Genomic DNA, 72,089 nt, shown 5'->3' on the forward strand with positions numbered 1-72,089 from the left:
ATGATGTTAAATGATGTGTATGATGCACATGATATGCTCATTTCTCAGGCATTCAACGAGCCTGACCCATCCTGAAAAGATGGCAACCTGCAGCAACAAGAGAACAACAGATACAGGGAAATATGAGAACAACAGGGAAATACTGACAACCTTATCTATACATAAGGGTAAAAAGGTTATACAACCAAGTCAACAGAATATTCGAATAAACAGAGTACAAAGAAAAGAATCCCATCCAACAAGCCTGGAGGTGATTCTCAATAACAAAGATCCAAAAGACGGAGTACAAGCAAATGAATCCCATCCAACAAGCCTGGAGGTGATTCTTAACAAACAGAAACAAAGATACAATCTAAGACAGACGGTCTTCCGGAATGAGGGTCTTTAGGTAATGGCACTGGTCTATCAACAGTGTGCATTCTGAACATTCTGGTAGAGGGGTGATCTTCTCCTTCAGTTGTCTTCTAAGCTCTAAGACTTCTCCTCCAAGATAGTCCTCTGATTTCTGTCTCAAGTCTATCTCCTTCTTCAACTGGACGTCTTTGTCTTTGAGTTGCTTCTCCAAGTCTCTGATCTTCTTCTGATAGTTGACTTCCGCTCTCTGCAGTCTCAAACACTCCCTATGCTCTTCATCTAACATGGATTCCATCTCCTCATATGATCTCTTCTTGCTCCTTGCTCTGCTAGCATCCTCTCCTTGCACTTCCCTGAGTTGATGGGCCAGGTGCAACCTATCAGCTTTAGCTTTGTACAACTCCATCTGAGTGTCCTGCTCCTTCTCCCTCAAACGGCGACTTTCCATCAAAGCTTGCTTATAGTGCTCAGCAGGCACACTATCAGCAAGAACCAAAGGTGGTTGCTCCTGCAACGGCTCCATCCTATCATAGGGTAGCAATAAAGTTTCCACTCTCTTCTTTACCCAATCAGTGTAATCGGGCATTGCAACGGCAAACTTCTTCCCTAAGACGGATCCATCCTTCACTCCAACAGATCTCCAAGCCCTTCCTATCCGCTCTAATCTGGCCGGGTCATCTTTCTTCTAAAATACACACTCTCAGCTATCTCAGCTTCAAGCGGTCTTCTACTCATAACAAACCCTAGCTGGCGAAGAGAAAGAACTGGGTTGTAATTGATGCAACCCTTGGTTCCCACGAGTGGTACGTTCCGGAATTCACCACAACTCATGATAACATTCTTCACATCCATCCGGTACGACTGCCATCTGATGTCATAAGAAGTGAGTGACATGACCCTCTGAGTCCACTTAAGAGTGCTCTGGGTATCCACAAAGGGTCCACTGACAGGAAGGAGTGACATAAACCATCTGAACAGGAGAGGTAGACAGCACCTGATGGCTCCACCCTTACCATGCCTACTGTGGATGGCATAGTAAGTGTCAGCTAAGAGAGTGGGGACTGGATTCCCTCTGATGAAGATACTGATGGCAGCATGATCAATGAAATTTGGCATACTGGGAAATAGGATGATTCCATATATCAAGGCGGCAAGCTGTGCGTGAAAAACTTCCCAATTTCCCTTCTCTGCTTCATCTCTGGCTACTCTTAGAAGAAACTTCAATGGCAGACCCACTACTTCCCCACAGGGCTTCCAATTCTCACCAACTTCCTTGACACTCAACCGGAGAGCTCTGGCAATAGTTCTGAAGTCAACCTCTTTTGGGACGTCCAAAAAAGGAATCTGATGCTGAATCGGGATATTCATCAGAATAGAGTACTCCTCGAGAGTAGGCGCCAACTGATAGTTTTGAAATGTAAAGCATCTGAGCTCCGGGTCATAGAACGGAAGAAGTGTCTGCAGAGGCACAGGATCCACTACCGTCTTCAACACTGTCAGGATATCTCCATATTGCCCAACAAAACTCTTCAGACGATCATCAGTCACAAGACTACCCAACTCAATCAGTGAAGTCAACGGCTCGCGATGAAAGTTGTAGGAACAAGTCTTCCGCTTCGGCTCTGGGACTGTTGCCATCTATATCAGTAGACAAGCTCTGGAATGTACCTGAGAAATGATATGCATGCAGAGATTAGTTTTTTTTCTTCTTTTCTCTTTTTTTTTTATTTTTTTTTTTATTTAATTTTTTTATTGTGTATCTTTTGAAAAATAAATATGCTATGATGCAAATGATGCAGACTGGACTGGCTGGTTGGTTGTGCAATTCTGATCACTAGGTCGAAGCTTCAGTCAAAATCAGAACCCAAATCCAACTTAGAAGATTCAAAGTCAACTGAACACACGGTTGTCTGAACCCAAAGTCACCAACAGAACCATAAGTCACCAACAGTACCTGTAATGATCAACCCTTCCCCACTCACGGGTGTAGTCTAGGCCAGGGTAAGGTCGAGAGAAACGCAGCATAAATAACCTTTCGCAGAATACCATCATATACACACCCAAAGTATGTAACGACGATACCCCACCAGGGTCTGAACTGCTCGTGATGTCAAAGTTCCGCTAAGTGGCGCAATACCACCCGCTTCCCATGAATCACTCTATTCCTAATCATCCTAGATTTCACTCATGGTCTGGGTATTGGACCTTTTACCTCAACTAACTCCCCCCCCCCCCCCCCCCCCCCCACAAAGGAAAACAGACAACCAGCCGGGCAGAATGAATAATGAATATGAATGCAAACATTAATGCACACAATTAATGCAAACAATAAATGAAATGAACAAATAATGAATGCAATAAATACACACAGCACAAAGCAACCAAAACCCTGATCCTAGAGAGCGCTAGGAGAGACTCGCTCAGGGAAGACGGACCAGCATAGGTCAACTTCTCTAGGTCCCCAGCAGAGTCGCCAGCTGTCGCATTACTCGAAAAACCGGCGGGAAAACAAGAACAACAGAGCCGCCACCGTGCGTTATTTATCCCAAAAGAGGGAAAGGAAACGCTCAGAGTAAACCTGGAAAAGACATGGTCTCGCGACCAAAGAGAATGGGATCGGGAGTCGGTTATGCGAAGGGAAGGTATTGGCACCCCTACGCATCCGTCGTACTCGACGGGATCCACGCACAAAAGGAAGGGAGATGGTTGCTATAAACACTGCTCACACTCACACACACTGGCTGAAAGAGACACAAGAAAACAAACAAGACTGACTCGGCAGGATGTCGCATCCTGGGCCTACTTAGTCTATCAGGCATAGACATCAGAGTCCAAGTAGTTCGGACCGGGGAAACGACACATGCTCGCTAGGATGTCGCATCCTATGCATACGTATCTCCTTTGGACGAAGGAGAATCAGAGCATTCGTAGCTCGGCTGACACGCACACAAACAAACAAACACAGGCAAACATGGAGCCTGAATGCCAATCACTGGACTTACATCAGCATCCGAACCAAAACATTAGGGAAACCAACTGCCAATCGCTGGGCTTACGTCGGACTCCAACCAGAACACACACAAGGGTGGTTAAGACACAAAAGGTGGAAAAAAGAAAAAGGGCGCCCGGAGAGATCAACTCAATCTCCTGCCTACATACTTCATCTGGTATGAAGATCAGGGCGATGTAGTTCCCCTACGCAGGGACAAAGGACCTAGCCTAACCAGATAACAGAGGGAGACACAACTAGGGAGACTACGACTCGAGCCTAGATGTTATCATGCAAGATTGTCCCTAAGTTAAGGTTTCTAGCTAATCGGCACAAGGGCCAACCTATCCTAGACATGACTTGCACAGGAAGCAAGCCACACACACACTTAACTTGCACAGGAAGCAAGTCAAGCACAACCTATCTTGCACAGGAAGCAAGCCTAAACTAAACCTAACTTGCACAAGAAGCAAGTCAAACAATCATACAAGCACAGATAGCACACACTATACACAAGCAAGTGGCTCAAACAAGGGTTAGGTTTTAGTCGAGGGGTCATATCAACCTCAACAAACAAACCTCTGGAACTGGGTAAAGGGTGCTCTTAACCTTGACATTGAGAGCCAAGGTGAAGCAGATGAAAGGAGATGAGGGGTGTGCCTCATTGCTCTTATCCCTGGCCAGGGAGAGCACTTCAATATCAGAAGGTGTGGGAGTTCAGAATGGGGGAACTCTCTCCACAAGTTAGACTCTATAGATCTTGGGCTTTTACCCACTATGCATCAACACAGGTAGTGTGAGCAATGTGAGTGACACACAGACTAGCAGGGGATAGGTTGCTTATCCCTTGGGTTCTGCCAATTGCCTCTTCACTTAGGAGGACTTTGCATATATACAGGGACAAATTATAAACATACACAAACATTGCCTCTTAAGGAGGACTTCAGACAGTTGCCTGGCCAAGTAACAGGCCAGGTCTTCCAGACTACATGAAGATTAGAAGTATACCTCAATGCAAATTGCTTATACAAGCAAAGCAAAGCAAAAGTTCACAAGGAACTGAGCAACTAAAAGCACCTGAAATAGTCAAGCAGATGTTAGTATGCAACTTCAAAACAAAGCAAAAGGAAACAGACATTAACAGTTTAATCATAGGCAAATGGATGTGCAAGGCACAAGGCTCAAGGCATGTGAGCCAAGCAACCTACAAAACAAAACATGTCAGTCATGGTATTCAAGCAAGTTCAATCAAAAAGAATTGGTCTCATTGGTCATTTATTGGTCAACCTGAAAAAATGAACTCAAAAGTAAGTAACAGGACCACTAGAGCAAGCCTAGGGTCAAAAGGGAATAAAAAAAAGTTCAAACAGCAAGTGGCAAGCATCCAAAATCATGTTCAAACAATTAAGAAACACAACCAATTGGGTTCACATGCATATCAATCATCATCATCATTTCATGAACAATTTAGGTCAAAGTATAGCAAACAGAAGCTCATAGGAGTCAACAGCAAGACTTGCATCAAAAGCAAACTCAAACATTTCCAAAAATCACCAAATAAATCATGATCAATCATAACACATATCATGGTAAGCATGTCAAATTTCATCTCATTTGGACAAGTGGAAGGCAGTCAATGAAAATCAGAAAGTCAAAGCAATTTTGAACATGTTCAAAGAAGTCAACCAAACATGCATCAACTTAGAAAAATCATAAATCAGAGATGGCATAAGATAAATGAATGGGACTAAAACCATGGCAAAGCTTAAGGTGTCTAGTAATCTCATGTAAACTTTCATGTCCATCTAATAAAGTATGAGCATTTCACAAAACAAATGGGCACATGCATCACATAAGGTCAACATTTTGGTCAAACAGGGGAGAAAATCTCAAACAAATGGAAAATGCCATAAACAAATCCACAAAAAATCATATGCAAACTAGACATATTCAAGCTCAATCATACAAAAAATCAATCCATTTGGAGGTCAATAGGCATGGCTATAAAAATCAACAAGTTGCACATCAATGGTGTGACACAAATTGTCACACCCTACTTCAAAACTTCATAACTCACAATCCAGATAAGATAAATTCATGATCTTTACACCAAAATCACCATAGAGAGGTCTAGTTTGTGCACAAAAATTTCAAGGTCAAAGGTTGAATCATGACTATTTCACAAATGATTTGGTGGAATGTGCAAAATGTGGATACATGTTACAAACCAAAATGCCAAATAAAATCCATTCATCAAAAAAATCTGGAAAAAATATGACAAAATACTAGAGATCATGATGAAGACAATGCAAAAAATCCCATTCAAATTGGATCAAGCATGGTGGAGTTATGATTTTTTCAAGATTGGTCACAAAATGAAATAAAAATTGAAGAATAAAAATGATTTAATTGGAATTGTAACACGGCAGTGGCATTTTTGAAATTTTCTGGAACTCTTAATGAAACGGTGCGTATTGGCCACTGAAACGAAATGATTTGATTGGTTGTTGGCCAACAGTGCCATGCAATGCACGTGGGGACAGAAAAATCTGGGCAAGGCATTCATATTTTAGGGTTTCATGTACAGTAGCATAACATTCATCTTCCCAAATCGATTCAACCAAAATTTTTTCCAGAAATTGCAATTAGACACACCAATCGACTCAGCAAAGCACAACTAACATGAATCCATCATTTATTTTCACTAAAACACGATACAACTCATGAATCGAGCAAGAATAAATTTCATCATTAAACTTTAAAACAGCATAACTCCTAAACTACTCAACCAAATCATGTGATTCGAAGCTTAATGTGATCAGGGACAAGAGATCTACAAAGTGCATATCATGAATTAGAGAAAAAAAGAGATCGAGTTTTTACTTGATTCTGAAGAAATTCGAGAAGCAGTGGTTGTTTGGTGCTGCAAGCTTGAAACAGGTGCTCTATAACCTTCCAAATGATGAATGATGCAAAGGGTTTGGCTCAAAGAAGCTTGGAATGGATGCAAACAACTTCTGCCATTGATGGAGCTTTGAAAAATCAGTCGAGCAACAGCTGCTACAGATGGAGAATGAAGGTTGGGATGGGCTCACAATGATGGTCAGATGATGAAGCAACAAAGGATAGCTCGAGTTCTCTTGAGGTTTTGGCAGAAAAGTTCAAAATGCCAAGAATGGAGATTTGAGAGAGTGAGAGAATTCTGTTGGTATGGAGGCAGCTAGGGTTCTCTTCTGGCAGAAAATGAACTATATATTTGCTGTTTTAAGTTGCATAAACAAGGTGCTAATCATGTTTTAGTTTAATGAAGCATTTTGCTAAATGGCCACTTTTGGTTCTTATGGTGAGGTGTATTGGTTAGTGCACGAAATTTGGGCCTTCCACAAGTCCCAAATGACATTTCAGATCAATTTTGAATAGCCAAACTAGTTGAAAATGCATAAATCAAAAATTCACTTTTTACCTCACTTAAAAATAATTCAAGTAAGTCAAAAAATGCCATTTTGATCCATGAGGTTTTGGTACATGAAGGTTACATTTTTGGAAAGAGGAGGTTAAATATGACTTGTTGGAAAAAACCTCACCAAATTTGGCCAAATGGTTTGAGAAATATGGCCTTTTGAAGTTCAAGAATTTTTGAAAATGAATTGATCATATCTTGCAAACCATACATGGGAATTGAGAGTTCTTGGACTTTTTGGAAATGGGAGAACAAGATCTTCAACTTTCATGTTGGGCAAAAATTCATTTGAAGCTTGTATCATGATGTAAGTTTAGGCTCAAGAAGTTTCCATTTTTGGCAGTTAAAATTACAGGTCCAGTTTCTATTTTTGGAAATTTCTGATTTGGCTTCAAATTCTTCAATGATGATGTTTGCCATGATATATGAGGCCTATTTGGACATTAATAAGCTCTCTCAAACCAAATCCATCCATCAAAACCATAAAATCAATCACAGTTGACCAAGTTTGACTTTTTAGGGTTTCTGACTGATTGTGCATGGACTGATGACCTCTGAACCTCCCATCCTTGACCAAAACACTTCAAATGGATCCCCAAGTCATGTGAACATGTTGGACCAACCCTAGGGCCTTGGCTCCTTGGAAATTGTGCTTGCTGGCTTGATTAACTGATCTCCTGATCAGTTTGACCTAATTCTCTTGATGATCTTGCACTTGGGCAAAAGGGACAATGCAATGCTATGCAGTGGACCATGTTATGCTATGACCTAATATGAGAATGTATGTACAATAATAGGTGCAAATTTGAGGTGCTACAAACTCGTCTAGAAGGTAATGGAATATTCCATAGACTTTTCTAGGCATTCCGTCCCTGCATCATCGGTTTCACATTCTGCAAGCCGCTTATTCAAGTCGATGGAACTTGGCTGTATGGGAAATACAAAGGATCGTTACTGATGGCGGTCGCACAAGATGGAAATTCTAATATTTTCCCAATAGTTTTTGCATTGGTAGAAGGAGAAACGGCTATTGCTTGGAGTTTCTTTCTTAAGAATCTCTGAACGCACGTGACTCCACAAGCTAGCATCTGTGTGATTTCTGACAGGCACGCTTCTATAGATAGTGCATACAATAATCCAACAAATGGTTGGCATGACCCCCCGTCTACGCATGTCTACTGCATCAGGCATATTGCTCAAAATTTTGTGCGGGAGTTTAAAGATAAATTCTTGAAGCAAAATATGATAAACGCGGGGTATGCATTAAACCAACCTGGATTCCAATACTATCGTCGGGAAATAGTGTTGGCAAATTCTGATGCAGGGAGGTGGATCGATAATATTGACAGAGCAAAGTGGACTAGGTCATACGACGATGGGGTGAGGTGGGGCCACATGACAACAAATCTTGTGGAATCAATGAACGGCGTCTTTAAGGGCATATGTAACCTCCCGGTAACCGCTTTGGTGAGTGAGACCTATTTTCGGATGGCAACGTTATTCGTAACAAGAGGCAAGCGTTGGCATGCAGTGTTACAGACGAGTCAAGTATATAGTGATGCCTGCATGAAGTTTATGAAGCAGGAATCTGCCAAAGCCAGCAGCCATCGGGTTACGGAATTCGACTGCCATGGCCACACTTTTAGTGTCAAGGAAACAATTGACCACAACCAGGGGCTGCCCAGACAAGAGTATAGGGTCCTAATACCAGACTGTTGGTGCGACTGTGGTCAATTTCAGGCCTATCGTATGCCTTGTTCCCATGTCATTGCAGCGTGTTCACACACCCACTTCGATGCATTGTCGCTAGTGTCTCCCATCTACAAAGTTGTAACATTGCTAAATGTATACGACAATCCCTTTCCGGTGGTAGCATTGGAGGCATATTGGCCAGAGTATGACGGGGAAATTGTTTGGCACAACGATTCGATGCGGCGGAATAAAAGTGGTCGCCCAAACAGCAGGCGCATTAGAACTGAAATGGACGTCGCAGAGAAAATGCAGAGGAAGTGTAGCATATGTCGACAACTGGGGCATAATAAGAACAAATGTCCATATCGTGGATCTAGTTCCACAACATAGTTTTCATATTCATAACTCTGTGTACCAGTGCTATTTATCAATAAAGTTTACTTTTTATTCAAAATAGAAGATGACATTGGAACAACAAACACAAACATCTAACATTAGAACAACAAATACTAAAACAAAAACAAATATTGGAACAAGAACAAGTACTAAAACAAGAACAAGTACTAGAACAATAACAAATACAAGAACAACAACACAAACAACCATTAAAATCTAGGAAATTACAACAGTTAACACTATGTCATCTGATCCATGCATCATTTGGATGCAATCAATGTCTCTTTCAACTTCAACCCACCAACATACCGTTTCTCCAGTTTCAAATGAGAACCTTGTTCTAAGCCTCTGAATCCTTCTGATGACTTCACCAGGTTGGTAATCTCCCTCTAACCAAGACATCAAGGACCTTTTTAGTTGGTCCAACGAAAGGATGTTCCAAAATTTCATCTCCATTGGGGGTTTGACATGCGGGAAAATAACATGCCCATCCCTTTTTAAGATTACTGGTTCAGGATCTGGCCGCCTTGATGATGTTCGCTGTCATGATGACGGTTTGGGGGATGCCATGAACTCAACTTGATAGAGAAAGTGATAGGAAAAAGTGGTGAAGACAATGCAAGGAAATAACACTTTATTTATAGGAAAAAATCTAGGTTGTACACCAATGTACTTAACCCTAATTAGTGTCGCACTTGATTAATTAGTCTTAGGGAGAATTAGGGTTTGAAGTAGGTCATAACTACCAAACTCTAATTATAACCGATCAATAAATCCTAATTATAATTGATTAATTAACCCTAACATGATTAACCCTAATTCTCTCAAAAATTTATAAATAATATTATTTAGTTATAAATTAAATTAATATATATAAATTAATATATATATATATATATATATATATATATATATATATATATATATATATATATATATATATATATATATATATATATCTTGTAAATAATATTATTTATATATATGTATTAATATAAATTAATATAATTTATAATAAATATAAATTAATAAATTTAAAATAAGTTAAAAAAGATTTAAAAAAATTAAAAAAATAATTAAAAATATATTTAAAAAAAAGCAAAAAAAAAATAAATTAAAATAAGGTGTAGGCGCCACTCCTAGTGGCGACTTGCCCTACAACTTAAGGGTAGGCGCCATCTAGGGTGGCACCAATGTGTAAATTAGGGCAAAAATTGTCCATTTTTATAATTTTTTGAAAATTAGGATTATTTTTGAAATTTTTTTTAAAAAAATGTTCACAACTTCACCACCTCATCTTCTATTTTCAATTTCTAGCCAAACAAGATCAATATTTAAAAAAAAAAATCGAAATATATAGTTTATTCAAGCTATCCATCAAGGACTTACGGCTCTACTAATCTATCGTGGACAACTTGCTAAAATCAACCTATCTAATAAATCTATTGATTCTTAACGGAAGAAAAAAAAGTATAACTCTATGGTGAAAACAAAACATAAAAGAGGCGTGTGCAGCACAAGGACACGCTACACGGATATACCATGTTGGCTCCTCACGCGCATAACACTCAACAGTCGATGCTAGCCGGCACTCTCTCCCCCCACAAGACCTTCAAAACTTCAATTCCTCAGTCACACACCCACCCACGAGACATTATCTTTATTATTCTCACAGCTCATTCCTCCAAATATTGAAACATTCAACGGTCAACATTCAAATACTCACCTACACTACAATACCCTCTCCTCCCCTACATTATTATTTTAATATTCTCATTCAACCATTCATCTTACCTAGCTTTGACCCCGCGTACCATACTCACACTTCTCAACTCTCACCCACATATAAAACCAAACAACTCAACCTTCATTTCTTCACATCATTAAACACTTCCCAATTCATAAAACAATTTTCATTAAACAAAACTAACATTTCATTAAACAAACAAAAAATGGTTTTGTCATGGACAAGAAGAACCGTTTTCCGCCGTGCTCACAAGGCAAAGGAACATCTTCCCGGCGTTGATTTAACCGTGGAGGAGATAACAACCCCGGCTCATTTCCGGTGTCCGGTGAGTCTAGACTTGATGAAAGATCCGGTGACTCTATCAACCGGAATCACCTACGACAGAGGAAGCATCGAGAAATGGATTGAGTCTGGAAACAAAACATGTCCGGTTACTAATCAGAAGCTTACGACTTTTGAGATCACACCGAATCACACCATAAGAAAAATGATTCAGAGCTGGTGCGTTGAAAATAGTTCTTATGGGATTGAGAGAATTCCGACTCCTCGTATACCGGTCTCTAGCTACGAGGCTTCCGAGGTTTGTACGAGGTTGTTGTCTGCTTCTAAAAGTTTGGATGAGAAAAAGTGTGTGGAGTTTGTCGGAAAGATTAAGGTTTGGTGGAGAGAGAGTGAGAGGAATAAGAGGGTTATAATTGGAAATGGAGCTTGTGCTGTTCTTGCAACGGTTTTTGATTCTTTTTCAAGTGTTTCTATTGAGAATCATGTTGTTGTTTTGGAAGAGATTTTGGAGATTTTAACATGGATGGTTGTTCTAACCTCTTTTGGCGAAACGAAATCAAAGCTGTGTTCATCTTCATCTTCTTTAGGTTGCTTGGTTTGGTTTCTAGATGGTAAAGATTTAGGAGCAAGACAAAATGCTGTTTTGTTGCTTAAGGAAATGAATGTTGAGGAGTTATCAAAAGTTGAAGGTGTTGTTGAAGGTTTGGTTAAGATTATCAAGGAACCAATTGGGTCTAGTGCTACAAAAGCATGTTTGACCACAATTTTCAAGATGGTTTCATCGCCTAAAAATAGAGTTGAAGTTGGTGAAAAGTTTGTTGAATTGGGTTTGGTTTCATTTTTGCTTGAATCAATAGTTGATGGAGAGAAAGGGGTGTGTGAGAAAGCACTTGGTGTGTTGGATTGTTTATGTGATTGCCAAAAAGGGAAAGAGGTTGTGAAAATGAATGCTTTAGCTTTACCTCTTGTGATTAAGAAAATTTTGAGGGTTTCTCCTTTAGCTTCTAGTTTTGCTGTTGGTGTTGTTAGGAAGATGTGTGAGAAGAAGGAAGAAGGAGTTTTGATTGAGGTGATTCAACTTGGTGGTTTTCAGAAACTATTGGTTATGTTGCAAGTTGGGTGTGAGGAGAAGACAAAGGAGAATGTTACTGAGTTGTTGAAGATGTTGAATGGTTATAGAAGCAAAGCAGAATGTGTTGAGTCTTCGTTAGAGTTCAAGTATCTTAAGAACTAAGATGCATTTCTCATTTACAATTCTTGAGAATGAGATTTTTTATTCATTTTTTTGGTATAGGATAGATTCATTTATAGAGACAAAATTCTTTGATGTATAAAGATACACATACATGAATAAACTTCATAGAAATTATATGTTGAAAATCTCTCTAGCACGACATCTTTGAATCACGATATCTTTGAAAACAGTGTGTTTATGTTTGTCAGACAGATATGATTACATTTAATTTATTTGTTTTTTGACATCAATAAATATTATTATCGATGTCGATATATCAGTGTCGATGTCGTATTTCCGATGTCATATTTCATATCTCAACGTTATTTTGATTCATGTAAATATCATGTATCAGTCGCTACAAACAAATGTTTATTCAACTTACAACATTTTAAGAAACGGAAATATTTTTGTAAACAAGATAGATTCAAAAGTGGTGAAACATTAAACACACATACAAAAATCCTAGACCATGGATCAATCCAAGGTCACTTATTTTCAAAACACAATGGTAAACAACAAATGATTCTTCAATGAAAAAATGGATTTGGCCAAAATCCATTTTGTTGATTAACATCTCCCAAAGGAGGTGGTGCCTCATCACCAACACTATTATTCATCAAATTCATAAACCAATGATGGTTTTGCATAACATCCATATTCATATCCAAAACATGACTACCATAACTCCCTTGTCCACTATCTTCAATCTTAGCCACACCATTAGTCACCATTGTTGGTGCTACCATTTGAGATTGACCTTGACCATTCTTACTCAACATTCCAACCCTTCTATTAATATCTTTCAAATATTGATCAATCAACCATGCCATATCGTTCAAATCAAGCATACTTATATTTTGCATAGTTTTATCATCACCAAGATATTGAAACATTAATTGAGTCATTTCTTTTTCTCGATTATCTTTTCTTTGTTTTGTTAATTGATCTTTCACCTTTTGAATCCTCTGCCTCAAAAAACTCTCTTGATTCACCATCTTTTTGCTTTGTTCCAATTCTGGCATTCTTCGGAACTTTGAAAGCACCCTTTGGACTCCTATTGATGATGGCCAAACCTCGGGTTGAGATTCGTAAGGGCTGTAAATTATAGCACAAGCATCAATTCCGCAAAGGGTACTAAGCTCACTAACCTTTTTCATTAGACCTTTCTTCCTTTTCTTGAATGTCGCCTTCCTCGCTGAGTCGTTGACTATATAGGCTAGTTTCACCTTCTTTCTAGTCATGGTGATGATGGAGGAACAGAAAGAACAATACTTTCTTATTTATATAGAATGGTTTGAGAGGATCAAACTTATTTGATAGGAACATTATGAGACATTCATTATCAAATATTTGTGCTATGAATTTAGAGATGTCAATTAATGTATAATATACGTCTTATGAATCGGAGATGTCAAAGATTAAATGCCTTTAAAAAGGAGAATCAAAATAGTATTTTCTACATTAGATTGTAATGAGTTTTACTCTCCCATCCTATTAGTAGTCTTCTTTGTATATTTTCTCTTCTTGATTGAAGATTTTATTAACCATGCTACTCTATTTAGTAACATATATTTTGTCAAATCTCTCACAAATAGTTGCTCATTACTCTCCTTTTTTTTTTGTCGGTAGAGATGAAAATGAGCTAGCTAAGCCTTTTGGACTAGTCAATACTCTATTTAGTTATAATTTAATGCATATGAAAGTCATGTTTGTAACAACTATATGAGATTTGACAAAATATATTTTACTAAATAAGATATCCTAAGGTGACTACTATTGCCATAGTGTGGTATGTATATTCTGTTTTATAAAGATCATTAAGAGTATTCTTTTCTTAACAATCACTATAATATTATATTTTATTAGGTTAAGTTAATATAAATCTCACACTTTATAAATGAGCATCGCATAAAGATTGACACGAATTCATCTGGAAAAAAATAAGTGTTAGAATGATAGTTTTTGTTATTCAGCGTTATATTTGGAGAAATAGAGGATCCAATTCCTAGAATGATAGTTGAAAATAGTGTTCTTGACACTCCTATTTTATTTAGACGACTAGCTTCTAATAATCGTATTTTTTTGGACTATTATAATAAAAGTTTAATTTTCATTCATTATAAAATTTACATAATTGCTCGCATCACATGTTTGACTTTTAAAATAGCTAAATATTTTTAAATCAACAATTGTTGTAACTCTTTATTTAATAATGGATGTACATTAAATATTTTTTAATAAATACTTACATTTAAATATAAATAAAATATCGGTTGAAATCATCAAACAAACAATTTTAGAGATCTTCAACTGGGCAGAGTCATACTTACACAAGCACAATTGAGTGTGAGTCAGCGTATTCTTTCTCAAGTCTATTGGAGTTTAGCCTAGTTTTCAAAACTTTATACTTAATCAAAAACACACTAAGACTAGATAACTAGGTTTTGCGACCACATTTTATATTTGTAGTCCTGTTAACTAAAAAAGGTGAGAATGATGGAACCACTGACTGAGGGAGTTTTTCACATGTCGACAAAATCAATGAAATGCGCTTACGTGAAAAAGATTACATCCAAATGTGGAATTTCGTTTATCCTAAACATGAAGAGAATAATTACACATTATGTGAAAATAGTCGAATGAGGTAACATTTTCTATATGGTTAGATGTTGTGAAAATAGTCCAATGAGGTAATATTTTCTATATGATTAGATGTTATGGCTAGTAGGATAGTTTTCTTTATAAATATTTTATTATATAAATTTCAAACGACATCCAATCAATCAAGTAATTTATGCATTTTATTGTCCTTATCATTACTTGATCATGAATCCACGTCAGTGGTATTTAAAACTCCTGTGATAAATAATATACACATGAACCCATAGAAGCCGTGAGAAAACCCCCCCCCCCCCCTCCGGTTCTATTTCAACAGGATTTCCAAAATACCTCTAAGAATTTATGGTGCCAACCACTTTCACAAGAGGCTAGACCTCTTAGAAAGCAATCGTTAAGTAAAAACCTCATAACGTACGATCAAATGTCATTTTAGAATTCAACTTAATCTCTCTCTCTCTCTCTCTCTCTCTCTCTCTATATATATATATATATATATATATATATATATATATATATATATATATATATATATATATATATATGAGATTAATTACTATACACTGTCAGTGTAAAAAGTTTTACACCGTCGATTTATCACCATCATCTGTTTGTATTACTTTATAGATTTTTAAAATAAAAGTCAAACTTCTTTTAATATCCGACGTCTATGATTAGCTGACGGTGTAAAATTCGTTTATACTGTCATATATACATATATATATATATACATATATATATATATATATATATATATATATATATATATATATATATATATATAGAGAGAGAGAGAGAGAGAGAGAGAGAGATTAATTGGAATACATTGTCCGTGTAAAACCATTTTACACTATCATCCAATTAAAACTATTCATTTTGACATGTAAGCATGTAATTAACAATAAATATAATAATTATTATTAAATCATAATAATAACAATTTCTCCACGTTTCTCTCTTTCTCTTTCTTCTTTCACGTTTCTTTCACTCTCTTTCTCTTTCTTCTTCCACTTTTCTCTCACTCCCTTTATTTCTCATTTCAGTTACATCTATTATTCTTCCCCCACTCCATCCATCTATTCAAAATTGATCTTTATACTTTCACAAATTTTATCTCACAAACTATATTTGCAAATCTCTACCTACATGAGGTTAAACCCTAAACTAATAATATTTTCTACTTTTTTATAATTGTGTGACTTTCCAATTTTTTTCTCGTTTTTTTCTTCTTTTAAGATTAAATTTAAGTAGAATAATTTATGAACGTATATTGATTGTTGAAACTTTATAAAATTTAAAGCAATGGTAGCTTGAGTTTTAACAAATAATATGAGATTTGATTAAAAGAGAAAGATATAATAAATTGTCTCTATAGATTGAGCATGAAAAAGAAAATAAAAATTAACGATGTTGCTATTAGTAATTGTTAGGGACCAATTAGTACTACTTTTTATATCATTTTATTGGTCCCTTTTACCAAGTTTTGATGTAATTACACACTTTTATTCTCACTATTTTGTATAAATGCAATTAGGTTTAATTTATTTTGTTTTGAATAGTTATTTCACATATTTGTTAGTTTTGTAGAATTTTTGGATAAGAAGGCTTTGGAATGCAACACCACATCTTAGAGGAAGCTTGCCAAACAAGGAAGCTGGAGAAGCAACAGTTCGCGCCGCGAACTGCCTTCGCGCCGCGAAGGCTGCGAATCCAGCAAGCTGACTGAGGGTCAAAAGTGCTGTCTTGCAGAAAAAAGCTTTTTGCCATTTTGATGTCTGCCTGGGAATTGCTCTCCTGCTTTTGATGATAATGACCAATTAGGGAAATGTCAATCTTTTTTGTAAGGAAAACTACATTATTCTAGGGCATTGAGACATTACACTATTGACATTGATATTGAGAGATTTTTGTAAGAGAGAAAGGGAGAGTTTTTCTTCTTTAACTTTCTGCTTTGAACAATGATGATGAGGAGCTAAACTCCCTTTTGTCAAGATTGGAGGTAGTAGCTATTCTCATATGTTTATGTATTCCATTTGATTTATATATATGATAAAGATTGTTGATGTATTGAATACTGTTTTTGCCCTAAGTTGAAAACCAGATTTGAGTAGTTGTCGAGAGAGATTATTTGAGTCTTGACATAAAACAGATTTTCATGTAGTGAATAAGTTGTAGAGATAGATTTATTCATTACTCTTCTTTGGTATTAAGCATTAAAGATTGCTATATTGATAGTTAGGTGGAGAGATCGTCTAAGGATCAATATAGTGATTATCACAATATTATTTAGACATAAATGACTTTGAGAGGATACTTGAACATCATCAATAATCTTGAATCTATTTATTTATCATAAGGAATCATAAGAATTTGAAATAGTGAACTCCAATCTTGCCAAGCTTTTATATTTGATTAAAACCATTTTTACTGTTTTAGTGACATTTACTCACAAGATAAATTTCCAACCAAAACAACCTTGTTACCTTCTAAACTTACAACATTTGGATTATAGAACGGCGGTAATATCAACCAATCTCTGTGGATACGATATAAAAATATTTGCCGAAGATATACTTTTCAACAAATTGGCGCCGTTGCCGGGGATTGGTGTCGATATTACAAGCATTGCAATAATTCTTTGTTTTAAGTTGTGTTACATTTATTACTACCCCTCTTTTGTTTCACTTGGTTTGTTAGTTTTGTAGATTCTAGTGCATGCGAGGAAAAGCAACCGAGGAGCAACTTCAATTCGATCCTGAAATTGAAAGAACACTTCGGAAGCTCAATAGCAAAACACGAAGAAGAAGGAAACTAGCCGAAGAGAGGAACCGGAGAGAAGAAGCATCTACTTCCGCACTTGTTCCAATCGAAGAAGTGGTTGTAGAGGCTTGTGAAGGAAACATGGGGGAGGATAATCGTACCGAAATGTCCGCTAATAGTCCAAGAAGGAATGCTCAATTTGCCCGTGGAGGAAGAAATATGGAGATGAAGACCGGAATCCTCCAACTTCTCTATGCGAATCCATTCACCGGAATGGATCATGAAGATCCGTATACCCATCTCATCAAATTTTATGAGATTGCGGGTTCTACGGGAATAGATGAAACGGGTGAAGAGGCACTATTCAAGAGGATGTTCCCACACTCCTTAGTGGGGAAGGCAAAAGAGTGGTACCTTGATCAAGCACCGAGAGTAATGACGGATTGGAATTTACTAGAAGAAAAGTTCTTAGAAAGATACTTCCCTCAATCCCGATTTATGGAAGCCAAAACGGCTATTGCGGTATTCACTCAAGGAGGCAACGAGTCTCTAAATGAAGCTTGGGAAAGATTCAAGTCAATGTTGAGAAAATGCAAGGGTCATGGTTTTGATGAGCTCACTCAGGTCCATATTTTTCTAAATGGGCTCCAATCAACTCACAGAACACTTTTGGATGCTACCGCGGGTGGCTCTCTTATGTCAAAGAATGCGGAAGAAGCTAAAGTCATTATTGATCGGATGGCACTCAATGATCGCCAAAGTCAACATGACCGTAGCCCTTCACAACGTAAACCGGGAGTTCTTGAGTTAAATACCAATGACGCCATTCTTGCTCAAAACAAGCTACTCTCTCAACAAGTGGAGTTGCTTACTCAACAAATGGCCAAGCTTCCACAGCAAATGAAGGAAATTCAAGGGTCTCAAGTTCAACATCAAGTAGCATGTTGCGAATTATGTCAAGGAGACCACCCTACTGGTTTTTGTCCTCCATTAGAAGAAGTAAGCTATGTGAACAATCAAAATCAAGGCTATCAAAGGAACAATCAAGGTTATCAACCATCAAGGTTCAACAATCAAAATTTTCAGCAGCAAAGTCCTTACCAACATCCAAATTCTCAAGGACAGCAGTCGCAAGGAGGAAGTTCCAAGCTAGAGGATACTCTTCAACAATTCATGCAAGCTTCCATGGCAAATCAGAAGAGTAACGAAGCAGCAATTAAAAATCTGGAAACTCAAGTAGGCCAACTTGCAAAGCAACTGTCGGAACAAAACGCAGGATCTTCTTTCTCCGCTAACACTCAACCCAACCCAAAGGAGCATTGTAAAGCAATTTTTACTAGAAGCGGTAGAGAGTTGGAAAGTAAAAAAGGTGAGGAAATTACAGATGAGAATGATATAGATGGTGTGCTGGAAAATGAGGATGTGGCTTGTGGGAAGGAGAAAGTGGCAGAAACTGCTCAGTTCGCGCCGCAATCTTCCTTCGCGCCGCGAAAACAGCAGAATCAACAATTGATGGAAGAACAACAGTGTGAAGCGGAAATGAGGAAGGAAATTAAACCAAGAAAAAAGAAAACAAGAGACAAAGGAGTGAATGTCATTCCAACTCAACATCTACCGTATCCACATGCTCCATCAAGAAAGGATAATGCTAGGCATTATGCACGGTTCATGGACATCTTCAAGCAACTCCAAATCAACATTCCATTCGCTGATGCATTAGAACAAATGCCACGGTATGCTAAGTTCATGAAGGACATTCTTACAAAGAAAAGGAGACACGTGGAAGACGAAACCATATTGCTTGATGCACGGTGTAGTGCCATCATCCAAAAGACTCTCCCAAGGAAGGAGTCCGATCCGGGCCGAGTTGTTTTACCGGTGACCATTGGAAGCACATACATTGGAAATGGTTTGATTGACTTGGGCTCTAGTATAAATTTAATCCCCCTCTCCATTGTTCAAAGATTGGGGAATGTTGAGATTAAATCGACGAGAATGACTCTACAACTAGCCGACAAGTCTACCACCTCACCATACGGAATTGCTCAAGACATGCTTGTGAAAGTGGACAAATTTTTGTTTCCGGTGGACTTCGTAATAGTAGAGATGGATGAAGACCGTGATGTGCCCCTAATTCTTGGAAGACCTTTTATGAAAACAGCCCGGATGATGATTGACGTAGATGATGGACTAATGAAGGTGAGAGTGCAAGACGAAGAGGTGACCTTTAATCTTTTTGAAGCTATGAAGCATCCAAATGACAAGCATGATTCTTTCCGAAATGATGCAATTGAAGAGAAATACCATGATGGAAAGGTCCATCACAAGGAGTTTCATGTCGGACAAATGGTATTGCTTTCCAAATCAAGGTTGAAGTTATTCCCTGGTAAGTTGAAGTCAAAATGGTCAGGACCGTTCGTTTTCAAAAAGGTGCGCAATTATGGAGCCATTGTGATCGAGGATCCAAAGTCACAAGAGAGTTGGGCTGTAAATGGTCAGAGACTCAAAGTCTACCATAGTGGCGACGTAAATTGTGATGTGGGTGTCGTGTCTCTATTTAAACCGGGCTAATCAGTGGACCGTCGAGCTCTAAACGACGTTAAACAAAGCGCTTGTTGGGAGGCAACCCAACGTTGTAAGTCTGCATTTTCATTTTTTTTCTGCTGTGTGAGTTTCTGCTGTGTTAAATTTTGAAAAAATTGGGTTCTGTTTTTTACCGTTCGCCCCGCGAACTGAATTCACAGCTTCAGTTCGCGCCGCGAACAAAGTTCGCCCCGCGAATAGTGAATGGCAGAACTAATTTTTTTTGAAATTTCCTTCAGTTCGCCCCGCGAACTGAAAAAAAAAACTTTTGTTTTATGTCATTTTCGTTTCATTCCTATTTTCACAAACTTATGAGATTCTTTCAACAACCTCGCTGCTTCACTTCCAAACCTCCAAATTTCAAAACTTCCCCTCTCCATTCCCTTCCTAAGAGGATTATGTTGATTATGATAAGTGGCATGAGGGCAGGCCAGTTTTTTTTTTGGGGGGGGGTGCAGGAAGTGGTGCTACCCATGGCGATGAAATGAAGGAAGATTGAGGAGTTTGTTGAATTATAGGATTTATTTTTATTTTGAGTTTTCTGTGTATTATTACTGTTTTTGTTGAATTTTGAACTTTGGTTTGTTAGTTGTTTTGATAATTGCATGAATACTTTTTGAGATTTAAGTATGTTACAATCAAATTGGTTTACCAACATTTCTTGTTTAATTGTTCTTACTCTTAAGTCAAGTTTAAAGCAACCGAGAAATGATCGCAAAGAAAGAAGCATAGGACACTTCGAATGGTGATGATAAGAATTAGTGTCGGCATTTCAAGGTACACTTTATCGCTTTCTAGACTTAACATGAGTAGTTTGATGGTGTGTGCAAATTTCATATCATAAACTCATTGAAATGTATGTCATCTTTGAATCAAAATAGGACTTAACCAATTGTGAGGAAGCTTTCCATTGTACACTAAAAAGCGGGAAATCAAGCATTATTTTAACTCATTCTTTTCATGCTAAATCATGCATCAATCTATTTTTGTGTGAAAATTTTGAAAATGATAGAGGCATTGTTTGTGAGAAAAACCACTTGACCAAAAAGTTTGAATCAACTAACCTTGTGAGGAATAATCCTTAGTTAACCCCCTTTGAGCTTATTTTAGGATTCATTTGATTGATCATTGTAAATTCAATTGAAAATTGTGGAATAAATGAATCCTAATTTCTTTCGTATCAGTTGAAACCTCAAACCGAGTTGTTTGCAAAATTTTGCCTTTTGCTTATTTCTAAGTAGGGAGCATTATTGAATAAATTTGGTTTTGGAATCTAAAGTTGGGGAGAGTAAAGTGAAAAGTTGATTAGAAACTTGGAAAAGTGAGTTTTTATGAAAGGGTAAAAATATGAAAAGAAACAAGAAAAAGAAATCACCCTTGAAACCATAGAGCAAAGAAAAAAAGAATAAAAAAAAAGCAAAGAAAATGCTCATGGTTGTGTGGATTTGAAAAGAAAAAGAAAAAGAAAAAGATAGGGATCAAAGAAAGGAAAATTGTGTAGAGTTAAATGTTTGAGAATGCTCCCTTAGGATAAGCAATTTGGTTGAATTCTCTTAATCATACCCTTTCTTGTAACCTAAGCCACATTACAACCTTTGAAAGACCTCTTGATTCCCATTTTCCACATGATTTGGTATTTGTTGTGATAACCGCATGATTTGAGTTGTTGTTGATTTAATTGCTTGGATAAGTGAAAGTAACCTTTCATGTTATTCATCATTATTATGATGTGTGTGTAAGTTTGATTCAATTTTGACATATATGGTTTTGAATTCCATTGGAATGATTTTTGCACTCAACCATTTTCCTTATTCATGTTTTGTCTAGAATTGAGATAGGTGGACTGAGAAAAATTGCCAAACACTTTTGAACCATTTGAATGTCCTTGGTAAATCATTGTTCCAATCTTTTGTGTTATTGTCTTGGTTGTGAGGGTGGAAACTTTTGTTTAGGGACAAACAAAATGCTAAGTTGGGGAGAGTTGTTAGGGACCAATTAGTACTACTTTTTATATCATTTTATTGGTCCCTTTTACCATGTTTTGATGTAATTACACACTTTTATTCTTACTATTTTGTATTAATGCAATTAGGTTTAATTTATTTTGTTTTGAATAGTTATTTCACATATTTGTTAGTTTTGTAGAATTTTTGGATAAGAAGGCTTTGGAATGCAACACCACATCTTGAAGGAAGCTTTTCAAACAAGGAAGCTGGAGAAGCAACAGTTCGCGCCGCGAACTGCCTTTGCGCCGCGAAGGCTGCGAATCCAGCAAGCTGACTGAGGGTCAAAAGTGTTGTCTTGCAGAAAAAAGCTTTTTGCCATTTTGATGTCTGCCTGGGAATCGCTTTCCTGCTTTTGATGATAATGACCAATTAGGGAAATGTCAACCTTTTTTGTAAGGAAAAATACATTATTCTAGGGCATTGAGACATTACACTATTGACATTGATATTGAGAGATTTTTGTAAGTGAGAAAGGGAGAGTTTTTCTTCTTTAACTTTCTGCTTTGAACAATGATGATGAGGAGCTAAACTCCCTTTTGTCAAGATTGGAGATAGTAGCTATTCTCATATGTTTATGTATTCCATTTGATTTATATATATGATAAAGATTGTTGATGTATTGAATACTGTTTTTGCCCTAAGTTGAAAACCAGATTTGAGTAGTTGTCGAGAGAGATTATTTGAGTCTTGACATAAAACAGATTTTCAAGTAGTGAATAAGTTGTAGAGATAGATTTATTCATTACTCTTCTTTGGTATTAAGCATTAAAGATTGCTATATTGATAGTTAGGTGGAGAGATCGTCTAAGGATCAATATAGTGATTATCACAATATTATTTAGACATAAATGACTTTGAGAGGATACTTGAACATCATCAATAATCTTGAATCTATTTATTTATCATAAGGAATCATAAGCATTTGAAATAGTGAACTCCAATCTTGCCAAGCTTTTATATTTGATTAAAACCATTTTTACTGTTTTAGTGACATTTACTCACAAGATAAATTTCCAACCAAAACAACCTTGTTACCTTCTAAACTTACAACATTTGGATTATAGAACGGCAGTAATATCAACCAATCTCTGTGGATACGATATAAAAATATTTTCCGAAGATATACTTTTCAACAGTAATGCAGTTGCAAAGGTATTTCCAAAGGTTAATCATCATTATTGCATGTGGCATATTGAGAAAAAAGTTCCTGAATACTTGAATCGTGTCTATCATGAACATGGTGAATTTAAAAATCAAATTTACAAGTACATCCATAAATTTATCACTGTTGAAGAATTTGATTCTGATTGGGAAGCAATGGTTGATAAATATGGATTACAAGATAATCAATGGCTAAACAAGATATTCTCCATTCGAGAAAAATGGATTCCTGCTTATGTACGTCACAATTTTTATGCAGGAATGTCTACCACTCAAAGGAGTGAAAGTATGAATAAATATTTTAAGGATTTTTTGAATTCAAGTACTTCATTAAGCCAATTTGTGACACAATATGAAAAAGCTCTTGATGCGCGTTACAACAAGGAAAGAGAGAAGACTTTCAAAACAAGAAATTCAAAGCCACTTTTACGAACTTTATATCCCATGGAAGAAGAAACTTCAAAAATTTATACAAGAAAAATGTTTAGAATATTTCAAGATGAGTTGGTTGGTTCTCAATTATTTATCACAGAAAAGGTTAAGTTTTCTATTGAAGTCTCAACGTGTAAAGTTTGTGAAATTTACAAAGAGAAGCCTATCTACTATGTGAATTTTCATGTCACTTCAAAAGAAGCAAATTGTAGTTGTCACATGTTTGAATATTCAGGTATTCTTTGTAGACATGTATTATGTGTATTCATAAAGAAAAAGGTTTATTGCCTCCCTTCACAGTATGTTTTACATAGATGGTCTATTAATGATAAAAAAGAAAAGGTAAAAGAAGTGACAATTGAAGGATTTCAAGAAGGAAGTTGCAACGCTTCTGACACTTCATTGTTTAATAGTATTATGGTTCACTCCCTCGAACTATCAGAAAGAGGTTCATAATCCGAAAAACATCACGATATTGTAATTCAAAGTTTGCAAAATGGGATTGCAAAACTGGATTGAAGAGTCAAATAAGAAGTTTGTTGATTCAACATCTGAAGATATGTCAAAAGCATCTGATGTTAACATAGCTTTGCATGACCCTCCACTTATAGCAACTAAAGGACATCTGCGGACTTTGCGAATGAAAAGTAGTTTGGAGATTGTTAGAAAAGGTTCCTCTACTTGTAGTTATTGCATGAAAAAGGGTCATACTAAGCCTAAATGTCCAAATTTAAATCAAACAAGGTATCTTAAAATTACATGTACATGTCTTCTCATTTTTTTATCATGTTAATTTTATTCACTAACAACATACTTATGATTTTTAGGTGATAAATTCAATTTTCAAACTCTATTTTGAAACTTCTATATTGTTGGTTGATTAAGAGGTAATAGTTTTTTTTAATGTTACTACTTTTGCTTATATTTATACTAGTGTTAATTTTAATAATTAATTGTCTTCATATTGTAATTGAAGGTTTTTATTCAAGTCATGCCTTATCAAGCCTTTTAGAACAGGAAAATTCAACAAGTTGCTTCTATGCTCTTTGGAGACTTCATCATAGCCTTATTTAAGTTGTTGGCATTTTGCACTTACTATTTTACTCTACTGTGATTTTTGTGTTTAGATCAAATGGTCTTTTGTTGATTTTTTTTTATATTGGAGTCTATGAGGGATTAGATAAACATTTCTCATTCTTTATAAAGTTATGTGCTTATCCATTTATTCTTAACTTTTGATTTTTTTTTCAAATTTTATCTAATATTGAATGCTTTTATGTAGAGAGATCGTTAAATTTTATTTTCTTTTTCATGCTCAATCTATAGAGACAATTTATTATATATTTCTCTTTTAATCAAATCTCATATTATTTGTTAAAACTCAAGCTACCATTGCTTTAAATTTTATAAAGTTTCAACAATCAGTATAAGTTCATAAATTATTCTACTTAAATTTTATCTTAAAAGAAGAAAAAAACAAGAAAAAATTGGAAAGTCACACAATTATAAAAAAGTAGAAAATATTATTAGTTTAGGGTTTAACCTCATGTAGGTAGAGATTTGCAAATATAGTTTGTGAGATAAAATTTGTGAAAGTATAAAGATCAATTTTGAATAGATGGATGGAGTGGGGGAAGAATAATAGATGTAACTGAAATGAGAAATAAAGGGAGTGAGAGAAAAGTGGAAGAAGAAAGAGAAAGAGAGTGAGAGAAATGTGAAAGAAGAAAGAGAAAGAGAGAAACGTGGAGAAATTGTTATTATTATGATTTAATAATTATTATTATATTTATTTTTAATTACATGCTTACATGTCAAAATGAATAGTTTTAATTGGATGATAGTGTAAAATGGTTTTACACCGACAGTGTATTCCAATTAATCTCATATATATATATATATATATATATATATATATATATATATATATATATATATATATATATATATATACTCCCTCAGTCCCATATTATAAACAAATTTTACCTTTCTAGATTCATTAAATAATTAATGTATCTGGTCTACATATAGAGATACATTAGTTATTTAATGAATCTTGAAAGGTGAAATTTGCTTATAATATGGGACGCCGCAGATACGGGTTATATTGTCATGCCTTCTCCGAACACATCCCAACACACACTCAACACATATCATTCTGAGTGAGGCTCTATTATTTGGTTTAATTTGTTCCAAAGATGCATCTCCGGAAGTTTTTCGTAGCTACATTTTTGTAAGACAGACACATCAATACTAGATCCAAAGAAATGTAATTTTCCAAATTGAAATTAAGACTCATAAAATAAATTAGGATTACATAGATGAGTTCAACATAAAATGCAACATTACACTTCAAAATCCAGATGGACGCTTCAACATCTTCAGAATATTTTTGACAATTCTTGAAATCGTCGCTTCTAACTCGAACGAAACTTTTGTTTTAAAACGGAAATACATATTCCACATAGCCCTTACTTCTGCTTGCGTCTAGAGCTCAAATTTTTTGAACTCAATATTCCCTTCGTTGCCAATCGGAGATGAACGGTACTAGAGCTTCACAGTCTTTCTATTTTTTCATAAGGTGGGATATAATGGATTTGGTCTTTGATATTTTCGAGGGAGGTGAAATCGGTGAGCTTAAACATGTGTCTGGATGTAAAGTTGGAGAATGAGACATTTGCGACATACCAGTTAATGTTTATTCGTGACATTTGAGACATTTTTAGTCTATGTGAAATATAACATAAGAGAACTTTAATTTATAGAAGTCATAAATCAATATGGACCACTCAATACCTGACATGTTGATTCCGAAGATATATCTCTGGAACCACACTCTTTTATCTTGTTTCGGAGATGTATCTCCGAAACTTCTCCTGAACTAGTTTCAAAATAGAACCTGTTTTTTTTTATAAAGAACAATTGTTGTTATGGGGAATATCAAAAATACTTTAAGACACAATATGAACGATTGTTGAATATATTACACTTTATTTATATTGAGACACAATTACACATTTATTTTCCCGACTGCACAAGAAATTAGAAAGAGTCGAAACATAGGTCACCGGCTAAATCTATGAGTGGTACTCCCTTGGAATTTTGTGCATTTGATTCTCTTTCGATGTTGCTTAATTTCTCGAAATCTTGCATCCTTTCTATAAAATGATTCGGCCAAGTCTCAGCTTTTGTTGTTGAATGAGTCGTCCACTTCAGTGATGTAAGTGGTATAGGGCATCCCAGTTTCAAGTAAACTTAAACAAAATGACTTGATTTTGAGGGTCACCCAATACACATAATACAATCATTTGGATTTTGAGGTGGGGCCGTATGCAGTGGAAAAAAGGTTTCCAAAAAACCGTATCGTGTCAGATCAACACACACTCGATCATACACATATGTTATTAGGTGACCCATTTCAGTGAAGCACGTCCATTTTGTCTCGGGAGCTGGTTCTCTAAGGCAAGGAACAAGAGACTCATAAACTTTGTCAAAGTTTTCTTTCTTTTCGTATAACTGTGTGTATGATTCTTTATGAGTCCTCGACTCTTAAATAAGTTGATGGCCGACAAATGTATGATTATCTTCTCCTTTACCGAGTAAATCTGAAACTGCTCGATAACTGCAATTACCATCCCTTCAACATTGACGATCCGCTCAATGTAATTGTGCATAAAAATCGATATCTCGTCAATGAATGGAATCTTTGGTGGAAGCAACGTAAGAGGTGGTTTGCTAATGCGAGCTCCTTTGACAACACTTTTTTGAGATTTGAGAGTTTGTGAGTCAGGAAAAACTTTGTCAACATGTTCAAAATATGAAGGTGATCATGTAGTCTAATTGTCATTTGGTGTAGGCTTCATTTTCTTCTGAGCACCTTTTGTTTTTACCGGTTGAGAGGGCGGTTTCATGTCGGTGGTTTTCGGATAGGCAATATTCCTCTATTGTTCTTTGATGTGGAGTTTCATGTTATCATCGGCTTTCAAAAATCTCTCTTGTATCACTTCTCATTCGGTCAAAATAGAGATATTCGATTTACCATCATCATCAAACCTAAGTCTTTTCCAATGAGTGCAAACCTCGTCCATTCTTATTGAATCACCAAGTTTCACATTTTTTCAATAACACGAGCACATGTGAGACCATATGTTTTCACAATTGTGCATCCACACTTTGCGTTATTGGAGCCTACATTATCAGCTCATTTAGCCTCATGAAAAATATAATTCAAACTCGTCCGGAAAATATTACCGACCAACTGAAAATAAAGAGTGTTGTTTTTAAATCTGTGTTCCAAGACTGTGATACTCCGGCCAAATGATGTATGTGTCTCATTATGCTGGTTTTGAATCATATGGTTCACAAAGTCCCAATCTCTACACATATCGCCCTTACTATTTCCCAACAAAATTTTCAAAGTAGCATGGGCAGACTCAACTCTATTAGTTGTTGTATATCCAAGGTGTCTAACATTGTTAGTAGTCCATGCACAAACAATTTTCTCCTTCACCTGGTCAAGAATTGTTCTTTCAACATATTTTGACAAATCAAGATACTTTTCACACACTTTCCTGAAATGCATAACAAAATCGACATATAGTTCTTTTGTGGAAGAATTTATTATACGATTTCATGCATCCATTATGTTTTCAACAACCACATCCGCTTTCACCAATTTTCCATCTTCAGGCTCTATTTGTTTCGTCTATACCGCAGGTTTAACCTGACTTCTCACATTCTTTATTATGTGATGCCTACAAAGTAATGCATTAGAAGAAGGAAATACATTTGTATCAAAATTCAACAAGGGGGTATCACGGTCGGGAACAATCACTTTAGGCATCTCACCTTGGTCATCCAACAGTGTGCGACACACCTCTAAGGCCCAAGTAAAATTGTCCTCTTTTTCACACTTAAAAATACAAACCCAACAGAATATGTCTTCTCAGTTGAGGTAACACCAATCATCTCCAATAATTGAAATTTATGCTTGCTGGCCTTGTAGGTTGAATCAAATATGAGAACAATAGAAAACGTGTTGAACAATTTTATGGAATCAGGATGAGTCCAAAATATATCTCTAATAGTAACTCCATCCTCGTACGTTCGGTACCTAGACACATAATGGTTATCATCCAACAGTTTCAAGAGTTATTGCATTTCAGTTTTATCCCTCATAAGCGTCTTGTTAGTTAGGTGCCGAATATTATACACTTGCTTAATATTTGATATATTTTCGGGCCTTTTCTGTTTTAATGTTACAATTATATTTTTTTGTTGAACCAGATTCAATGTCATGTCAGCAACGCATTCCTTCTCTTCTGGTATGAGCCAACACACTAGGATGACCGACTAATTTTTCACACAAATCATGGTTATGCAAACCACATATCACATTAAATCTCCAAGTTTTGTTTGCCAACATGTAACCACACACCTTAAACGAACACTCGCATTTTCTTAAATCAGTGTCGTCTCTTTTAAAATTTCATAGAGGAGTTATATGTTTCCCGCTTCTTTCGCATGCCAATGTCACAAAAGCACATCTTTTATCTGAACATTATTGGACCTTCCGATAACCACATCAAATCCAAGTTTAACGACCTTCATACGAATCCATTGAAGCATTTGATTACGATATTCAAACTCTTTCTCGTTTTTAAATTGGTTCCCCGCATCTACCGTCTTCACGACAACACCTTAGACATTCGGAGAAACAACTTGTTTTGGAAAAATATCAGGATGCACCATATCTAATGAAAAGAATTACAACATAACAACATATAAGTGACACTATTGAAAACAAAGTTTAAAAATGAACATAAATTAGTTCTGGAGATGCATCTTCGAAAAAGTTCATACTCGTCCCAGAGATACATTTTCTGACACAAAGCTCATTTTTCAGAAAAATGCATGATTAACGTAGGCAATGCAGTGGGAAATAAAGGATTTTTACCTGAAATTATATCTTCGATTGCTCCATTTGATGTGACGAACCAAAAAATTGGAGATTTTGAGTGAAAAAATGGATTGAGGATGAAGGATTTTTTTTTAGGTTTGAGTTGAAAAACAACAATGACAATAATGGTTGTATGATCATGCAGCTGATACTATTATCATATTATTCTGGAAATACATCTCCGAAAGTATCTGACCTACAAAGGTGACATAATATTTTAAAATCCCGTACAAACTTCTGACTATGTATCTTCCAAATTTCTACTCAACTGATCAATTATAAATATATTTCATGAAATATTTCAAAGATGTATCTCTGAAATAAAAACAATGCAACTTATAAGACGTTACTCATAATGGTCTACATTGAAAGTGTAATAGATGCGTCTGGAGATGCATCTCTAAAATTAAAAGAGGATTTATGAATTTTTATATGGTGGTTAAGAAACTTATGCGATTAAAAAATCCTCTACCTATTAATATTCTAACCTCTAGAACTAAAAGATCATTCACTAATTTCATTTTGCACACTCAAAATTGAAATAATCAAGATACTCAAATCCTCTTAGGATCACCTTCTTAAATATGATCACATGAATTTCTCGCAATCATTGTATTTCTTGCAAGTAAATATACATTTACATTATTAGCTTTACCATATACTGTCTATAGGATAAATTGTGACCGAAGAACAATACAAAATGTCCGTTGAAAGTCACACCCCAATTTTGTCTTAAATAAAATATCAATTGTGATTCAATATTTTAATATCATAAATACGCCCCATAGAGACCATTTTACTTGTTCAGTAATAAACTTGATGCCAACGTAATAAAATAAGCTTTTCCGCTAAGTAATGTTTTGGCTAAAGTTCAGCCAAATCTCATTGATAATCAAATTAAGATGTCACGCAATTAAGATGAACTGGCTTATTCTTTGCAACAATTGGTGAAGCATCAATATAGATGATATCTGAAGCTTTCGCAATCATCAATTCCTCATCACAAGAATCAATAATTGATGATGTAACTTAATGGACGCTATTCTATCAAATTTTCTAGATCAATGGGCAATCAATCTTATGTCCACGGTTCAATAGGGACGGGCCTGTAGCTTAAATGAAGGGAGTTAACAGTGGCTTTCCAAGGAAATGAGCCTCTAGGTTTCCAAGAACAAGGTCAGCCATAACAGTTCGAGTTTCTACTGTGGCGCTTCCAATATGAGGCAACAAGACAACATTTTCCAGCCCAAGTAGCTCTTCAGGAACATGAGGCTCATTTTCAAACACATCGAGTCCAGCTCCACCCAAACGACCTTCAAGCAATGCAGAGATCAGCTCTGGCTCATCAACATGCTTACCTCGACCGATGTTTATTAGGAAACCCTTCGGACCAAGTGCACTAATGACCTCCCGGTTGATGATATGATGAGTTTCCTCTGTAAGAGAGCAGGCAACAATTAGTATGTCGCAGTTCGATGCGACCTCAACAACACTTGGATAGTACTTGTATTTTGATTCCTGCTTTTTTGTTCTAGAATAGTAGCATATTGAACAATTGAAACCTTCAGCTCTCTTGGCAATTGCTGTCCCGATCCTTCCCAGACCAATAATGCCGACAGTTTTCCCAGAGAACTGAAAGGAAAATCCAGATGAAAAAGGTTATTAACTTCTTTTTGGAAAATGGAGTGGGGGACACTAACTCCTACTGTACATGAGAATACATGTAACCAATTTTAAAGAGCAGTATGGCACAAATATATGATGAAGCTCTGCAGCTCTTACAATATGATGATAGATTATTGTGTCCAATTTAAAATGTTTTCACTGTTTTCTTAAAGCTTACAAATTGTAAATGTTGAAAAATAGGTGGTTTGTCAAACTTGAGAGAGCATGTGTAAACTAGTAGAGCTTATGCAGACTCAAAAGAAATATGACATTTTAAAGTAAAAACAAAATTTCTTCGGTAAAAACATTTAGAAAGCACAATTCAGCCTGTTTTGGGGATGCACCCATGATTGAACTATATCATGCAATTCAACGAGATTCATAACTCCCAACTCCATGAGATTAAGCAAAATGAATTGGGATTCATGTTGAGAGGTCTAAAAAAGAATTGCACTCTGGTATGTATGAATTGTGGTTGATTTTGTCTCAAATGAAGATCTAATCGGAAAATACTGATGACGCTGGTGGGAACAATGGCAAAGACAGTTTCACTTCTCAGAGAAGTACTGAGAGGGAAGAAAAATGCAGTAACCCTACAGTGAGAGGCCAAGACACCCCAACACGACACCGAGACTGACATGCCGACACAGATAATAATTTTAAAAAAAATGAATAAATTAATCATAATCATCTTCAGAGCTTAAACAAAATCACATTCGCTTGGTTAATAGGGTTTACCTTAGAAGTGAGTTTGTAGTCACCACGCTTCCAATTCCCACTTCTAACATATCGATCACATTCGCAAATCCTTCTAAGAAGCGCGAGGATCAAACCAATAGTCAAATCAGCAACTTCATCGGTCAATACATCTGGTGTATTCGTAACGCGAATCCCTTTCTCCTTACACTTGATAAGATCGATCTTATCAACACCAACGCCGGAGCTCGAAATGATTTCCAGATTTGGCAGTGCGTCAATGAGTTCAGAATCGGCGCCGGAGGTCGAGCGTCCGACCACCGCACGGATTGAGGCGCCGTGTTGAGTTAAGAAGTGTGATTTTTTTGGGTAATCCCATAGGCGGAAAAGGTTGTAGCGTTTGTTGAGTTCTTGTTCTAAGTAAGGAGCTACTTGACTAAGGAGGAGAACGCCTATGGAACCCATTGAGCGCCTATTAAAATGTATACGAATTCCAATCAAAATGTCTACGAGCAACTAAATTTTTTGTCATAACTTTCTATGACGATTATGATAGTATGTGCTTAAATCTAATTATTTTACCAATATTGTTGAATGTACCATAAATAACTTTCAGTGTAATTTTTAAGGGTAAATTTGATTCGTTTAAAAAGAAAAGAAGGGATGGGACAAAACAACTTCTTTTTTTTATATACTAGGGCAGAAATTAATTAAAAATTTGAACAATATTGAAGAAAGGGATTTTTTTTTAAAATAATTAATATTTATAAATTAAATATCAAAGCTACCATATTTTTAAGTTATTTATCAAATTAACAACTTTTCAAAAAAAAAAAAGTTCCACGATAATAACATACGCCACTGTTTATGGCGCATGCATGATTTTTTTACACTAAAGTGTTTATCCTAGTGGCGCATGCATGCACATGATGCAATAAGAACAGGCGTCACTACCAGTGACGTATGCTTTGTTTTGATTTTTTAAATGTATGTACTAAGTGGAGGCACCAGGAGAAGTGGCGCATGCATACAAAAGACTATTGAACATGCACTAGGAGAAATGGCTCATGCATGCAATAATGGTAAAAAGAAATAGGCAGTGGCGTCAGGTGGAGTGACGCATGCATGCCATATTAACATTTTGCATGCATGCCATATTAACATTTTGCATGCATGCGCCATAGGCAGTGGCACCATAGTGCAAATAAGCAATGTATGTGCCACAGGCAGTGACACATGCTCTTGTCGTGTAAATTTTTTTTTGTTTGAAAAGTGATTAGTTTGATAAATAATTTGAAAATGTTGTTATTTTAGTATTTATTTTAAAAATAATTGTTATTTTAGAAAAAAACGAAGAAAGGGATTGAAAACATAGTAAATTATGAGACAACTTATTATTCCAAACACAAATTACCAACAAAGTTAAAGTGTCATCTTTTATATATATACATATATATATATATATATATATATATATATATATATATATATATATATATATATATATATATATATATATATATATATATATATATATATATATATATATATATATATATATATATATATATATATATATATATATATATATATATATATATCACAATCTCATCGAGTGGAAGGGACTTTAATTTTAAAGTCCAAGAGGGCATCATAGTTGAATAATTGTGACACCAATTTACATTTGACTACAGTGTGTTAGACTCTTGTTTGGTCCACCCGCTTCTGCGAGACGGAGTATGCACATAGATATATGTTTATATATGTATGTATTTAAGTTACGTAGAAAGAGTAAAATAGATATTTGATTACTGTAGGGCAAACCTGAATCATTTATGTTCAATTTAAGCAAATCATAGGTATTGTGAGTTGAGTAATGTAGGATAAACCTAGATAATTTATATCCAGTATAGGTAAACCTTGATTTAAGTGGTAAGATGAAGAGCGGGGTAGGCTATTATATTTCCTTATTCGTTATAGTCGGTGAAAGTCCTAGAACTACGTTAGGCTTCAGTTGAGGTGAATGAATAAGAGAGGTGTAGTAAATCTTATCCTAGTCTAGTTATAGTTCAATGAGTCATGAGTAAGACCGTATAATTATGCTAGGTGTCGAGTAATTAGTTGAATAATGACTACTAGCTATAGAAAGTGAACATTATAGGCTATTGTATCTCCCTATTTGCTCTAGCTTGCCTGAATCCTAGAACTATGATAGGTAGCAGTTGAGGTGAACGAATATGCGAAGTGTTGTCAATCTTATCCTAGTCGAGTCTGTTAGACGGTGTGGCTAGTGATCGAGAGGGGGGGTGAATAGATCACCTCTTTAAAATTAACGGATTTAACGTTTTATCAGAGTTTTCAAAAATGGCGGAAAAATCAGTCCCGAATCGACTTCCGTCTATTTTGAACCGCTACTAGAAAGCTGGACACACAAGTATAGTTGCTGGATTTTAATGAGAATGACAGAAGCAATTCACACCAGAATTCTAACAAATTGAATGCGCTTATCCTTAAATTCTATTTCCAATGAATGAAATCTTGCTAACCGTTTTATCAAACAGTTGGTGTGTGTGTGATCGTTAATGAACAGCAATGGAGTTTGATTAAAGTTTTCTTGCCACTGCTGTCTTGAACAAGAAGCAATCACCACACACTAACTGATATTGCGAAAACAGTTTGAAAAACGTAAAGAGGAGTAAGGTAAGAATACGATACGCAGAGATTTGGTAAGGAAGTTCCCCACGTCGTCCTCGCGTGTGGGTACGTCTCCCTCTCAATTTCAAATGAAATTGAGAACTTTGATTATCAATTATTGCCGAATCCATTGATACAAGGTTTTGATACAAAGACAGAATTCTAAACTCTAAGAACCTCTTCTTGTATAAACCTTCACTTGATCTGAGCACGATCAAGATTTTCCTGCACAAAGTTGCAAACAATTCACCGGTTCCACGACCTGCTTGCGAAATCCCCCGATCTCCAAACGCAACGCTGCGGCTGAATGTGTTCTGCAAATGTGACTCCCAAACCCTCAAGAACACTCCAGTTCTTGAAGGACAAACCAGTAGGTTTTTCCTAGAAACCCCCTTCAATCTTCGACTCAGCTAGATCCTCGATCGTTCCACTGCAAACCACAACTAGATCCTTGATCGTACCACTGAACGTTATCTCGATGCTTCTTTAATCCAAAGAACAAGAATTGTTATGTGTAAATGTTCTTGAAGAAAAGTGATTGAGAAGATGAAGAAGATGAAGTCTCTTTCAGGTTTCTATGTGCTCTCAAAACAATTGCTCCAACACTGCTTTTTGATCTGTGTTCAATTGTTTTCCCTCAATGAATTCGTGTTTTTGCACTGCTGTCACAACCTGTCTTTTATATGTTGCAAAACTATTGCTGTTATAACATAAAACAGTCTTATGTATTGATGCATAAGGGTGTGTATCGATACATACTGTAAGTAATGTGAGTTTTGGTGAAATTGATTATTCATGTATCGATGCAAAGGTCGTGTGTATCGATGCAAGTGCTTATTACACTAGTATGTATCGATGCCTGGTGCGTGTGTATTGATACATAGGCTGTTTCAATTTGTCATGTATCGATGCAGGGATCGTGTGTATCGATGCAGAGAGTATTTTGTCTTCCATGTATTGATGCATGACTCGTATGCATCGATGCATGCTGAACAGAAAGGTTTTGTGATTTATCTCATGCTGTATGTATCGATGCAGAGGCTTTATGTATCGATGCTTACTGACATAAAATGCATTTTAATTGTTATTCAAAGGGAAGTATCAATGTAGGTTTATATGTACAGTTATGCAACAATAGAGTGAGATGAAAAACATAATAAAACACACATGTATCATGTAATGCAATGCACAACCAACATTTGGATGATGATCACACAATTTGCTATCATTAAAAATTAATTCAAGGTAAAGAATTCTCTCACAAACTCCCCCTTTTTGATGATGGCAAATTTTTGGCAAGATGTGTGATACTCCCCCTGAGTTTGTGCATATCTGCATTTTCTCCCCCTTTGTCAACATCAAAAAGAGGAGGAAACAGAATTATCAAGGTAGCAGTGTAACAGGACATGGCAAAAAATGGATAACAAACTATCAATCACAAAGAAGGAATCTATCAAAGTAAAGAATCATTCACAAAGAATGACGAATAAGGGTAATAACAATAGAGATAAACATAAAGTGAAAAGCATTTAAGGATTAGAACGAGTTTAAGAATTGCAGAAGCTGAACCATATATTATGCAACAATTCAAATAAAACTTGAGCAGCATGAGATGAAATGCATTTAATTCAAATAGCATCAGTATGTGTCGATGCAAATGGTCATGCATCGATGCCTATTATTCACATTTGGCCTGTGTATCGATACGTGCGATGGATGCATCGATACATCCTGAACCAGTTTGACAAAAAATTGAAATTCAGAGTATATGGATCGATGCATACATGTTTTGTGTCGATGCATACTGATGCCAAAGCAGATTTTAATGACTTTTTGATGCAGTATGGATATGCATTTTGCACTAAGTCATGATGGTTATGCCCAAGAAGGATTCATAAGTCAGATTATTGTAATGTTCAAACAATATAGGCAAACAATAAATGCAACCAAATTAGTATCAACGAGAGTAAGAACATTTGTTCTAACATATACAACCACTTAGCAGTAGGAGAATTGTAGAAAGGATTGATATTACCTCTGTTGATGTAATCTTGCGAGGCATAAATGAAATCTAAAACAAATCTCATCAACCAAGGTGAGGCATAATATAGATAAGAAGAAACATGCTTATCCTTATCCAGATTCCCGTTGGTAGGCATAGGGGTGTCAATTGATTTTGAGTCATTTATTCCAAAGCGCTTGAGTAGTTTTCTGCAGTATTTTGTTTGACATACTGTTGTACCCTCAACAAGTCGCTTTATCTGCAGTCCTAGGAAATAGTTCAGCTCCCCCATTAGACTCATCTCAAATTCACCCTGCATAACCTTAGAAGATTCCTCGACCAAGTGTATGTTAGTTGAACCAAATATTATATCGTCGACATAAACTTGAGCTAAAAGACTGTGCTTTCTTTTGTGCTACTAAACGTGTCTTGTTCCTAGTTATCACTCCGTTTTCATCAAGCTTATTTCTAAAAACCCATTTAGTACCTATGATATGATGATCTCGCGGACGAGGGACAAGTTCCCAAACGTCATTTCTTTTAAAATTGATTAAGCTCTTCTTGCATGGCCATTAGCCAAAATTCATCAATCAAGGCCTCTTTGGCATTTTTAGGTTCTACTTGTGAAACAAACGCGAAGTGAGAACAAAAGTTACTTATCTTAGACCGGGTCATTACTCCCTTTGAAATGTCTCCCAAAATGTTGTCGATGGGATGGTCTTTTGAGGATCTCCAAGCTGTTGGAAGATCATTCACTTCAGCTGTCTTTTCTTCCTCAATTTCTTCATGACTAGTATCTTCCTCCTTCTCATGGGCAGCTGTTTTGGACTGATCAGTTTCCTCAACAGCTTCCTTGAGTATGTCTTCTGTAGATATACCTGCGTCATTAAAAGAAATACCTTTTCCGACATTTTTCGGATAAGACTCATCAAAAGAAACATAGACAGATTCTTCAATAGTAAGTAAACGCTTATTATACACTCTATATGCTTTTACTCCTTTAAACACAATGTTTTGTTCAGCATGTTCAATTATGCAGCAAGTTTTTTTGTGAAAGAAAAACTTTATAACCCTTGTCATGCAATTGACTTATGCTTAACATGTTGTGTTTAAGTCCCTCAACTAAATGGACATTTGAAATAGTAGTGGTGGAGGGATTTCCTACACTACCTTTGCCGAGTATAGCTCCTTTGTTGTTGTCTCCATAAGTAACATATCCCTTTTTCTTCGCCTTGAAGTCTATAAAAAGCGATATGTCACCGGTCATGTGCCTTGAGCAGCCGCTGTCAAGAAACCACCTTCTATCTACGGAGGCAAGGCACTCATCCTACAACATCAAAAGAGAGAAGTTGGTCCCCAATTTTCATTGGGTCCAAGAGGGTAAGTGTTAACATGGTTGCCTTTTGGCTTCCATTGATAAATACCTTTAGGGACTAGAAATCTCCTAAATTTGCATTTCTCAATGGTATGGCCAGCACGACAACAATAATGACATAAACCATGATGATGTGTTTGTTGTTTCTTGTTCATTGAATCCTTTAGAATAAAAGAGTATTTTGCATATTGAGGATTCAATGACTTCTTAAACAACTTGGGGTCAACGGCATAAGTAATTTTAGGTTGTAGCGCTTTCTCTAATTTGACCTTAAGAGTGTTTACCTCTTTTTGCCAAACATAACAAGCGTCACAATACCTAACTCTACTACATCCGTCAATGTCAATAGTTTTTGAATTTTCTGCAATACTAGTTTTCAATGCTTCTAAATCAATTTCAGCTTTGTTTACTTTACCTTCCAAAAAAGAGAAAATATGTTTGTCGGAAGATAGTCTTTTAAAGGCATCTACAGCTTCGTTATGCAGTTTTTCAAAAGCTATTTTTAGTTCCGAAAAAGACATAGAGGAGAAATTATTGTAATAGGCTTGTTTTACCTTTTTGTCATTGTTTTTCTTCTTGTGGTAGGACAGATTTTTGGTGTGAGCCGTAAGGCACAGATTTGCAGCTTCATCACCATCACTTGAGCTTTGTGTGCTTGATGAATCACTATCACTTTCCCATGCAATATACACTCTTCTTTGTTTGCTGTACCCTTTTGGTGAATCTTTTCTTTGGTCCTTATACTTCATAGGGCAGTCCGTTTTATAGTGTCCGGATTTACCACAATTAAAACATGATCCTCTTCCTCTACTCTTCTTGTTTTCTTCTTGTTTCGAATTTATGGATTGTCTTCGAAACTTCATGAGATTTTTGTCGGAATGCTTGACTCCATTCTTTCGAATGAATCTATTATATCTCCTTACAAACAGTCCCATTTCCTCATCATCCGAGTCTTTGTCACTACTTGAATCATTGTCGCTTTGCTCTTTTCGTGAGGACTTAGAGCTAGAGGCCACAAGAGCTATTGGCTTCTTCTCTCCCTCTTTGTCTCTTTTCTTCTCCTTTTCCTTCTTACTTTTATTCTCATATTTTTCAAGACTTTCCAAAGCTTGCTGATGTTCTTCCAGCTTTCCAAACAGTGTTGTAATCGTAAGTCTTGTAAGATCGTTGGCTTCCTTGATTGCTGTAACTTTAGGTTGCCACTCCCTGCTAAGACACCTGAGAATTTTATTAGTAGCAATTTCATTGGAAATAGGTTTTCCAAGAGCATTCAATCGGTTAGTTAGATGGGTGAATCTCTTTTGCATGTCGGAGATGGATTCTCCTTGTTTCATGCGAAAGAGCTCAAACTCTTGATTGAGTGTGTTAATGCGGGACTGTTTTACTTCAGTAGTACCCTCATGGGCAACTTCTAAAGCGTCCCACATTTCTTTAGCTGTCGTGCAATGGGATACTCGATAATACTCATCAACACCAAGTGCTGAAATTAACATGTTTCGAGCTCTCCAATCACACGACCACTTTTTCTCATCTTTCTCATTCCAATCATCTTCTGGTTTAGGTACTATGGCGCCAGCCGCATTTGTCATAGTGATTTGAAACAGACCGTTTTCAATGGCAGCCCATACTAACCTATCCACAGAATTTATATGAACTCGCATGCAGTCTTTCCAGTAGCCATAATTTTCACCGTTGAAAATAGGCGCTCTATTATACGCCCCCTTTGGTTCAGAATCCATACTGTTACAGGCAGCCACAGAGCACCAGCGAACCGGCGCTCTGATACCACTTGTTAGACGGTGTGGCTAGTGATCGAGAGGGGGGGTGAATAGATCACCTCTTTAAAATTAACGGATTTAACGTTTTATCAGAGTTTTCAAAAATGGCGGAAAAATCAGTCCCGAATCGACTTCCGTCTATTCTGAACCGCTACTAGAAAGCTGGACACACAAGTATAGTTGCTGGATTTTAATGAGAATGACAGAAGCAATTCACACCAGAATTCTAACAAATTGAATGCGCTTATCCTTAAATTCTATTTCCAATGAATGAAATCTTGCTAACCGTTTTATCAAACAGTTGGTGTGTGTGTGATCGTTAATGAACAGCAATGGAGTTTGATTAAAGTTTTCTTGCCACTGCTGTCTTGAACAAGAAGCAATCACCACACACTAACTGATATTGCGAAAACAATTTGAAAAACGTAAAGAGGAGTAAGGTAAGAATACGATACACAGAGATTTGGTAAGGAAGTTCCCCACGTCGTCCTCGCGTGTGGGTACGTCTCCCTCTCAATTTCAAATGAAATTGAGAACTTTGATTATCAATTATTTCCGAATCCGTTGATACAAGGTTTTGATACAAAGACAGAATTCTAAACTCTAAGAACCTCTTCTTGTATAAACCTTCACTTGATCTGAGCACGATCAAGATTTTCCTGCACAAAGTTGCAAACAATTCACCGGTTCCACGACCTGCTTGCGAAATCCCCCGATCTCCAAACGCAACGCTGCGGCTGAATGTGTTCTGCAAATGTGACTCCCAAACCCTCAAGAACACTCCAGTTCTTGAAGGACAAACCAGTAGGTTTTTCCTAGAAACCCCCTTCAATCTTCGACTCAGCTAGATCCTCGATCGTTCCACTGCAAACCACAACTAGATCCTTGATCGTACCACTGAACGTTATCTCGATGCTTCTTTAATCCAAAGAACAAGAATTGTTATGTGTAAATGTTCTTGAAGAAAAGTGATTGAGAAGATGAAGAAGATGAAGTCTCTTTCAGGTTTCTATGTGCTCTCAAAACAATTGCTCCAACACTGCTTTTTGATCTGTGTTCAATTGTTTTCCCTCAATGAATTCGTGTTTTTGCACTGCTGTCACAACCTGTCTTTTATATGCTGCAAAACTATTGCTGTTATAACATAAAACAGTCTTATGTATTGATGCATAAGGGTGTGTATCGATACATACTGTAAGTAATGTGAGTTTTGGTGAAATTGATTATTCATGTATCGATGCAAAGGTCGTGTGTATCGATGCAAGTGCTTATTACACTAGTATGTATCGATGCCTGGTGCGTGTGTATTGATACATAGGCTGTTTCAATTTGTCATGTATCGATGCAGGGATCGTGTGTATCGATGCAGAGAGTATTTTGTCTTCCATGTATTGATGCATGACTCGTATGCATCGATGCATGCTGAACAGAAAGGTTTTGTGATTTATCTCATGCTGTATGTATCGATGCAGAGGCTTTATGTATCGATGCTTACTGACATAAAATGCATTTTAATTGTTATTCAAAGGGAAGTATCAATGTAGGTTTATATGTACAGTTATGCAACAATAGAGTGAGATGAAAAACATAATAAAACACACATGTATCATGTAATGCAATGCACAACCAACATTTGGATGATGATCACACAATTTGCTATCATTAAAAATTAATTCAAGGTAAAGAATTCTCTCACAGAGTCATGGTTTATCTAACCCTGTGTAAAACCATATAAGTATGCCAGAAGTGAGGTGAATAGATAAATAGTGATTAGGGGTTGTTTAATAGCATCAGAGGACGTGTAGTCTAAAGAAATAGATAAATAATATAATTAATATGCATGATCTAAGATTATAATGTCCATAGTAGCTTCTAAATAAAAATCTTGTTAGCCTGGTAGAATTCATCGAGACGTGGTCATATCTTTCCTTAATGGATATTTTCAAATGAGTAAGATAATTAAAAAGCTAAAAGTAAAAGGAATGGGATCTAGCTAGAGAGATCCTCTCTCGTGTTTTGTTTGACTCCGTGATATATTAGGAGTTATTGTAAGAATGTTTGACTCTATTTTGTTTATATTTCATACGTTCCTTACGCTCTGGTATTTTTCGTGCCGTAACACATCGTTGACTTTTGTTGGCCAAAAAGTCAAACTTGTGAAATGACTTCCCAAATCACAACCATGATGTAATCCAACATAATCAAAGATCCTAGACCAAGGATTAGTTTTCCATAAATACTTGATCCAAAAAGATGAGCCTCCTAGGTCAAGTGTAACACAATGATCCCATAGATTTAATTCTCAAAACCCTAGCCCATGAAGCTTGATAGGTTACTTGTCACAATTCAAATCTTTATGTCATAAATAACAAAACCTTTGAACTAATGATGTTTCCTCAAAAAATGTAAGTGCAAAATGAATGATCTAGATGATTAAGGCATGGGTATGCAGATGAACCAAGGACTATGAGCCAGATAAAAATGAATAAGGATATAGCAAATTTTGGGGCATGACAACTACCTTATCCATTGAGTGAGTCAAGGTGAGATGAGATATAGGTTAAGTACTTGTCAAAGTTTGAGGGTGTTTTCTGAATTTGTCGGATGGGAGTTGGAAGCTAAAATAATGGTCAGATAAAGAAAAAGTTATATGATGATGTTCAATTGTTATTGTGCAACTTGTTTTCTGTTTGGAATTGGCATTGCAGGCAAGTTACTTGAGGACAAGCAACGATTCAAGTTTGGGTTTGTGATGACACTCTGTCATTGCATGTTTTCGATCGAAGAAATGGATCAAAACAAGTTAAAGAGGAGCAAAAATGAAGAACAAAGGCCAAAGAAAAGGGGAAAATGACTAAGTGTAGAGAAATAAGGACTTAGTGAAAATCAGGTAAAAAGGGAGCAAAAACGTGCAACCAATAGAATAATCATGTGCACCATCATGCACGCAATAGAAAAGTAAAGGATGCATCGTGCGTGCGCGATATAGGTTATCACGTGCGTGGTGACCCTTTTCCTGGCGCGTTTTGATCCATTCTGAAGGCTTTAAAAGGGGAAGTTTGTATTTTTCAGGGGTTCTGAATTTTACATGGGAAAACAAGGGTTTGCAGCACCGTAAGTGATTCTTGAAGAGCATTTAAAGCCATTGAAGGTCAATTCTTCAAGGGATTTCTTATGCAACCTTTTTATCTGTTTATGGTATTGTAATTTGCACTATGAGTATCTAATTATATTTAGATTAGGTTATGTTTGATGAACCTATTTTGATATTGTTGGGACATATGTTTGATTTGATATTGTATGAATAATTTAATCTATAATTTTATTCAATTGCACCTTGTTGTTAATGCTTTTTATGTGAGATACTCTTTTAATCTGATTTTAGACACATAGGGAATACTGACCATTAGTCTATGTGTTGAACCTAGGGAAATTGTTGTGCTTACGCTGATGAACTAGGGATAAAAAAACTCTAAGTAGTGGCTTAGGAATTAATGTTCTATTGCATTGCCTAATCTTTCTTACGCTGGCGAACTAGAGATAGAAAAATCCAAGTATAGATTAGTGAGTTGTACATCAAGGGATTGGGTATAAATATTTTGTTAATTTATTGTAGAATTATAGTGACGATAGCATTCATGTAATACATCGAACATCAACAGTAGAGAAATATGGGATTCTATATTTAACCTGGCCGCTTTCGTATTATTGTTAGAATAATTTATTTGATTTTTGCAATTAAATCCTACTCCCCGTTTAGTATTTTATATACATTGCACAATATTGTCTTGTTAAATAGTAGTCTATGTGGATTCAGTCTTTTTATTACTTCGACATTATCGGTACACTTGCCGAGAAGTCATCAATTACTCTAGATATGCTTACATATTTCTTATACATGAAAAGTCTTAATCATTGGATGTATTCAAATTGTTTAAGGCTGAAGTTGAAAATCAACTCAACAAAAGAATTAAGAAAGTCAAATCTGACTATGGCGATGAATATTACAGCAGATATGACGGTTCAGGTGAACAACATCCAAGGCCTTTTTTCAAATACATGGAGGAATGTGGAATCGTTCCACAGTACACCATGCCAGGATCTCCTAGAATAAACATTGATGATGTAAGACGAAATCAGACTCTTAAGGATATGATAAACAATATGGTTTGTTATTCTACCTTGCCGGAGTCACTATTGGGAGAGACACTAAAGACTGCAACTTACATTCTAAATAGATTACCAGCAAAGGCAGTTGCCAATACACCTTATGAACTTTGGACTAGGTGAAAGCCTGGTCTAAAACATTTTCATGTGTGGGGATGTCCAGCTGAGTCAAGACCATATAGGTCAAATGAAAAGAAATTGGACTCTCGAAAAACAATCACATAGTTTATTGGTTATTCTAAAAGATATAGGGGCTACAAATTTTATGATCCCAAATTAAATTCTATTTTTGAGACGAGGACAACCAAATTCTTTGAGGACATTGAGTTTTGGGGGAAGAATAAGGTTAGAGACTTTGTTTTAGAGGAAGAAACAATAACAATTCCAAAACTGATTCATATAGTTACTTTTGATCAAGCAATTATGGAACCTCCACAAAACATTGTTTTTCTCTTACTCAAGATAATTTGGTAATTCATGAAGAACAAACTTAAAATCCTCAAGAACAAGTGTTATAAGAACCAATACATTTGCAGATATCCACTAGAGAAAGAAGAAATGCTATCCTGGACGATTATATAGTCTTTCTCCAAGAACATGAGAAAAATAATGGTATGATGGAAGATGATCCAATAAAATTTCTCCAAGTCATGCAGGATTCCAACTAAGAAAAATGGATTAAAGCAATGAAAGAGGAGTATAAGTCTGTGCAACATAATAAAGTTTGGGAGCTTGTCCCATTACCAAAAGGTGTGAAACTCATTGGTTAAAATGGATTTTTAAGAGCAAACATGACTCTAACGGTAATATGGAGGTATAAGGCTCGTCTTGTAGCTACGGGTTATACCTAGAAGGAAGGGATTGACTTTAAAGATAATTTCTCTCTGATTTCATCGAAAGACTCTTTTAGGACAATCATTACTCTTTTAGGAAAATCCATTTATGGATTAAAACATGCGTCTTGTCAGTGGTACCACAAGTTTCATAAAGTGATTCTCTCATTTGGTTTTGAGGTGAATGTTGTTGAAGATTGTGTGTATCATAAATTTAGTGGGAGCAAGTATATTTTCTTGGTCTTGTATGTAGGTGACATACTGCTTGCCACAAATGTTATAGACATGATGCACAAAACTAAAAAAAATCTATTAAGAAATTTGAAATGAAAGATCTTGGTGTAAAGACAAAGAGTCAGACAACATACGATCGCAAGTTTCGATGATGACAAAAGACCATCATGCACGTCTACAAACAAATGAAACACATTACCCACCATATCCTTTTCTACGTTTGTCTAAACCTATTATAATGATCAAAAACATATGTGGACAAAGTGTGATCATGACGAAATGCATGAAAATCACAAAACACAGTTTTATGCAGATTTGAAGGCCTTGAGTCGACCATAGGGGTCAGCTCAAAGCTCACGGGTCAGCGCAAAGCTCAGCAGAACTGAAGATTGGTCAGCGCATGCTTCTTTGCGTCGACCATAAGGGTCGGCGCATAACTCACGGGTTAGCGCAAAAATTCCTTGAGTCGACCAGAAGTCAGCGCATGGCATAATGAAGCTATCCTGGGTCAGCGCATGGAACCATGGGTCGACCATAGGGGTCGGCGCATCACTCACGGCTCAGCGCACGCCGACCTATGGTCGACCGCTCGTGCGTAAACTCAGTTTTCTGAGTTATTTCTACTGTTTGAAAGTCTGTTATTTTTGGTTTGTTTGTCAGTTACTATATATAGAAGTCAAAACACTTTTATTAACTAACATTTGCCAATTTGAGTTCAAGTGTTCAAGGAAACAAGAAAGAGTGAAAAAGGTGTCCAAGACTCATCATCTTCATCTTCAACATTTCACAACACATCATCTGCAAACAATTACTCTTGATGTGGTTCGTGATCGATTAAAGGTGATAAGGTTCGAAGCTGTGATCGAAGAATCCAGTTCGGGTTGAAGCTTGTGGCAGGTTCTTTCTTGAATAAAACCGTTAGGGTTTTGTCCTCCAATACGGGTTTGTGTTTGGGGGTTTTTGGACGAATTGCTTCATCAATATTCAGCCGAGCGAAGGTGATTGAGAAGAGGAAGTCTTCATCAGTCTAGTAGCGGATTCGGTGGCATTGAAGTGAAGGATTCGGGTTCGACTCGTTGTGTTTGAGATCAGCCGGGCCGAGGGTTTGAAGAACGGAAGATTCTTCAACAAAGGGGCTGGAATCGGAGGTCTAGCAACAACGATCGAAGGTCTTGATTCATCTTGAATCAAGGAGCAAGGATAGGAAGCATCATCCAGCACATTGGAAGTTCTGTTGTTTACATGCTTTGCAATCCTTGTATAAACGATTAAATTTCACAGGTGATATCTAATTAATCATCTCAATTCTAATTTTAGAATTGAGGGCAGACGTACCCCGAAGCGAGGACGGCGGGGGAACTGCCTCATCAAATCTCTGTCTTCTTTAATTTTCTGCATAAGTGCTTTTCAGCTTAAAAATTAAGTGATTTTAGTTTAAGCAAGTTTACCAAACGTTGATATAAGTTGAGTAAGAGATTAAGATTGTTGTTTGAATCCAAAGTACAATAGTGTATTGTACCAGATAAATTTGAATTACTTACTCAACTCAAATATCTCTTGGAGTATATGCACACCAAGTGTTTGTGAATTTGCATAAGCCAAAGTTGTCTTAAGTTTGCACTCAGTTTAATTTGGTATTTTGGATCATTGGAACTAGGCTTGCTAGTTAGTGAAATATATCAATTGAGTGTGCAAATAGTATAGTGATTAGTATTTCATTTTATCTCTAATCCATTAGCTTAACGCATATCCGGTTTTCCAATAACGGTTCGTTTTAGACTAAAATTTTCCTCGGCCGCTTCCGCATTCAAAATAAATTTTCAAAACCAATTTTCTCTCAAATTGGTAGCGCCGACTCAAGTTTTTAATTGGGATCTATTCAACCCCTCCTTCTAGATCCGTGCCATAGTCTAACAAGTGGTATCAGGAGCTCCGGTTCACTCCGTGCTTCAAAATATAACTTTGATAGAAAATGGCTAACGAACCTAAAGGGGCTTATACTAGAGCTCCCGTTTTCAATGGTGAAAATTATAGTTATTGGAAAGACTGTATGCGGGTGCACATAAATTCCATAGATAGAAAAATATGGAATGTTATTCTCAATGGTCCAATTCAAATAACCATGACCAATGAGAACAACGAAGTGGTGCCTAAGCCCGAAGCACAATGGACCGATGATGATGAAAAGAAATACAATTATGATTGGAAAGCCAAAAATATCCTAATCTCCTCATTAGGCGTAGATGAATACTATCGTGTATCCCATTGTCCTACTGCTAAGGCTATGTGGGACTCACTACAAATTGCCCATGAGGGGACGAATGATGTTAAATTGGCTAGAATCAATACACTAACACAAGAGTTTGATCTCTTCTTCATGGAGCAAGGGGAAACCATTGCTGACATGCAAAAGAGATTCACGCATCTCATCAATCGATTACATTCACTTGGTAGGCCTGTTTCCAATGATATTGCTACTAATAAGATCTTAAGATGTCTTAACAGGGAATGGCAGCCGAAAGTGACCGCCATCAAAGAGGCAAATGATCTTACCACATTGGACTTGACAACATTGTTCGGTAAACTACAAGAGCACGAACAAGTTCTCTTAAGCCTGGAACAACACGAAAAGAAAGATAAGAAAGACAAAGCAAAAGTGAGTGAAAAGAAATCAATAGCTCTAAAGACTTCCTCCTCAAAGTCTCAAGCAAAAGAGCAAAGTGATTATTCATCGAGTGACGAAGAAGAAGAGAACAAGAGTGAAGATATGGGGTTGTTCGTCAAACGCTACAACCGTTACGTGAGAAAGAACGGCATCCAACATTCCGAGAAGAACTTGGTAAACTTCCGGAAGCAATCTAGGTTCTCTAAAAATGATGACTCAAAAGGAAAAATAACTAGAGGGTCGTGCTATAAGTGTGGAAAGCCCGATCACTACAAACCGGACTGTCCGATGAACAAAAAGACAAAAGAAAAAGATTCATACAAATCACACAAGAAACCATCAAAGCCAAGGAGAGCATACATAGCTTGGGAAAGCGATAGCGACTCCTCCGATGATGAAAGTTCTAGCGATGAAGATGAAAATGCAAATCTATGTCTTTCTGCTCATCAAAAGAACAAAAAGAAACAGGTACAATGCCTCGAGACTACCGAGAGAAGATGGGTTCTCGACAGTGGATGCTCAAGGCACATGTCAGGTGACATATCTCTCTTCATTGACTTTGTGGCTAAGAAGAAGGGATATGTAACTTATGGTGACAACAACCGTGGAGCAATACTTGGTAAAGGTAGTGTAGGTAATCCCTCCTCTACTACTATTTCTGATGTTTTGCTTGTCGAAGGTCTTAAACACAATCTACTTAGCATCAGTCAATTATGTGACAAAGGATACAATGTATCGTTTTCAAAATATTGTTGCAAAATTGTACATAATGATGATAAGAAGAGTATGTTTAATGGTCTTCGTGTGAACAATGTCTATATGCTTGACTTAAATGAAGTATCGTTAACAAGTGACAAATGCCTTGTAACAATGAGTGAAGATTCATGGTTATGGCATAGGTGTCATACCCCAAAATTTGCCCGTCAATCTTGCCAAACATTCCCGAGGCACCCCAACTTATTTTGCAAGGCCCTGACATTAAAGGAACAAAAGCCCAGCTCACAACAGGCCCAATCCAGAAAATGGCCCAAACTAGCTCACTCGCTAGGCGAGCAATTCCTTCGCCTAGCGAACCCCTCGTTATGACACTCGCCCCAGCGAAGCATCAGATCCAGAAAAAGCCCAAAATAGCTGGCTCGCTAGGCGAGCAATTCCTTCGCCTAGCGAAGCTTGCGAATATCAGAATTTATGGGCTTCATTCTGAGCCCATTAGGTCACAACCAGAGCATTATAAATAGCCAAGCTTCAGTCACGAAGAAAGACAGAGAAAGACGGACGAAAACCCTGGCACAGAAACCCTGGAGCTCAACTTAGTGTATTCCGAGTGAAGAAACCCTGAAGGCCGCTCATCCGCGCCGAAGCTACCGCCACTCAACTCCATTCGATACCAAGCTCAGTTACAAACAGGTTTGCGTATCACTAATGTTTTATGCTTTTAATCGATAATCTTTACATATATAGCATCATGATTAAATTTTCGGATACGTAATATGATTTCATGTATGAATTTAAGTATGCCTGAATATCCTGAATGTTTGTCCATGTTATTCCTATAATTAAATGCCATGAAGGTCAGGGTTCCGGAGATCATGCTGCTTTCAAACTCAAGATCCGTCGCTACTCGCTAGCACATCGCTAAGCGAGCCTGGAGCGAGCCCTCGCTAAGCCTTCGCTAGGCGAAGCAGGGGCGAACGGGACAGTGGTTGTTTTGTTTCTTTGTTGTTTTGCCTTATGTTTATCTAATCAACATTCATTATAATTCTGCATTCTTTGGCCCGAGTTTATGACTGTTGTGTTTATGTTATGGTGCAATTTTCAAATTGTACTTTATCTCGATGCTCTAACCCGTGTGCTGAATTGTGCAAAGGCTAGCATACCTCCGAAGAAACAGCCGGCTAGGTATTCCGCTTCACGTGTGGGATACCCTTAGGGAGATTCACCCTGAATTACTCAATTAATTTTAATGTATTAATTTTATGGTGAAGATCCACCCTAATGGTTTAATTGATCTTAATGTATTAATGTGGACCTAATTACCTACTTGAATACGGCTACCTAATTAATTGTAAAACTTTGTCGTTAAACATGCGATCTCGGACCTCTCTTTGTTACCCTACGATATTACGCCTTACGGTCATGTCCCGCGAACGTGGGGATGCACTTAGCAAAGACCCTTCGGTTAAATCATCATAGTCCCTCGAATGTTGCCTTTGTCCCTCGATGACCCTTTGGTGTAGCCTACAGTTAAATGATGATAGTCCCTTCGAGTGCTAAGGTATCCTCACAACTGTTGCCTTCAATGACCAATCGATGACCCTACGATGACCCTCTTACCTCCAAAGGATAAAACTACTTACTTATCAATAGTAAGGACAGTTTTACCCTCATAAGGATAGGAAATGCCCGGAAAGACCTCGGACAGGTATAACTCTTAATTGCTTATTCATAACCTAAAATATTTTCACACCTCACACCTTTCAAAACATCTTCTAGAAAATCACCACTTGGCATACATCCGTACTAGGATTATTGCCGAGTTATATTTTTCTAAACAACTTTCAAAACTAAACGAGATAACCACTTTGTATACATTCATACAAGAATCATTACAAAGTTAAATTCTCCTTTTCAAAACATTTCCTATACATTTCTCAAACACTCTTTCAAATTAGAAAAAAACATAAATGATTGAGGAATTAAGAGCCCATGGAAAACCATGGATACAAAGGGTGCTAACACCTTCCCTTTGTATAATGTACCTCCCGAACCTAAGAATCTAAATTAAGGTCTTTCCTGTTCTTTTCCACCTTTCCTTATTGGATAAAAGAAAAGTCGGTGGCGACTCTTGCTAACCGCGACATTTGCTTTCCAAAGCAAAAACACATAAAGTCAGTTCACCGTATGACAATAGGCGTTTAGCACATGTTAACTTTGACTTACTTAACAAAGTAGTCTCAAAAGATCTAGTCCTAGGTCTCCCCAAAATTAAGTTCACCAAGGATCACCTTTGTGATGCTTGTCAAAAAGGGAAGCAAACGAGGATCTCTTTTAAATACAAAAATATCGTTTCAACAACGAGACCTCTCGAGCTTCTCCATATGGATTTATTTGGGCCATCTAGGATTAAAAGTCTAGGAGGAAACTATTACGGTTTCGTAATAGTGGACGACTTTTCTCGATTTTGTTGGACTATTTTCTTAGTAAGTAAGAGTGACACATTCGCCGCCTTTGAACGATTTGCTAAGCTTTCCCAAAATAAACTAAATACAAACATTGTTGCAATTAGAAGTGATCATGGAGGTGAGTTTGAAAATCACTTATTTGAAGAATATTGCGGTAACCATGGTATTGATCATAACTTCTCCGCTCCACGTACTCCCCAACAAAATGGGGTTGTGGAGCGTAAAAATCGAATTTTGGAAGAATTGGGAAGAACAATGATCAATGAAAGTGGCTTACCGAATGTCGCATCCGCGAAAAAACAACCGGCGAAGCTCAAATAAAAACACAACACAGAGCCGCCACTGCGCGTTATTTATCCCAAAATAGGGAAAGGAAACGCTCAGAGAAACCTGGAAAGGAAATGGTCTTGCGACCAAAGAGAAAGGGTAAGGGAGTCGGTTACGCAAGGGGAAGGTATTAGCACCCCTCACGTCCGTCGTACTCGACGGGATCCACATTCTAAAATAAAGAATAGGTTGCTAAAACATCACACACACACACAGGGTACGCAGGTGGGGTTAGGAGAAGGGAGCTCGATAGGGTATCGCACCCTATGCCTACATATCTTGTCTGGAACAAGAATCAGAGCCACTGTAGTTCGGCTTACGCACGCCAAACAACACAAAACACACAAACAGATGGCCAACATGGAGCCCGACAACCACTCGATGGAATTACGTCAGCATCCGAACCAAAACACATGCAAAACGGCAAACGTGGAGCCCGACAGCCACTTACTGGACTTACGTCGGCATCCGAACCAAAACGCACACAAAACGGCAAACGTGGAGCCCGACAACCACTTGATGGAATTACGTCGGCATCCGAACCAAACAAACAATCAGATAACAAGTAAACACACACAAAAAAGAAAAAGGTTGCCCGGAGTGGTCTCGCACGACCACCTGCCTACATACCTCGTCTGGAACAAGGATCAGGGCGATGTAGTTCCCCTGAAAGGGACTGAATTACTAGCCAGAAACCAGGGGAAGACACACTACTAGGGAGCTGGACTCGAGCCTAGTGTTGTCATGCATCGTTACCCTAAGTTCAGTTTTCTATCCTACTTGCATAAGCAAACTACTCCTATCCAGGAAAGAAGCAAGCATACAAGCATACAAAATAATTCAAGCATACATCAAATGAGAACAAGCATCTCAAACAGATATCCACATAGCACGCACTATAACCAAACAAGTGGGCTCACACAATAGGTTTGACTGCCTCAGCAAGTCATCTGTACGGGCTGTGTTTGCTCTTAACCTTGCCATTACGAGGCTAAGGTGAAGCAGATGAAAGGTGAAGTGAGGATCAGACCTCACAGCTCTTATCCCTGACCAGGGAGAGCTTCTGACAAATGAGCATGGGTCCAGAATGGGGGAACCCTTCTATACTCAAAGACTCTGACACAATGTGCACTGCACAGGATCTTGGGTTTGTGTCCCAATGCATCAACACACAGCCGTGTGAGCAGAGGGACGACACACAGAATAGTGGGGGATAGATTGCATATCCCTACCTTCCACCAATTGCCTTGATTAAGGACTTTACCTGCTTAGGCACAATATTAAACAATCACAAACATCGCCTCTTAAGGAGGACTTCAGACAGTTTTCCCGGTCAAATAACAGACCGGGTCTCCAGACTACATGAAGTTAGGAAGTTATACCTCAATGCAAGTTGCTTAAGCAAAGCAAAGCAAAAGTTCACAAGGAACTGAGCAACTAAAAGTACCTGGAAACAGTCAAACACAGTTAGTACTCAGACAGACAAAAATAAACAGCAAGTATTAATCAGTCAGACTATACAAACTAATGCACAACAAAGGCAAGCTATGAGCTCAAGCCCAAACTTCACAACCTACAAAACAAAGTTATGTTAGTGTACAAACATCAAACAACATCAATTGAATTGACTTGGATCATTCTCCATAAACATTGCACCTTTTCATCCTGAAAACTCAATCAAATGTTAGAAACTAGACCACTAGGCCAAGCCTAGGGTCCAAAGGCAAGAAAAATTCCTAAACAGCAAGCAATCTCTAACCAAAGTCAAATTAATGTCAAAAAAAGCCAACACAATTAGTCCCATGTTTATATCATTCATCATGTTCATTTTATGCATAAAACAAGTCAAACTAGTTCAAATGGAACACCAAACATCCAAACAGAACTATTGCATTCAAATCCATATCAAAACAAATCCAAAAAATCTCAAATAAATTACACCTAAACAGGACATATCCTAGGTCTAGCATGTCAAAGTTTAGCTTAATTGGACAAAGGAAACCATGTCAATGAAAATCAACAAAAACAGACACAATTATATGCTCTAAATCACAACATCCACACATGCATTCACTTTAAAAATTCACAAATCAATGAAAACAGTAAAGAAATGAGTGGGACCAAAACAGGGATGTCACATCATGTGTCTACAACTATCATACCAAATTTCATGATCATTCAATACCATATGAGCATTTTACATCCAAATTACAAACATGTACCACATGGACTTGCATAATTGACCAATCAGAGATGAAAAATAGCAATCAAATTGAAGATGCAATGGAAAAATCCAGAAAAATACACATAGCATCTTAACATGTTAATGAACATCCATGCAAAATTTCATATCATTCTAACAAGCCTAGGCCATTCAAATAAATCCAGCAAGTTGACACAATGAGGTGTGACACCAATTGTCACACCTAGATTCCAAAATTCATAACTCAATCACCAGGAATCAAAAATTCACAAAATGTACATGTAAATCATCATCAACCAGTCTACAATTACCACAAAAATTTTCAAGCATTTATTTGTAACCATGAGCATTTCACAATCAAAATGGTAGAATGTATCAAATTTACATACATGTGAAACATCCCTAGGTCAAACACAATTTCCACCATGCACAACTTCAATCAATAGGTCAATAAAATTCTACAGTCAAAAAGGAAGTCAACACAAAAATCCCTATATTTTTCTGATTTTTTATTGATTTTTGGTGAATTTTCTAAGGTGATTATGATTTTTTAACAATTTTTAGAATTAATATTAATTAAATGGAATTAACAATGGCAGAGTTGTAATTAGTGGAGCGCGGGCGCGGGTAACACCTGGTTCAAATTTTCAAATGAGATTTTGGATCAAACAGCCTATTTTCTACAGAAACTTCATCTCCTTCACCAGCAATGCCAAGAACACGTGAATTTCAAACCATCACCAAAACGCACAATCAAACATCCGTTGGAAAGGTCTCCTAACATAGAATACGAATGTGAACTCGATTTAACCTAAATGTTGCTATATTCTCTGAATCGATCGAGTTAGGGTTTTAGTTCGAAACCTAAATTCCAGATTTCTTCCTCTACACTAATCCATTCCTAAAACTAAAAGCATCACTGAAATCTACATTCAACGAACTATAGAACGCATACAACAATTGAACAAATCTTGAAATTCGAAAAAATCGAAAACCTGGAATGGCAGTGTCGTATTGATGTTCTTCGCGCGTTTTAGCTTCAAACAGAGGGCGTAGAATCCTCAGGAAGGTGAATGATGTGCTTGAATTCAATTGATGTTGCTTCTAATGCTCGAAATTTTGATTCACCATGGAAGAATGCACTTTGGACAGTTGAGTTTTGGAGCTTGATTGATGGTGAAAACCACAAACAGATGGAGATGATGATGAATCAAGATCAACACAACAAGAAATTCGAGAATTGATCAAGAATTCAAAGAGTTTTGGTCAATTTGGCTTTTTGGTGTTCTTGGGGAATTTGAGAGAATTCCAAGAATTTGAGATCTGATTTTGGGAAATGTGTTTTTCTGTTATGATTAGATGATGATTATGAATATATATGATTGCTTAATCACCACTTAACCATGTTTAATTAACCAAATGGAATGATTAGTGAAATTGGTTAATTTCAAGTAAGGGCAAAATTGGAACTTCCCATGCCAGCTCATTGCCACCTCATGGACAGCTCACACACTCTCAAAATGACATGTGTGAGCTGTTGCAACTTGTTTCACTCTCATTGGATGAGTATTTTGGAAATTCACTATGTGGTGGCACTTTGTCCATTTTTGCACTTTCATTTTACAAGTCAAATTCCAAACCACAAGGCCTAGGCATGTTATGATGATTCCAACAACTTTCAAATACCATTTATGAGGTGTTGCAAAAATCCCCACTCAAAAATTCCAATTATTTCACAAGTTGGACAATTTTGCCCCTGGTCCATTTAACTGTCCAGTTGAAATTTGACTTTTTGCATTGACCACTTTTGAAGAAATCCAATTATGCACCATGAAAGTACATGTCAAATGGAGTTTGTGCATATAAAGAACTTCCAATTTGGGCAATCCATGTGGAAGTTATGGCCTCCTGATTATGGGTCATTTTTGAAATTCACTGAGCCATAATTTTCCAACCATACATGGGATTTTCAAGCTCTTGGACTTTTTGGAAAGGTGAGAACAAGATCTACAACTTTCATGTTGAACAATTTTTCATTTGAAGCTTCCTTGGACATTTTATTTTGAGGTCAAAAACTTTCCATTTTTGGAAACTTCCATTACAAGTCACTTTCTATTTTTGGCAGTTTTTGTCCTGACTTGATTTTCTCCATTCTTAAGCTTTGAAATGTCATACAACACTTGTTCCAACATGAATGAAGTGTATCCAACTCATTTTCACCTCCAAATCCATTAAATCATGCACAGTTGACCACATTTGACTTTTCAGCTGATAGATGAATCTGGCCAAGCATTGATCCAACTAAGCTCCAATCTTCTGATGAAATGGCCCAAAGATGAAACCCTAGCCTCAATTAGCTCAATATAACCAAAGAATGAACCCCATATCCATCATAAACCCCATCTCCTGATCATGCCCTGCTTGGCCCAATGCAACTGATTAGGGTTGACCAGCGGTCAAAACCCTAATCTCAAGGAATCTGCTTCAACACTTGATGAAATCAAACCATGATGATGATGTATCATTTCAAACAAGATGAAGACCAATATCCTCTGAGAATCATGAAACCCTAATTTGGACTTGCACATCCTCAGATGATCAATGACCATTCCAATGAAACCCTAGGCTTGCACTTTGACTTTCTCATCTTCTGATCAAGACTTGGGAGAATGGCTTGCACAATGTAACCACATGATATGCAATATGCAATGCCTAATGACCTAAAATGATATGCACATATGTTAATGCTAGTCCCAAGAGAGGAGGGCAAATTTTGAGGTGTTACACCGAAATACTTTTGGGCTGACGCCATTAGTACGGCTTGTTACGTTCTGAATAGGGTGCTCATTCGCCCCATTCTAAACAAAACACCGTATGAACTTTTAAAAGGGCGAAATTCCAAATGTTTCTCAGTTACATGTCTTTGGTTGCAAATGTTTTGTATTGAACAATGGAAAGGAAAACTTAGGGAAGTTTGATTCCAAGGCCGACGAAGGTATCTTCCTCGGATACTCACAATCTAGCAAAGCATATAGAATATACAACAAACGATTACTTACTGTAGAAGAGTCTGTACATGTCACTTTTGATGAATCCAATCCGAGAAACGTCGGAAAGGGTAGTGTTTTTCATGGTGCAGGTACATCTACCGAAGACATACTCAAAGGTGGCGAGCCGGGGATTGATCAACCCGACATAGTCAAAATTGAGGAGGACAAAGATGTACACCGTGAAGAAACCGAGGTAGTTCATGCGCCTTTAAACGATGATCTCCCTCAAGCTTGGAAGTCTTCCAAAGACCATCCAATAGACAACATTCTCGGGGACATCTCAAAGGGTGTAACAACTCGATCTAAGCTAAGTAATTTCTGTTATCACTTCGCTTTCGTTTCGCAGATGGAACCTAAAAACCCTAAAGAAGCCCTACTCGATGAACACTGGTTTTTATCAATGCAGGAGGAACTTAATCAGTTCACCAGAAATGAGGTTTGGGACCTCGTCCCTCCTCCGCGAGATCATCGAGTAATCGGCACCCGATGGGTGTTTAGGAACAAGCTGGACGAAAACGGGGTAATAACCCGTAATAAGGCGCGTTTAGTAGCGCAAGGGTATAACCAAGAGGAAGGCATCGACTATGAGGAAACTTATGCGCCGGTTGCCCGACTCGAGGCTATACGCCTTCTCCTTGCTTTCGCTTGTGCGAAAGACTTTAAGCTATTCCAAATGGATGTCAAGAGTGCGTTCCTTAACGGTCACATAAATGAAGAGGTTTATGTCGCACAACCTCCGGGTTTCGAATCCCATGAGTATCCTGATCATGTCTATAAACTAAAAAGAGCTTTGTATGGCCTCAAACAAGCTCCTAGAGCTTGGTATGAGAGACTAAGCAAATTCTTACTCGATCAAAAATACTCAAGAGGAAAGGTTGACACAACTTTCTTCATTAAACGTCAAGGAAAGCACTTGATATTAGTGCAAATTTATGTAGATGATATCATATTTGGATCTACTAACATGAATCTTGTGAGAGAGTTTTCTGACCTTATGCAGGGCAAATTCGAGATGAGTATGATGGGAGAGCTCACATACTTTCTCGGTCTGCAAATTAAACAGCTCAAAGAAGGAACTTTCGTGAGCCAGACAAACTACTGTTTGGACCTTATCAAGAGATTTGACATGGCAAGAGCTAAGGCCATAGACACCCCCATGCCTACGTGTACCAACTTGAACAAAGATGAAGACGGTAAGGAAGTAGATGTAAAACGGTATAGAGGTATGATTGGTTCACTCCTTTATCTTACTGCTTCTCGTCCCGATATTATGTTTAGCGTATGCATGTGTGCAAGATATCAATCATGTCCCAAGGAATCCCATTTAAAAGCCGTCAAACGAATACTTCGATACCTATCTGGTACTTCGAAGTATGGATTGTGGTATTCCAAAGGTAATGATTGTTCTTTGGTAGGTTTTTCCGATTCTGACTTTGCCGGTTGCAAATCGGATAGGAAGAGCACCAGTGGCACTTGTCACTTATTTTCAATCTCTTTGGTCAGTTGGCATAGCAAGAAACAGGTTTCTGTTGCTTTGTCAACCGCCGAAGCGGAATACGTTGCCGCCGGTAGTTGTTGTGCCCAAATCCTATGGATTAAGCAACAACTATTGGATTTTAACCTCAAACTTGAACGTATTCCCATTTTTTATGACAATACAAGTGCCATTAACCTAACCAAGAATCCTGTGCTACATTCTCGCGCCAAACATATCGAAATACGACACCACTTTCTTCGGGATCATGTAGAGAAAGGTGACATTGTGTTTGAACATGTCAATACTGAAAATCAACTAGCGGACATTTTCACAAAGCCACTAGCCACTGAACCTTTCTTTCATATCCGCCGAGAACTTGGCATTCTCGATATTTCAGAACGGGCACTATAATCTGCTGTTTCACCTTATTCCATATAAGACTTTAATCTTGTACTTCTAACAAATCTATGTTGTTGTAAGCACAAGTCTACCGTTCACTAAGTCACTCCGGCATTGAGGTGATATTGTTCCTCTCTTTCTCTCTCTGCAAAGTCTCATGACTAAAATAGTTATATCTCATAATGATGTTGTTTGTATATATATATATATATATATATATATATATATATATATATATATATATATGATCTCTCTTTGGATGTTTATTGCTGTATGTAGTGTTAATTATGCATCAAACCTGTCATCGCATGTGTCAAATAGTGAAAAATTGAAATTTGGACTGTATGAGTCGACCGCAGCAGGGCTATGGTCGACGCACGCTTAAATAATTTCTGCATTTTCTCAAAAACCAAACAGTATGCATCGACGCATACAGGGCTATGGTCGACGCATCGCTCGAAAATTTCGTTTTTCTGCAGAAAAATTTAAATCGTTTTTCATGCATTCCCATTCAAAAATCATCATTAAGTGTGCATTTATATTCCATCACCTTTCAAACTACCCACTACTTTGTAACTTGCATCTACCTAGTGGCTATTGTTCCTTGATCTTCCATCTTCCCAAAACCCTAACCTTTCCACTATAAATTGGGAGAAACCCCTATCTAGCATAATCACTCTCAAAACCCTTCTTAAACCTTCTCTCTATACCCAAACACTTAATTCAAACTTGCTCAAATGGCTTCCACATCACGCAGACCTTCCGGCAAGAGATCCCGAGAATCATCCGCCGCATCTCTCCCCATATCTGCTGTATCACTTGTTCCACCTGCTCGCGTCGAAGCCTTCAACAGAGATTTCGGCAAAAGAGGAGTTGTGCAACAACATGCGTTCTACAAACTTACCGCTGAACGCATGCACCTTCCTGAAGTCCTGGCTCTGCTGAAGCATCAGGGCTTTATCAACTTCTTGGAATGTAATACCAAATACAGTGAAGACCTTGTTCGAGTGTTCTATGCCGACCTTCATGACAACTTTCGCGGGCACAAGTTTCACTCTAGAATTGGTCAGACAAAGGTACCGCTTAAATCAAATATCTGGAATCAATATTTTGATATGTCTGTTGATAATGCTGGAAACCCTCTACCGGAGGTAACTGACTCTCACCACATAGATGGCTATGAGTTTAAGAGTGCATTGAATGACATGCTGAGACGACCCTATCCTGATCAGTTTGTGAACAGTGACGCGTTCCCACGAACTGTCACTGTCGGCAAGCTGAAAGCCGGAGAAAGGATTCTTCAGTGGGTTGTCTCACGAATCCTGCGACCAAAGAAGGGCGGTCTCTCCAGAGTCGAACCGGCCGAGGTTCATCTGATTTACATTCTGAAAAATAAGATGAAAATCAACTGGCCGTACTATATTGCCAGTAGAATGTTTGGGCTACGTGATTCTGGACGAGGAACGGCTCTTGCCTACGGATCCTTCATTCAAGAAGTCCTGACTGCAGCCAACGTTAATCATCCGTCTTTCCCGTACACTTCCATCTCATCTGACAAAGAGTTCAGCACAAAAACCATGTCTATGATGGGATATCTTTGGTGCAATGAGCGGAGAATGTATAAGTTTATTCGAAGAGCAAATATTCCTGCAGATGATGACAGTGATGAAAGCGAAGACCAAGAAGATGAAGAAGAAAATGAAGAAGAAGAAGCCAAGCACGATGTGGATCACAATGGTGGAGATGATAATCCTCCACCCGTTGACACTCACGACTACTCGGACTCCGCTTGGGCTCAGCAGTCGCATTCAACTGAAGAAGATGTTCCACGCTGGGGTGGCTGGGATGAATGGCAACATACGGGCTGGTCAACTCAACGTCAATTCTACCAGCCGTATCACCAAGATGAGGAAGAATCTCCTCCGTCCCCTCCACAGCAAGCAGAATCTTCAGAACTGTTGAATATGATGCATAATATGCAGATAGCTCAACAGTCCTTCATGCAAGCTCAAGATGAGCGCTATGCTCATATCAACGAGCAACTTCAAGCCCAAAATGAGCGTCTCGACTCCTTCTCTACAAGCATGAATGACCGGTTTGCAACCTTTTCGGCTTCATTTGAATTTCAGGAAAAATCAATCGACGAGAGTCTCAAGCATCTGAACGGTGTCACCGAATACCTTTCATCTCTGGCTGACCCTTACAAAAACCCGGGCATTTGTTATCATCCAGGACACCGCCACTAGGACATAGACTTTCACATGCATTATGTAGTTTGATTGTTATTTTGAATGTATTTCTATGTTTTACTTGTTTTCTTTATAAATGACTATTGCTCAGAAATGACATTGGTGTGTTATTATTATCTGTTTATGTTATTTCCTGTGAAATTTCCTTGTTATCTTGAAAAATCACTCTGTCTCTCTTTTTGATGTTGTCAAAGGGGGAGAAAAGTGCACAAAGCAGGCAAGATAAAAATGCCCACAACTAACAGTAGCTTTCTGCAGATAGCCTTAGATTACAAAAGAAAGGGGGAGTGTGCAAAATGTGTCAATACCGCATGATGTTTGTCACGTTGATTTATACAGGTTGTCATCATCAAAAAGGGGGAGTATGTAAAGACAAAGAGTCAGACAACATACGATCGCAAGTTTCGATGATGACAAAAGACCATCATGCACGTCTACAAACAAATGAAACACATTACCCACCATATCCTTTTCTACGTTTGTCTAAACCTATTATAATGATCAAAAACATATGTGGACAAAGTGTGATCATGACGAAATGCATGAAAATCACAAAACACAGTTTTATGCAGATTTGAAGGCCTTGAGTCGACCATAGGGGTCAGCTCAAAGCTCACGGGTCAGCGCAAAGCTCAGCAAAACTGAAGATTGGTCAGCGCATGCTTCTTTGCGTCGACCATAAGGGTCGGCGCATAACTCACGGGTTAGCGCAAAAATTCCTTGAGTCGACCAGAAGTCAGCGCATGGCATAATGAAGCTATCCTGGATCAGCGCATGGAACCATGGGTCGACCATAGGGGTCGGCGCATCACTCACGGCTCAGCGCACGCCGACCTATGGTCGACCGCTCGTGCGTAAACTCAGTTTTCTGAGTTATTTCTACTGTTTGAAAGTCTGTTATTTTTGGTTTGTTTGTCAGTTACTATATATAGAAGTCAAAACACTTTTATTAACTAACATTTGCCAATTTGAGTTCAAGTGTTCAAGGAAACAAGAAAGAGTGAAAAAGGTGTCCAAGACTCATTTTAGTGAAATATATCAATTGAGTGTGCAAATAGTGTAGTGATTAGTATTTCATTTTATCTCTAATCCATTAGCTTAACGCATATCCGGTTTTCCAATAACGGTTCGTTTTAGACTAAAATTTTCCTCGGCCGCTTCCGCATTCAAAATAAATTTTCAAAACCAATTTTCTCTCAAATTGGTAGCGCCGACTCAAGTTTTTAATTGGGATCTATTCAACCCCCCTTCTAGATCCGTGCCATAGTCTAACACTTGGTGATATCTCCTTTATATTAGGAATTCAAATACATCGAGAACGATCTCGTGGTATTCTAGGATTATCACAAATGAGTTATATCAAAAAGGTGCTTAAAAGGTTTGGCATGCAGGTATGTAAATCAGGGGGTACTCCAATCACTAAGGGAGGCAAATTTAGTTTTAATGAGTGCCTAAAAGGAAACTTAGAAATTCAAGAAATGCAAAATATTTCTTATGCGTAAATAATAAGGAGTCTGATGTATGCTCAAGTATGTATGCATCCAAATATTACGTTCATAGTTGGGATGTCAGACATTCTTTTGGACTCCTATCGATGATGACCAAACCTCAGGTTGAGATTCGTAAGGGCTGTAAAATTATAGCACAAACATCAATTCCGCAAAGGGTGTTGAGCTCACTAACCTTTTTCATTAGACCTTTCTTCGTTTTCTTGAATGTCTCCTTCCTCGCGGAGTCATTGAGTATATATATGCTAGTTTCACCTTCTTTCTAGTCACGGTGATGACGGAGGAACAGAAAGAACAATAATTTTTTATTTATATAGATTGGTTTGAGAGGTTGAAACTTATTTGATAGGAACATTATGAGACATTCGTTATCAAATATTTGTGCTATGAATTTAGAGATGTCAATTTTATATGAATTTAGAGATGTCAATTTTAAATGTATAGTATATGTCTTATGAATTGGAATTGGAGATGTCAAAGATTAAATTCCTTTAAAAGGGAGAATCAAAATAGTATTTTCTACATTAGATTGTAATGAGTTATCCTCTCCCATCCTATTAGTAGTGTTCTTTGTATATTTTCTCTTCTTGATTGAAGATTTTATTAACCATGCTACTCTATTATATATTTTGTCAAATCACTTACAAATGGTTGCTCATTACTCTCTTCTTTTTTTTCTTTTCTTTTTTTGTCGGTAGAGATGAAAATGAGCTAGCTAAGCTTTTTGGACTAATCAATATTCTATTTAGTTATAATTTAAGGGTAATGCTAACTTGTGCACCAATGACACATGTTAAGAAACCCATAAATAGAAAATTTATTTTGGAAAAATAAATAAAATTATTAATGATAAGTTTCTAATAAATTCAATACATATTTTTCAAGAATTTGTTTTTATATTCATCTTTTAACTTGTGCCCTTGGGACACAAGTTAACATTACCCATAATTTAATGCATAAGAAAGTCATGTTTATCATAAGGTGACTACTATTGCCATAGTGTGGTATGTATATTCTGTTTTATAAAGATCATTAAGAGTATTCCTTTTTTAACAATCACTATAATATTATCTTTTATTAGGTTAAGGTAATATAAATCTCACACTTTATAAATGAGCATCGCAAAAAGATTGACACGAATTCATCTGGAAAAATATAAGTGTTAGAATGATAGTTTTTGTTACTCCGTGTTATGTTTGGAGAAATAGAGGATCCAATTCCTAGAATGACAGTTGAAAATAGTGTTCTTAACACTCCTATTTTAACTAGCTTCTAATAATCGTATTTTTTTTGGACTTTTATAATAAAAGTTTAATTTTTATTCATTATAAAATTTACATAATTGCTCGCATCACAATCAATCATATGTTTGATTTTTAAAATAGCTAAATATTTTTAAATCAAACCGTTATTGTAACTCTTTATTTAATAATGGATGTAAATTAAATATTTTTTAATAAATACATACATTCAAATATAAATAAAATATCTGTTGAAATCATCAAACAAATAATTTTAGAGATCTTCAACTGGGCAGAGTCATACTTACACAAGCACAATCGAGCATAAGCCAGCGTATTCTTTCTCAAGTCTATTGGAGTTTAGCCTAGTTTTCAAAACTTTATACTTAATCAAAAACACAGTAAGACTAGATAACTAGGTTTTGCGACCACATTTTATATTGGTAGTCCTGTTAACTAAAAAAAGGTGAGAATGATGGAACCATTGACTAAGGGAGTTCTTCGCATGTCGACAAAATCAACGGAATGCGCTTACGAGAAAAAGATAATATCCAAATGTGGAATTTGGTTTATCATAAATATGAAGAGAATAATTACATATTATGTGAAAATAGTCGAATGAGGTAACATTTTCTATATGTTAGATGTTGTGAAAATAGTTGAATGAGGTAATATTTTCTATATGGTTAGATGTTATGGCTAGTAGGATAGTTTTCTTTTATAAATATTTTATTATATAAATTTCAAACGACATCCAATTAATCAAGTAATTTATGCATTTTATTATCCTTATCTTTACTTGATTATATGAATTTCTCAGACTAGTAGTTCAACTTCTCACATTCATATTTAACACTCTTTGAGGTAGTTAAGGAGCCCACACTTGAGAGATTAAATTCCTCAATCAACACAATCATTTGAAGAAAAGAGGAATCATTGTTCAGAACTATTAGTGAAAATTCGACTAAACTTTCACAATCTGACAACAAATTTGGCACGTCTAATGGAACGCTACAACCAATATCACTAAAAGCTTCCATTGTGTCACAATTATGTTTGGCGTATGGAGATGTGGTTTGGAAAGATCCTCAACAGTATGGATTGATCATCACCATCATCTACAAAGAAGTCAAGTCCACAACGATTTATGAAGCTTCAAAATCAGTGTCCATGCCAGTGGTTGTGCCTTTGTCGGTTGTTTTTGGAACTAAGACCATTGTTCATCTCAAGCAACCGCTATTAATGACTATGTCTTTCACTAGACAATAGTTAAACCTAGGGATACATGATATCATGTATCATGTCTCTCAATAACTCGTTATTATTCTAAGGCTTATTGATCACACAATGGTGTCCAATAACCAAGAGAGTTAGAGACTAGACAAGCCAATGTAGTTAATAATTTTTCATGTCAAATACTCAAGAAGTTTAAGGAAGCCATGGTCACTCAGATACTATCATCCAAACTCATACACCTAACACAATGGTAGGACCTACATAGTTTCATCCGAGTTTTATACAGAAAATATCTTAAATATCTTTTACTCATTAATATTTATAGCTTAGTACTTTTGCCACAATTAATTATGAAGAGTATCCAGTGGTGAATGGTGTGTATAATCAAGCTAGTCTTTAACTTGGACCGATATATATCTCAAAAAGGTAACCTCATGTAGTAGGGAAATTATTGTGTTGCAGGTATTGCCTTATGGAAAAACTATGTAGGCGAGCAACATGTCTTGTGCTAGAGGAATCACCTTTGACCCTAAAAAAATGGAACTTCAACTTCCAATTGCAACTTATTCAACTTATCATGCAAGGGAAAGTATCATACTTGTATCGAATAATCCTCCAAAATATCATCCACGACAATGCACATGTACCTCCCTTATGGGTTTAACGACACCTCAACCAGATGTTTGCCGCATTGGTGAACTACCATGGATCATGAATCCACACCAGTGATATTTAAAACTCCTGTGATAAATAATATACACATGAACCCATAGAATCCATGAGAAAACCCCCCACCTCGGCTTCTATTTCAACAGGATTTCCAAAATACCTCTAAGAATTTATGGTGCCAACCACTTCCACAAGAGGCTAGATGTCATACCCCAAAATTTGCCCGTTAATCTTCCAAGGCATTTCTCAGGACACTCCAACTTGTTTTCCAAGGCACTGATCCCAAAAGAGAAAAGGCCCAGCTCACGAGTGGCCCAATCCAGAAAATGGCCCAAACTGGCCTGCTCGCTAGGCGAGCAATTCCTTCGCTTAGTGAACCCTTCGTTATGCCACTCGCCTAGCGACGCACCCAATCCAGAAAAAGGCCCAAACTAGCTTGCTCGCTAGGCGAGCAACTCCTTCGCCTAGCGAAGCTTGCGATATATCAGAATTTTCGGGCTTCATTCTGAGCCCATTAGGTCACCACAATCACTATAAATACCGACACTTCAGTCACGAAAATGGACAGACGAAGACGGACAGACGAAGACGGACAGAGGAAGACGGACGGAAACCCTGGCATAGAAACCCTGGAGATCAACTTAGAGAATTCCGAGTAAAGAAACCCTGAAGGCCGCTCTTCCGCACCGAAGTTACCGCCGCCCAACTCCATCCGATACCAAGCTCAATTACAAACAGGTTTGCGTATCACTAATGTTTTATGCTTTTAATCGATAATCTTTACATATATAAGGCATCATGATTAAATTTTCGGATATGTAATTTGATTTCATGTATGAATTTAAGTATGCCTGAATATCCTGAATGTTTGTCCATGCTATTCCTGTAATTAAATGCCATGAAGTTCAGGGTTCCGGAGATCATGCTGCTGTCAAACTCAAAATTCGTCGCCGCTCGCTAGCACATCGCTAAGCGAGCCTAGAGCGAGCCCTCGCTAAGCCTTCGCTAGGCGAAGCAGGGGCGAACGGGACAGTGGCTGTTTTGTTTCTTTGTTGTTCTGCCTTATGTTTATCTGATCAAGATTCATTATAATTCTGCATTATTTGGCCTGACTTAATGACTGTTGTGTTGTGGTGCAATTTTCAATTGTACTTTATCTCGATGCTCTAACCCGTGTGCTGAATTGTGTAAAGGCTTACATATTCCCGAGGAAACGGCCGGCTAGGTATTCCACCTTATGTGTGGGATACCCTTATGGAGATGGATTCTGAATTACTTAATTTTAATGTGGAGATTCATCCTAAATTACCTAGTTGACTTTAATGTATTGATTTCATCAATTTTAATGTGGACCTAATTACTTAGTCGATTACGGCTATCTAATTAATTGTAAAACTTTGCCTTTAAATAAGTGATCTTGGACCTCTCTTTGTTACCCTCCGATTACGGTATTACGGTCATGTCCCGCGAATATGGGGATACACTTAGCAAAGATCCTTCGGTTAAATCATCATAGTCCCTCGAATGTTGCCTTTGTCCCTCGATGACCCTTCGGTGTAGCCTACGGTTAAATGATGATAGTCCCTTCGAATGCTAAGGTATCCTCACAACTGTTGCCTTCAATGACCAATCGATGACCCTACGATGACCCTTTCACATCCAAAGGATAAAACTACTTGCTTCTCAATAGTAAAGACAGTTTTACCCTCATAAGGATAGGAAATGCCCGGAAAGACCTCGGATAGGTATAACTCTTAATTGCTTATTCATAACCTAAAATACTTTTCACACCTCACACATTTCAAAACATCTTTTAGAAAATCACCACTTGGCATACATTCGTACTAGGATCATTGCCGAGTTATATTTTTCTAAACGACTTTCAAAACTAAACGAGATAACCACTTTGTATACATTCATACAAGAATCATTACAAAGTTAAATTCTCCTTTTCAAAACATTTCCTACACATTTCTCAAACGCTTTTTTTTTTCAAGGTAGAAAAACATAAATGATTGAGCAATTAAGAGCCCATGGATAACCATGGATACAAAGGGTGCTAACACCTTCCCTTTGTATAATGTACCTCCCGAACCCAAAAATCTAAATTAAGGTCTTTCCTGTTCTTTTCCACCTTTCCTTATTGGATAAAAGAAAAGTCGGTGGCGACTCTTGCTAACCGCGACATTTGCTTTCGAAAGCAAAAACGCCTAAGGTCAGTTCACCATATGACAGAACTGGCGACTCTGCTGGGGACTACAAAGAGAGGTCACCTTAAAAAATCATTTATGTTTTCAAATTGTTCCTTCTTTTAAGGGAGTTTTGAGTGAAGGATCCTATACCCGGATCTAGTGTACCTTAGGTAAGTAGCAATAGATCATCGCGACTATCCGGCGTATACTGGAATGGTTAAAATGATGGCTACGGTTAATGTGACACTTTGGATGTCCTGATGTTCCTCATGTTTATTTGAGGAAAAATTTGGCATTCGCGTGGTGTCATTAAAGCATTAACCAGACCTTTAGAACCCTAATTGACTCATCCTAGCCATTAGAAAGTAGTGAGATAACTGGCTTCGGTTCCGACTGAGGTTGGTTGATACTCGATACTACACTCTTTGAGATTGGACTTTAGGGAAGCTTTGGTCAACCACTTGGTGTTGCACTGAAGTGGACTTAAAGAAAGGTCAATGATTTGAGATCCTTCTAGAACCCGATTACTATTCTAGGACAGGTTGAACCAACCAAACTTTAGTGGGGAGGGTACTTACCTATGGAACTCATGCAAGCCTTAAAACCTAGGAATGATTGTTGTGTGACTTGCTTGTGCTTGTTATTTACTTAACATCATGACATCATAACATCATGGCATTGTACTAACCATTTCGAGGACTTAGGGATTTACCTTTGCTCTATTTTGTATATAAAAAAAAAAAAAAAAGTTCCTCTCTTTTTGGTAGTTTACGCAAAGTTAAATTCCAAAAGTCCTTGAAAACATTTCATACATTGCATAGCATAACATAACATTGCATAACAGGTACTCTAAAGGGATCAATGTTCTCACGGTTTTCCTCAGAACAGAAAAATGGACCTCGAACAAGCTGTCAAGGATCTCCAGGCCCAAAATGCTCGATTCCAGGAGATGATCTTGAACTTATCCAAGGGGCAGGAGGAACTGAAGGCTCTCTTGCTCGAAAAGAAGAAAGACAAGAAACCTGTGAGTTACATTAACCTGGGAAGAAGGCTTAGAGGACAGGCCGCAGGAGTCAAGATCAGAACGCTGAAGGATCAAGAAGAGAAGAATGTTGATCTCTTCAACCAGGAGGACGACGATGAAGATTATGAGAATGAGCAGTACTCTCCAAAAGGTGATAAGTATAAACTGCTGGAAGAACGTATGCTAGCTATGGAAGGTCAGAACGCGCTCGGTCTGGATTTCGAAAGCTTAGGTCTGGTCTCTGATGTGGTCATTCCCCGCAAATTCAAGGTCCCCGCTTTCACTAAGTATGATGGGGCATCTTGTCCTCAAATGCATCTGAGAGCTTATGTGAGAAAGATTCAGCCGTATACCATTAATAAGAAGCTATGGATCCATTTCTTCCAAGAGAGTCTGGTTGGCACACAGTTGGAATGGTACTATCAGCTCGAGAGCTCTGACATCCGCACCTGGACTGATTTAGCGACAGCTTTCTACAAGCACTACCAGTATAATTCTGAACTAGCGCCTACTCGGATACAGTTGCAGAATATGACTATGGGATCTAAAGAAAGTTTCAAAGAATATGCTCAAAAATGGAGAGATTTGGCTGGCAGAGTCAAACCCCCTATGACTGATCGAGAATTGGTGGACATGTTCATGAGCACACTGACCGGCCCATTCTACAGCCATCTATTGAGAATTGCCTCATCGGGTTTCACTTAACTTATATTGACAGGTGAACATGTTGAAAGCGGCATTCGAAGCGGAAAGATACAGGCGGCTACCTCTGATCCTCCGGAGACTCCTAATGACATCACTGCTCCTCTGCCTAATCATGACGAGACTGTCAATGCTGTAGAAGATGCTGATAACGAGTGTGACCTGGATAGCTGGATTTTCCCAACAATTGGTGACAGACTCAATAATTGGAAGGCTGAAGACACTATCCCGATTTCCTTTAGTCAGGAATAATTGTTATTGCTATTTTAGTGCTTCAAAGCATTGTGTCTATACCCGGGGCATAATAGCTAATTTTTCAAGGGTTTTGTCATTTGCATAAGCATATTTACATTCAATAAATTAATGGATTTTTTGCATTCAAATATTGCGCTCTTTATCTTTCCTGTCATTTTTCAAACAAGCTATGTTTTCTTGCACACACTCACGTAACAAATTGCATATCCATATCCACTCTGGATCCTGTTGATAATAGTTCTGCTACTGTCCATTATGACTTTGAAAATCCGATCTACCAAGCCGAGGATGGAAGCGAGGAAGATTGTGAAGTCCTTGGAGAACTTGCCAGACTGGTACTACAAGAAGAAAAGACCATACAGCCGCATGAGGAATCAATTGAAATTGTAAATCTGGGTACTGAAATAGACAAGAAAGAAGTCAGAGGTTTCTTGGGATACTTGAATTACATTGCCCGATTCATTCCACACTTGACTGCTACTTGCAAATTACTGAGAGAAAAAAATCAAGAGATGGTACGGAATGATGAACGACGAAATCAAGAAGTATCTCCAAGAACCTCCAATTCTGAAGCCACCAGTTGAAGGAAGACCTCTAATCATGTATTTGACCGTGTTAGAAAATTCAATAGGATGTGCTGGGGCAACATGACGAGTCTGGTCGAAAAGAGCATGTCATACACTGCCTTAGCAAAAAGTACCGACTGTGAAACAAGATACTCACAGCTCGAGAAAGCTTGTTGCGCTTTGGCTTGGGCTGCTCGCCGACTAAGACAGTATATGTTGAATCATACCACTTTATTGACTTCTAAGATGGATTCTATCAAATATCTATTTGAGAAACCTGCTCTCTCCAATTTGAACAACAAGATGATTACTGAACTCTGCACGCAGTTCAAAATAAAACACCATAACTCTTCTCCGTACCGGCCAAAGATGAACGGCGCCGTGGAGGATGCTAATAAGAATATCAAGAAGATCATACAAAAGATGACAGTAACATACAAAGACTGGCATGAGATGTTACCATTTGCTCTCCATGGTTATCGCACCTCAGTACGCACCTCGACAGGGGCAACTCCCTTCTCTTTAGTCTATGGAATGGAAGTCGTTTTACCTGTGGAAGTTCAGATTCCCTCTCTAAGAATTATGAAAGATGCAGGCTTAGATGAGGATGAATGGATTCAGACTCGACTTGATCAGATAAATTTGATTGAAGAGACTTACGGCTGTTTGTCATGGGCAGATATATCAGAAGCACATGACCCAGGCATTTAACAAAAAGGTCAAGAGACAGGTGTACCAAGTTGGCAACTTGGTGATCAAGCGTATCATTCTACCACAAGGTGATCCCAGAGGCGAATGGACTCCCACATACGAAGGGCCATTTGTGGTTAAGAAGGTATTCTCTAGTGGAGCCATGATACTTGCTACAATGGATGGCGAAGACTTCCCGCATCCTGTGAACGCGGACATAGTTAAAAAATACTACGCGTAAAAGAGACCCGCTAGGTCGACGTACCTAGGCAAAAGTAAGGGCATCCCGGCGAACCAAAAGGGTTCGGGCAAAAATTAGGGATAAACATATAAAGACGTACACCCGGCGAGTCGAAAACCTGAAAAGGCGGCTTGGGCAAAAAAAGGGTATCCTGGTGGACTGAAAACCTGAAAAGGCGGTCCAGGCAAAAATTAGGGATTAAAGCGTATGACTATGTCCCGTTCTCCGTCAGCTTCACCCAAGTTCCAAGGACTGAACAAGCCAATCACTTCTATCCGACAGCAGGAGATGAGACGCTTGAAGACATGATGACAGTAGTGGGATTAAAATTAATAGGACTTTTTCTGCATAGCTTTCTCTTTGTTTGCCTGACAATTTCCTCTTACTAGGATTTCTGTCTCTTTGTACACAAATTGCCTGTTTATAGGCCCTCTTTCAAATTCAATATAATTTTATTTCGAAAAAATGTTGTTGTTTTACTTCCTCTATTTTTGTTTGCATAAACGTCCATTGATTTAATTCGAATTAATATATGCCTTTGGATATGACTGTTGCTTACCAAAAATACATGCATAAAATAGAAATAGCAATTACTAAAAGACTTCAGGATCGGAGAGAAGGTCTAGCCATGCTTTCCAATGAATCAGTTGCTAATTCTATTCCCCAACAAAAACCAGCTATTTCCCAGGAGAGGTCGGCATCGCCAGACAAATTGGTCATCTCTTCTACCCCCAGCCAGGCTCTGTTAAATATCTCTGCCATCAGATAAAAATCAAATACCCCCAGCTAAGAAAGGGTCATCAATACAAATATCTCCGACCAGAAGACTGAGATTTATTTCCCCAGTAGAGTCCCCTGGAAGAACGTTTCAGACGCATAGTGCATTCATTACATCATTTCATAACATATACATGCATACAATGTTCGCATTTATTTTCAGACGCATAATTCATTCATTACATCATTTCACAGCATACGCATGCATACATTGTTCGCATTTAGTTTCAGAAACATAAAACATCTCATGCATCATGACATAGCATGAAGCTAACTTTATTTTTCAGGGTAATCATCCTCCTGATACAGTCAAAGTAA

At 37.3% G+C, this 72,089-nt stretch overlaps 3 protein-coding genes and 1 pseudogene across 3 annotated transcripts; 2 read left to right on the forward strand and 2 right to left on the reverse strand.

Annotated features, from left to right (window-relative positions):
- The first annotated feature begins 10,538 nt into the window (after positions 1-10,538).
- Positions 10,539-12,300, forward strand: LOC127083769 (U-box domain-containing protein 21). The gene has a single exon (XM_051024104.1). It carries the CDS (start codon positions 10,844-10,846, stop codon positions 12,152-12,154), a length of 1,311 nt encoding a protein of 436 aa, XP_050880061.1. The 5' UTR covers positions 10,539-10,843; the 3' UTR covers positions 12,155-12,300.
- A 267-nt stretch (positions 12,301-12,567) lies between these two features.
- LOC127083770 (agamous-like MADS-box protein AGL80) lies at positions 12,568-13,493 on the reverse strand. The gene has a single exon (XM_051024105.1). The coding sequence runs from the start codon at positions 13,396-13,398 to the stop codon at positions 12,685-12,687; it is 714 nt and encodes a 237-aa protein (XP_050880062.1). The 5' UTR covers positions 13,399-13,493; the 3' UTR covers positions 12,568-12,684.
- A 9,946-nt stretch (positions 13,494-23,439) lies between these two features.
- LOC127080129 (protein FAR1-RELATED SEQUENCE 5-like) lies at positions 23,440-24,546 on the forward strand (annotated as a pseudogene).
- A 5,977-nt stretch (positions 24,547-30,523) lies between these two features.
- On the reverse strand, positions 30,524-32,604 carry LOC127083771 (glyoxylate/hydroxypyruvate/pyruvate reductase 2KGR). The gene is made up of 2 exons (XM_051024106.1): positions 32,078-32,604; positions 30,524-31,306 (listed from the first exon to the last, which is right to left on the reverse strand). The coding sequence occupies exons 1-2, from the start codon at positions 32,498-32,500 to the stop codon at positions 30,788-30,790; spliced, it is 942 nt and encodes a 313-aa protein (XP_050880063.1). The 5' UTR covers positions 32,501-32,604; the 3' UTR covers positions 30,524-30,787.
- Positions 32,605-72,089: the final 39,485 nt, after the last annotated feature.

The sequence above is a fragment of the Lathyrus oleraceus genome, chromosome 5, assembly GCF_024323335.1.
Source record: "Lathyrus oleraceus cultivar Zhongwan6 chromosome 5, CAAS_Psat_ZW6_1.0, whole genome shotgun sequence".
Taxonomy (NCBI): domain Eukaryota; kingdom Viridiplantae; phylum Streptophyta; class Magnoliopsida; order Fabales; family Fabaceae; genus Lathyrus; species Lathyrus oleraceus.

Coding starts and splice junctions, on each gene's coding strand:
- LOC127083770 (XM_051024105.1), bottom strand. CDS start 13,398: ATGACTAGAAAGAAGGTGAAACTAGCCTATATAGTCAACGACTCAGCG.
- LOC127083769 (XM_051024104.1), top strand. CDS start 10,844: ATGGTTTTGTCATGGACAAGAAGAACCGTTTTCCGCCGTGCTCACAAG.
- LOC127083771 (XM_051024106.1), bottom strand. CDS start 32,500: ATGGGTTCCATAGGCGTTCTCCTCCTTAGTCAAGTAGCTCCTTACTTA. Junction 31,307..32,077: donor ACTACAAACTCACTTCTAAG/GTAAACCCTATT, acceptor TTTTCCTTTCAG/TTCTCTGGGAAAACTGTCGG.